The sequence below is a fragment of the Lactuca virosa genome, chromosome 4 (genome assembly GCF_052849685.1).
Source record: "Lactuca virosa cultivar CGN04683 chromosome 4, Lactuca_virosa_CGN04683_v6, whole genome shotgun sequence".
Classification (NCBI taxonomy): Eukaryota; Viridiplantae; Streptophyta; class Magnoliopsida; order Asterales; family Asteraceae; genus Lactuca; species Lactuca virosa.
The window spans coordinates 489,248,214-489,320,302 of NC_136429.1; the positions used below are offsets into that span (position 1 = coordinate 489,248,214).

Here is a 72,089-nt window from a genome sequence, read left to right on the forward strand (position 1 = left end):
CTATCGAAAATCGCAACGGGCCTCTCAATGTAGTTCAGGCTCTCGTCCACCTGAATGTCGTCCAGAGAAACGACCGTTGCCTCGTCCGTGACACACTTCCGAAGCTGTGACACATGGAAGGTGTTGTGAATCTGGCTAAGCTCATCCGGCAACTCCAAGCGATATGCCACCTTGCTCACCCGGGGCGTAATCCTGAAAGGGCCTATATATCGTGGCCCTAACTTTCCCCTCTTTCGAAACCTGATGACCCCCTTCCAGGGTAGCACTTTCAATATCACAAAATCCCCCACCTGGAACTCAAGATCCGATCGCCGCCGGTCGGCGTAACTTTTCAGACGGCTCTGCGCGACCCACAACCGGTCGCGCACCTGTTGAATCAGCCCTGTAGTCTTGAGCACCACCTCAGTGCTCCCCATGAATCGGTGTCTAACCTCATCCTAGCAAACCGGAGTCCTGCATCTCCTGCCATACAACATCTCAAATGGAGGTCGGTCGATACTGGCATGCTAACTGTTATTATATGAAAACTCTGCCAGTGGAAGGTACGTATCTCAACTCCCTCCAAAATCCAACACACATTCTCGCAGCATATCCTCCAGTGTCTGGATCATCCTCTCGCTCTGGCCATCTGTCTAAGGGTGGTACGTTGTACTCAAATGCAGCTGAGTTCCCAGTTCCTCGTGGAACTTCTTATAGAACCTAGATGTAAACCAAACATCCCTGTCAGAGACTACCGATACTGGCACCCCGTGTCTAGCCACCACCTCTCGCACATAAATATCCGCCAACTTCTCGGCGGATATACTCTCAGAGATCGGAATAAAGTGGGCACTCTTCGTCAGTCTGTTTACGATCACCCATATGGCGTCCAACCCCTTGCCGTCCTCGGTAACTTCATAATGAAGTCGATAGTGATCTCTTCCCACTTCCACATAGGAATGGGTAGCGGCTGAACCTTGTCATGAGGCCGTTGATGCTCGGCCTTGACCTTCCTGCAGGTCAAGCACCGCTCCACAAACCAGGCGATCTCCCGCTTCATGTAGGGCCACCAGTAACTCGGTCTCAAATATCTATACATTTTTGTATCCCCTAGATGTATAGAGAACTTGGACTTGTGCGCCTCCTCCAATATGTTCTGTCTCACTCCTCCAGTCACTGGTACCCATACCCGGCCACACTGTGTCAAAAGGCCACGACTATCCTTAACAAACAAAGGATACTGCCCCCAAATCCGCTCTATCTTCCAATTCTCCTTCTTCACCCCCTCGACCTGAGCCTCCTTGATCATATCCAACAATGGAGAGATCACGGTAATCCTCAAACAAACGTTCCCAATCGGGGAACCTTCCGCATTGCGACTCAAAGCATCGGCCACCACATTGGCCTTCCCAGGATGGTATAGGATCTCACAATCATAGTCCTTCAACACGTCCAACCACCTCCTCTGTCGCATGTTGAGGTTCTGTTGATCCATCAAATACTTCAAACTCTTGTGATCAGTATAGATGGTGCACCACGCTCCATCCAAGTAATGCCTCCAAATCTAGAGGGCAAACACCACTGCCCCCAATTCCAGGTCATGAGTGGGGTAATTCGCCTCAAATGGCTTCAACTGCCTCGAGGCGTAAGCTATCACATGCCCCATCTGCATCAGTACCATACCTAACCCTGAAATCGATGTGTCACAGTACACCACCAAATCATCTAACCCCTTAGGTAGTACTAGAATCGGAGCCTCGCATAACCTCCGTCTCAGGGTCTCAAAAGCCAACTTTTGATCCGTACCCCATCGAAATGTCACATTCTTCTTGGTCAAGCGGGTCAAGGGCACAATACTCTTGGATAAATCTTGGATGAATCTCCGATAATAGCCCGCTAGACCCAAGAAGCTACGGATCTTGGAAGCATTCTTTGGTACTTCTCACTGCATCACTGCCTCAACCTTAGCTGGATCAACCAAAATACCCTCCTGGTTGATGATGTGCCCCAAAAACTGTACCTCCCGCAACTAAAAATCACACTTAGAGAACTTGGCATACAGCCTCTCCACCCTCAAGGTCTCCAATACCTCCCTCAGATGTTGCTCGTGCTGCTCCTTGGTCTTAGAGTAGACCAGGATATCATCAATAAAAATGATCACCGACTGATCCAACATCGGTCTACACACCTTGTTCATGAGATCCATGAACTATGTTGGGGCATTGGTGAGCCCAAATGGCATCACCACAAAATCATAATGCCCATACCAAGTCCTAAAAGCTTTCATCGGTATGTCCTCATCTCGAATCCTCATCTGATGGTATCCCGACTGAAGATCAATCTTGGAAAACCAAGGCGCACGTTGCAACTGATCGAACAAATCATCGATCCTCGATAACGGATAACGTTTCTTCACCATTAGTTTGTTCATCTCTCGATAATCAATGCACGTCCTGTATGATCTATCCTTCTTTTTCACAAATAGGATTGGAGCTCCCCACGGGGAACTGCTCGAACGGATAAACCCTCGGTCTAGCAGCTCCTGAAGCTGCGTAGATAGCTCCTGCATCTCGAGCGGTGCTAGCAGGTATGGTGCCTTCGCTATCGGAGCAGTACCCGACACCAAATCAATACGAAACTCAACCTGACTCTCCGGAGGCACTCCTGGTAACTCTTCAGGAAAAACATCCTGAAATTCCTGTACAACCGGCACACTGCACACATTTGTCGTCGTCTCCACCCTCTTATCCGAGATGTAAGCCAGAAATCTCGTACATCCCTGCTGTAGAAATCTCCTTGCCCTCGCAGCCGAACAGAGGGTCGGCCCCTGCGAGGCCCTCTCACCATGTATAACCAGTTCTCCCCCACTTGGGGTTCGAACCCTCACAAACTGGCACTCGCAGTCGATCATGGCCCCATTGGCCCCCAACCAATCTATCCCTACAATCACCTTTAGCCCTCATAACGGTATCAGAACTAAGTCAACGCGAAACCTCTCTCCAAGCACATTCAGGACACAGTCCTGATACACCCTCGCAGCACTCACAGTGCGGTCGTCAGCAATCTCTACCTCAAGCGTGGAATCCAAAGTTCCCGGCGCATCCCGAAAACTTTTTGCTAAGCGCAAGAGACATGAATGATCGGGTAGCTCCCGAATCGAACAAAACATGATCCGACATACGATTGACCAAAAAGGTCCCTATACATAATCACAATGCACATATAAGGAATACAAATAAATAGAGAGCAGAGAAGAATAAACACGTACCAGCCACTACGTCTGGCGCTACCCGAGCCTCCTCGGTAGTCAGCTGAAATGCGCGGCTCTTCACTTCTGGAGCATCCGCCTTAGCACGGCAGCCATTCGTAATCCTCATCGTGGCTGGTGCAGGTGCAGCCACTGCTCCTCCCCCTCCCTGCAACCTCGGAAAATCGGCCTTTTTATGGCCAGTCTGGTTGCAGTGGAAACATATCAAGCCCTTCTTGGGGAAATCCCTGCTCAAGTGGCCCTGTTGGCCACATGCGTAACACCCTGAGCCTGTTGTACGACAAGCCCCACCGTGCGATTTACCGCACCTGGAACACCACCCCCAACCCTGCTGGCCCCTGTTGGAAGTGTCTGAGGTCTTAGGATTTTTAGCCTGACCCACCGCTGCTTGTGGCTGCTCTGGCTTCCGCTTGGTGCGGAAGTCCAACTCCATCTCCCTCTCACGTGCCTTCTCTACCATCCCATTCAGGGTTTTGCACCCTGTAAAGCTCACAAACTCTCGGATATCATCCCTCAACATGGAATGATACCTCGTCCTCCGTATGTCCTCATCGGTAGCATACTGTGGGATCAATAATGCTCGCTCCCGAAACTTGGTGGTGATCTCTGCCACAGTCTCGGTGGTCTGCTGGAGCTCCTGGGACTCCCTCACAATCTGTTTCACCTCAATAGTCGGTGCAAAATCCAAGTCAAATCGCCGAACAAACTTGGCCCATGTCATCTCAGCCACACCGGCTGCTCCCACCTGACTAGTCACCTCGCCCCACCAGTCTCGGGCTTTGTCTCTCAACATGCATGAAGCGAAACCCACCTTTTCCGCATCCGGGCAAGAACTCGTGCGTTGGGCGTTCTAGATATCCGTCACCCAGCGTCGACTCATAATGGGATACCTGATCCCGAAAAACTCCGGCGCTGCACACGCCTTGAACTCCCGAAACGAGGGAGTTCGGGCCCCGATCTGGCCCGCAGCAATCTCGGCTCTGATTGACCTGAGCCTCTCCTCCATAATCTCCATCATCCCCTCCTTTATTGTCCCAAAGATCACTGGGGTAGCGTCAAGGATGCCCTTCATCACCTCGGCTACAATGATCTCGCGTAGCCTCTCATCAATGAGCTCTGCACCGCTGCCCGATCCGAATCCAGATCCTGATCCCCTTGTCCCAAATCGTGTCACCACCATGCTGAACTGAAATGTCATAAACCATAATAATCAGGACATCTATATAGGGGATCTTCCCACACCGGTCCTCCTTACAGCTGTCAGATCTAACATTGGTTCGGGTACAGGTCCCACGCTTTCAGTAGTACGGGCCCAATACTACCTTTCACACCAACATGTACCTTCCCCAAAGCTCTACCTGATAACTCCAATTCATCCCAAAATAAATCATATCCCACAAACCACCGCATGACCCAAATCCCAGGTTGTCCTAAGATTTGCTCTACCCATATCAATCAGACCAATCATAAGAGGTTGCCTTTATGCATGCAAATTATACACAGAAAAGGATCAAATAGACTTTCGAATAAGAGATTCTACCCTAGGACCACAACCAAACGAGGAATAGGAAATAAGGCCAAATCACTCATTCTAAGGCTATAAGCTCTTAACCGTATACAATTTTAAAAGCATACACATAGCAAAATCCATACGATTATCAAAGCTCAAATATCAGTATAACATGGCTAACACATTGGGGAACTACTTACTTGGCTCGGCCGATCATGCGTGTTGCACTCTCCTCTTTTCTAGTATCAAAAGTTTTTAACTTTTATTTTTGAAAACAATTTTTACCATTTCTTTAGTTTGAGTCCTGACACACCCGAGAGTGTACCCGAATCCCTCAAACCAAGGCTCTGATACCAACTTGTAACGACCCAATTTTTCAAAATAAATTTTTCATTTTTAATTATCCAAAACACATTTCCATCATCCACAAAATCCAATTACAATTGTTTTCAAAACCCATATCAAATACAACTTTATTTCAAAATATCAGAGTGTCCATATGCTCGAGTGAGAGTGCACGCCGCGGCATCAAGCCTTGTCCTTGCCCTTGGGCACAAATGTACCTGAAACAAATCCACAAACTCTAATCTAATGCTTAGTGAGTCCCCCATAGCATACCCCACACAATCCACATATCACATATCATATTAGCTATAAAAGTTATACATATCACATAAGCCATGCATACAACATATAAGGATGTTGTGGGCTCCCCCAGGGTCTTATACCTTCATGTCATGGGCTCCCCCATGGTCTTTACCTAGGAATGCCATGAACTCCCCCACATGGTCTTATATCCAACTGCCACGGGCTCCCCCGGGGGTCTTCCATGCAAATCACATATATAATCAACTAGCATATCATATATCACAGAGGTATCTATCATACTAACTAACACATACATAAGTATGTAAGGATGTCGTGGGCTCCCCCCAGGGTCTTATACTAGCATGCCATGGGCTCCCCCACATGGTCTTTACCTAGGAATGCCACGGGCTCCCCCACATGGTCTTATATCCAACTGTCACGGGCTCGCCCGGGGTCTTCCATGCAATAACATACATAATCACTAGCATACCACTTAGCATAAAGCTAACTATCATACCACATATCTCTACTACAGCTAGTGTACCACATATCACAAAGCTAACTATCATACCACATATCTCTACTACAGCTAGTGTACCACATATCATAAAATGGTACGCGCAGCATACTGAGTCCCTGAGCCGTACGCGCTGCGTACGCTAAGTTACGCCCAGCGTACTAACAGAGTAAGCACTTTCTTCCATTAAGTGCTTAATACTAGATTTTCTAACGTCCAATAATCAGATCTGAGCTCATTAAGACGACCTAGGGCATAAAGTTGGCAACTTTATGCCTTTTCATGTCCCATATGTTCCCAACAACCCATTAAGACCTTTCCAAGGGTCTTAATCCATGCATGAGGTCAAAACACCCATCAAGACTTCATTTTTATACTATGAATGAACCAAAGGACTTCAGATCTAACCATTTCAGCCTCTGGAGTTACTCAACTCTCAAGAGGAGGTCCAAAACCAACTAAAGGGATAAAATAGAAAACCCTAGCTAGATCTAGTGAATAAGGTGGCAAGATCAAAGCTTTATACCTCCAGAAGATCTTCAATGTGAACTAGATGCAGATTCTTGAAGCCCAATATCACTCCAAGCTTGCTTAGCAACTCCTCCTTCTTGAATGGACACTAAAATGGCCACAAATGCACTCCTTAAGCTCAAAACACACTCTCTAATGATTCTAGGGTCTTTAGGGACGTTTGAAGGTGAAGGAGGTTGATTAGGGTGGAGCTCAAATGAGATAAGGATGCTTATATAGGCCTCAAGTCCGAAAATTAGTGTTTGGACATCCGTCACGAATGCCTCGCGTACTCTTGGTACATCCAGCGTACGTGTTGGCCCTCCGAGATCATCTATGCATGGTACGCCAAGCGTACTCATGAAGTACGCCCAGCGTACTTAAGGGACTTAATATGAAATAGTTAAAACTTCAAGGGTTACTATGGTAATACCTGAATTGGAGTGTTACACGCAACACATACACCCGTGTTTTACGCAATTCGTGATTTTGGGAATGAACTCTGATAATTGTTCTTTTTTGAAATACTTCTAAATGTTGAGTAAAGGCTAATGAATGTTCTGGTTATAATAAAAATGAAATTTGTACCTTATGATTTTCTATGAGTTTCGGGATGTTACATTATAAGACAAAAATATAAGAATTTTTGTTGGATCTATATATTCAATAATCATTTTAGAATGATATTACCAATAATATATGATCATATGGGGTCACATCAATAACATGTTGACATAAATATATTATTTATAAGAATTTGATTATTGATAAATAATTATAATTTTTTCAATTAATTGAAAATTATTTATTTTGAGGAAATAATATTATTCCAATTAAAGTATATGGTTTATATCATAAAGTATGATACATAAAAAGTCATGTATGTCCTTTTGGACTTAAAGACATTTTCTCTTTTAGCTAAGATGTCATGACTTTATAAAATATAAAAGTTGGAAGAATTTTATAAAAAAAAATATTTTTATTTCTTTTATATAAAATCCAAGAGAGGGGACAAGTAATGTGCTAGTTTGTTATTTTGATAAGAAAGTCATGCTTTAAAAGCATGGCTAGACATTATGATGAAAATATGGTCTTAAAGTGTTGGGATTCAAAGGGTAAATACTAGCTTGTAAAGTGCTTAAAGGTTTTCAACCTATTCTTCTTTCCCTTGGCCATATGAACGGAATTTTCATCCTCTTCCTTCATTATCTCTTAAAAGTGTTGAGAACTAGTTTGAAGAGTTAGATACTTTTGTTCTCTTTTAAGATAAAAGATTGACATTTTTTATTAAAGGCTTAAGAACTTATTTTTCAAGAAGATGGACTAGCATCTAAGTTAATTTGGTAATTGTTGGTGGATACTTCTAGATGAGCTATCTTTTGTACTCTTGTCATCACTTCATCAACTTCCAACCTCCTAAGAGAAATCAAAGTCTTCAAATGTTGTAATTTCTTAATCATCATATGTTGTATTCTACTCTTTCATGTTCATGTAAAATGATCATCGGTGGGAATACAATGGTTTTATGATTATTCAAAATTTTAAAGTTTCATTGCCGTTTTTAGTGTTTTTTTATGAACCGATTTTTGAATAAAACTCAACATTTTTTTGGAGATTTCCATTATTATTTATTTTCCTTATTATCATAACATTATATTTTAAAGTCTATTTTTTTTATTAGGATATTGTATTTTGAAAATTTTATCAATTATAGCAATAAGGTAACCAATTTAGAAAGATTAAATGTTACACATTGCTATTAATGATAAGCTTTTCAAATGTAACCAATAAGTTTTAATAAAAAAAAAACCCCAATATGCAATGTTGTAATAATTTTGTTGGAAAGTAAAGTGTTATTTCTCATATTTAGCTCATTTCTAATTAATAGTTACATTTTCTTTATTTAAAAGAAATTGTTGATACTTGAGTATTCCAATAATCAAGTATTTTGTGTTCAAACAATTGAAAAGGGTTTGAAAAGAGCCTATGGTGATGCTCTAGTATTTGGAGTTTGATATTGTACAATATTGCTCATATTTGTGGATGAAGAGTTCATCAAATATCGCAACACTTGCTACATTGGAGAGATAGCATGTTGACAATAGGAGACACATATTTACACATCTTATTCTGCTATGTACAAATACGATAGTGTCGGTTCAAATAATATAATACAACATTTTGATGCTTGGAAGAACAAAACACTCATTGGCGAGGTTAGGAGATTGAGCCTCATGAGTAACATCATTGTTGGACTCCGGGCAGAAGGATTATTGGATGTTTCCATCAAATTTGTTGGAGGGTTGTCTGCTCTTATTCTATTCAAAAATGAGCAAGCTGCTAAACACTTTTTGGATTTGGGGCAAGCTACATGGTTCTCCTCGCTTTCTGTATGGGACGGGATGAACTTCCCATATTCTAGGGTTTCTTGGCTAACAATTGATGGAGTACCTTTACATCTGTGGGATGGACCTTGCATGGAATAAATTGGAGGTTTATTTGGCAGGGTCATCTCATCCCCTGTTTCTTCACTCAAAATTACTGACCTGTCAGCTGGAAACGTGTGTATCTTGGTGAACTCGCCGATCCGCATTCACGAACCGTTAGTCATATTATGGAGGGATAGACAATACCAGATCTTTGTCTCTGAGGACTCTGGAGCCTGGGTGCCTAAATTTATGGATGAAAATGAAAATATTGATGTGGTGGATGAGAATGATAATGACATGGATCCTCCTATCCTTCAAGATGATTTCCTCGATGCAAACAATGAGGCTGAAGACGGTGAATTTCGACTGGACTAGGATGTTCCAGATGGAGAATTGCATGCCTCTTTCTGGGACTCCACGCCGCCTTAGCCACCTGTGAAGAAACGCTCCTCCGATCGTGGGGGTGCGGTATCCCAGGGGTCACGTCGCATTGGTCTCCGTGCGTTTGCCCGTCTTTCGAGGAGGATTTGGATGCTCTTTCATCTGTTGTCGCTGACTCAACTTTCGAGATCCATGTACCACTCGCAGAATATGATACTCACAATATTGGAGGCCCCGACCCGGCTCGTACTGATCTAGTTAGCCCATCCGGCTCTTTGGGCTCTTCTTGCATTCCCAATCCAACTCTCTTGGTTAACCCAACATCTCGTCCAATTCCAGACCTAAATTGCCCAATTTCCTCATCCCAAAATGGCTCGATTTCCGGGAACTCTCATTCCATGTCCAGGGGTAACTCTAAATCATCCCGTAAGCTTCCTTCTCACTCTCTCAAACTAAAAGATACCCTCTGGCTTCCACGCTCCTCTCAGATCTTGAACTCGAGATCACACTCTGGAGTCTCTCGAAATAACGGTGGGGGGTCAGGTTACGATCACTCTATTACCCTAGAAACCACCAACACATTGATTATTGGCGACCAATTGGGATTCAAATTAGATGGATTGAAGAGCATATCAGGGATATGGTTAAGGATGATAGGGTTAGTCATGTTTCCTAATGAACTTCATATCTCTAAATATAAGGGGGCGGGCAGTTCCTGTAAAATGGAATGGTTCCAAAGGCTGAAGAGAGAAAACAAAATACAATTCTTCGCTTTTCAAGAAACTCAATTCATCGACTCCTCTAAAATTGCTTTCAATAATTATTGGGATAAATCGGCTTTTGCCTATGATCACGATGACGCTAATGGTCGCTCTGGTGGTTTGTTTTGTATTTGGAATCTTTCTTTATTCAAAACAAAACAGGCGGTGAAAAATCAACATTTCTTGATTTTTGTGGGCACACTACAAGGAGTTGAGGATGATCTCATTATCGCCAATATCTATGCCCCACAATTTCAATCCCTTAAAAAATCAGTTGTGGAGTAATTTACTATCATTAATTAACACGCTGGAAGGAATATGGATTTTATTGGACGATTTCAATGATGTTCGAGTTCCGGAAGATAGGCTAAACTCTACATTCTGTGAACTAGGTGCTAGAAAATTCAACGAGTTTATTTTTCAGGCAGGTCTCAGCGGATACCCCATGGGCGGTAGGCTATTCACCTATATGAAGGATGGTGGTGAAAAGCTAAGCAAAATTGACAGAGTTCTTGTCAATGACAAATTCCTTCTTTTGTGGCCAAACGCCTCACTCGCTGCACTACCACGGGAATTTTCTGATCATTGTCCGCTCCTGTTAAGCACTACGGTGGTGGATTTCGGTCCATCTCCTTTTAGATTTTTCAACAGGTGGCTTAATAATACTAGTTTGGTGGAGGTTGTTAACACCGTGAATGAATCTTTTCTTTTCACGGGTCCTCCCGACAAACTCCTATCTTGTAAGCTTAGGCGGATCAAGAATATGATCAAGGATTGGAATGCCAAAAAGAGAGAAATAGAATTAGGTGAGTTGATTAAACTTAGACAATGGATCGATGCCCTTGATCTTATTGTGGAATCCAGGGGCCTTTCTAGTGTGGAACTTGAGAATCGGCTGGAATGGAAAAATAAATTAATAGAGCTTGAGCAAAACAGGTGCCTTGATCTCAAACAAAAAGCTAGGATCAAGTGGGCATTGGATGGCGAGGAAAACTCCTAATTTTTTCATGGGATTATCAATTCCAATCTATCAAATAACCGTATTCATTACCTTTCCATTAATGGGATCTAGACAACTGATCTTGCTGCTATAAAAAATGAGGTGTTTTCTTTTTTTTTTTAATGATAAGTTCTCCGAATCCCTCATATCTAGACCAAAGCTCTCCTGTAATTTTTCTCGCACTCTCTCGGATTCTGATGCAGCTCATCTAACAGCCCTTTTCCTATCCTCTGAAATAAAAGCAGTTGTTTGGGCTTGTGGTAATGAGCGAGCCCCCCGGGCCTGATGGCTTCTCTTTCAAGTTCATTAAATTCTTTTGGGGCTCTCTTGAAGCTGACTTCGTGAATATCTTTAACCAGTTTCACACAGGTGGTACTCTCAACGTGGGGTGCAACTCCTCGTTTATTTCCCTAGTTCCAAAGACTAAGGATCCGATTTCTCTGTCGGATTATCGCCCAATTAACCTAATTGGATGCATTTATAAGGTGATTGCAAAAGTCATCGCCAATCGTCTCAGGACTGTTATTGGCTCAGTTGTGGGAGAGGTTCAGTCTGCATTCATTGCGGGACGTAACATTTTAGACGAGCCTCTTATGACCAATGAGGTCATCTCTTGGTTGAAAAGATCTAAAAGACAGGCACTTCATTTTAAGGTGGACTTTAATAAGGCTTTCGACTCCTTGATTTGGTCTTTCCTGGAGTCGATTATAGAACAATTGGGTTTTCCTCAGCTTTGGCGCACATGGATCATGGGTTGCCTCTCTTCATCTCGCTCCCCGGTTCTGGTAAACGGTTCCCCAACTTTTGAATTTTCAGTCTCCAAGGGCGTTAGGCAAGGGGACCTCCTGGCCCTGTTTCTCTTCATCATTGCAATGGAGGCTCTGAACGCAGTTATGAAAAAAGCATGTGATCTAAGTGTTTTTTCAGGGATTAACCTCCCTCATGATGGCTCGCATCTCTCGCATCTCTTCTATGCTGACGACGCTCTTTTCGTCAGAGAATGGTCACAAGCTAATCTCCTTAATCTTGCGAGAATTATAAGGTGCTTCAACTTAGCCTCTGGTCTTAAGGTAAAATTTTCAAAAAGTCGGGTCTTTGGTATTGGTGTTAACTCAAGCACTGTGGATCTTTTCGCTCACTTCCTTCACTACCAGCCGTCTGTTCTTCCATTCACTTACTTAGGTTTACCGGTTGGGTCCAATATGTCATTGGTTCGGAACTGGCAGCCCGTCGTCGACAAATTATGTGACAAGTTGTCAAATTGGAAAGCGAAAACACTTTCTTTTGGCGGACGAATTACTCTACTTAATTCAGTCTTAGGGAGTCTCCCGCTTTTTTACTTCTCGCTCTTTAAAGCTCCTTTGAAGATTATAGATGACCTCGATAGAATCCGTAGAAAATTTCTTTGGGGTGGGTGTGACTCTAGAAACAAAATATGTTGGGTTAGTTGGGATAAAATTCTAACGCCTAAAAGATTTGGTGGCTTGGGTGTGATAAATTTGAGAGCCTCAAACTTGGCTCTATTGGCCAAATGGCTTTAGAGGCTTAAAGTGGAACTGTATGCCCTATGGTCTAATCTGATCAGGTCCCTGCACTGCCTACATAGATCTTGGAAAATGTTCCCTGTTCGGCTAGGTGCTTCTGGGGTTTGGAAAAATATTGTTGGCACTATTTCTGATTTCAGTTCTCAAAATATTGCGCTTCAAGACATGTTCAAAAGAGTAATAGGGATTGGGAACTCTTTTTCCTTCTGCTTCGACAATTGGGCTGAGAATTTTGATCTTAGATCTAAATACCCTTCTATTTTTGCTCTTGAATCCTTTAAAATTTGTTCCATTGCAGATAGATGTCAGAAAGTGCACGGTTCGTTGGTTGTCTCATGGAATTGGCGGAGTCCTCCTAGCTCTAGCACAGAACTGTTGGAACTTGATAGTTGTTTGAATGACCTCTCCTTGGTTTCTCTCGGTACCTCAGATGATAAATGGAGTTGGCTTGGTTGCAGTTCTGGGGTTTTCTCTGTGAGCTCTTTACGTGGAGCTTGGGAGTCAAAAGTCTATCCCCTACTTGAGTATAAACACTTTTGGAATAATCTGGTACCTATTAAAATCAACTTTTTTTCCTGGCGAGCTGTACTGAATAGGTTACCTGTGAAAACTGAGCTCATAAAAAGAGGGGTTGTTTTGAACTCTGGTACATGCGATCTATGTGGTGCAGGTGATGAATCTGTTATACATCTTCTCTGAGAATGTTGTTGGGTTCGAGATGTATGGAGTATGTTTCAAGACTGGTGCGAGCTTGATCTCTCTGATATTAATTATGTTGAACATCTCCTCTCAGTCTCCCACTCCTTTGCCAAATCGCCTTCTCAAATAAAGATGACTCACATGATCATTCTTTCTGCTCTTTGGTCTTTGTGGAAAGTCAGAAACGACTGCTCCTTTAACAATATTGCTCCATCTCAGACCCGTATTTTTGAAGATATTAAGGCGAACTCTTTCATGTGGATAAAAAATAGGAGAGGGGGTACCTCCTTAAATTGGTCTTCTTGGTGCATTTTCCCTTTGATGTAGTTCTTGTACTTTTGTTTTTTCTACTGTTCTACTTTGCCCCTAGCTGCTTGCTAGTGGTTTAATAAAAATTTCGGCGTTCAAAAATAAAAGATAATTGAGGTTCTCATCCGGACCCTTACTATCATTTTATCCATCAATTTTTTTGTATTTATTTTGTGAGTTTTCATAACTAATACCAAGAAGTATTATGTACTAAACATGTTTAAGTTTAAAACTCGAGGACCAAATATGCATACCAAGAAGTATTTTAGTGAGCGTTTTGCAATTTACCATTACTGTCATCTCTATTATCTTATGTCGCCACCACCACCACCGATCGGTATCCGTTTATCCTCTCACTCCGCCGTCATCCTCACCGCCGAGACCACACAGTCAAACACAGACATGAGCGCCTGTAAATTCCTTCTCCGGTATTCTCTCTCTTGCTTAGACTTCAGCACAACACGCATCGCAACGTGTACTCCGTCTTTGCATTTCCCCCGCCACCGTCTTCTCTCTCAAAGTCCAGGTGAACCTCAATGTTTTCTCAATTGTTATACTTCATGTGAAAATTATCCTCTTATGTGCCTATGCAAACACTTCAATTCGAAGGTTTAGGGTTTAAGCTTAAAACATACCGGCATTCCTCAAGATTATATGGATCCATTCAAGCTTCCGTTTCGATTGAATCGACCGAAGATAGCTGTACATGTGTCGAGGAGGAGGAAGAAGAAGAAAGAAGAAAGTAAACGAATTTCAGTTAGAGATCTGTTACGGAGAAACACAAACGACGACGTCGCCAGCTTCATGAAGATGGAACGGAGGACTGAACCACAATCAAACCGCTGGTTTCCTTACCTGGACAAATTCAAATCTGGAAACACGTATTTGAGTAGCGGAGAGGTGTTGGATGCAGTTGATCCTTCTTTAATGGAGCTCAGAAAGGAGAGGTTCATGAACGTCGTGAATAATCGGACCTACTCTGTGTGTATGGTGGTGGAGGGTTTATCAGATCCCGGGAATGTCTCTGCAGTGTTCCGGTCAGCAGATGCTTTAGGGTTTCAGTCCGTTCATGTGGTGTCTCTTGACAGCCGGAAAAGGTGTTAACCCAATCTGAGGTGACTTATGCATTATGCACTCACCAATTGATGACATCTTTACAAAAAGTCTTTGAATTTGTTGTGTTGTTGGAATCCATTATCCATTCCTCTCATCTTCAACATGTAGGTATAGAGAGCATCGCCATATTAGTATGGGAGCTGAGAAATGGTTAGATATCGAGCTCTGGGATTCTGCTGAAGAATGCTTTCAAGTTTTGAGGTCACGTGGCTATCGCATTGCTACAACACACGTGGGAATTGAAGCTGTAAGTATGGATTTTATACATTTAGCTAAAGGTTTCATTCACATTTATGAGACAAATAATTTTTTTTTTTTTTAAAATACAGGTTTCTATCTATGATATGGATTGGTCATGTCCCACTGCAATAGTTGTTGGAAATGAGGGCAGGTAGTAATTAACCAATTACTAAGGGTGTGTTTGATATGCCTCTTACCGGATCTGGTAAAAGACTGGATCTGACTCGGTCCGATGACAATTGAGTCAGATCTGATTGAGTTAAGGCCTGATTAGGCCTTAACTCAATCAACAATTATCAAACAACCTTTAAGTATATGTTATTTTTTTTGATAAAAAGAAAATAAGATGTTATAACTATAATAAGCAAGGTAATGAAAGTAGGTTGCTATTTGTTGATATAACAGGGGGATTAGTGAAGAAGCTTTGAAAATGTCAGATATGCATTGTAGTATTCCAATGAAAGGAATGGTGGATTCATTTAATGTGTCAGTTGCTTCGGGAATCCTCATGCATCATGCTGTATGTGATAGAACTTCACGTTTGGTAAGAATCTTTTTAACCAATTTCTATTTTAGGACACCTACTTTCAAAATCAACGTTTAAGGTCCTTTGACTTTAATTATTATAGACGGAAAGTGTGTTAATTTTGTTTTTTAACATGTAAAGGGTGGTCATGGTGATTTAACATCAGAAGAAAAACAAATATTGCTTGCGGAATTTTCTTTAAGACATAGTAGGAGTTCAATGAGCATTGCACATGAGTATGCAAAGCTTAAGGTCAAAAGTGTATGAAACTTTGATAAATGAACACATGGTTCATATTAAGGCATTGTACTTTAAAGAATTGTTTAGTTATAGCATTTGTACTTTTGGGATTTTTTTTTTTTTTTTGGTTATGACAATAATGGATCGGGATTTGGAATGGAATTGAAATTATTCTTTTGTATATCTTTTACAAGAGTTAGAATGTATGCATGTTATATGACAAATTTGCCGTTTTTTTAATTTTTTTTTTTGTTGTATATATAATTTATATAAAATAGGTTATAAATAATTATAGAAACAAAGAAGTTACCTTTTTGTTAATTATTTGTTTGTGTGATGTAATTAGAAAAATCTTGCACAACAAATTGTGGAAATAGTGATATATCTTGCACCATAACATTATTTTTTACATCAAAAAAATATATTTGAAGTATATTCTCTTTGCCTAATTTATTTAGATTTTCAACAACATACATTTGATTTATTAGTTTTTTTTTTTTACAAATTTGTCTTATATCTATTTTCACAATTACTTTAGAAATTATATTATTAAACAAACATAAATAAACAAATCTGTATATAATTTGAATTAGTTGTTATGTATTAATTTTACTAGTTGTGAAACCCATGTATTACATGGGTTAATTTAAAATAAAAAAATTAAATATAAATGTCAAAATATTTGAAAACTTTAAATTTATAGGAAAATAAGAAAAATAATGAATTATTATAATAAATATGTTTTTTATCTTTTAAATTTGAACAAATAATTTAAATAAATAAAAGAAACTAAAAAGCTTTATTTTTTTAGAATTTTGAAATTAAAAGATAAGTTCATTAATGAAATTGATATCAATTTATTACTATATTTATTGCAGTTATTATATTAAAATATTATAGAGAATTTAATAAAATAGAAAAACTCATAAAATGACATGTGGAAAAAAAATTAATTCAAAATAACCACAAAATGACATTTAGCAAATTGAATGAGAGTGTGACAAGTGGCAAAAAAACATTTATTTATTAAAGAGGATTAGATAAAGAAAGTGGCATTTATAATACAATTAATCGTCTATGAAACGATTATTACCTTTATTAAAATGTAACGATACAATTTGATCGGTTTGAAATTGATAAACTCAAACTTTAAACAACTAAAATAAACTAAATATGTATAAACTCAAACTAAAAAGACCACAAATTACATTAAATCTTAACGCCAAATTTGATGTAGATTTATAAAAGTTGAAAGAACTATGATTGTTGAAAACTTTTGACATTGTACTTCTGGGATGAAGTTAACACAAGTTGCTACACGCAAAATAGATCCATTAGTGTGAAGAGACATTCTATGATATCTTAAGAAGTCCCTAAAGGAAGAAAACTAGACATATCATACTTTCATGTGTTTGGCTAGCCATGCTATGCTACATCTTGAATCAAAAGGATCCATTGTCTAAGTTTGAGGTCAAAGCTGATGGATGAATGAATCTTCAATTTCCAAAGCTTTGTGTGTCTATAAGAAAAAGAGAGATTATTGAAGAATTTATTCATGTGAAGTTTGATTACCATTCAACCTGCTCACAATCTAAAAAAACTTATTCATCCATATTCAATAGAAATTCACCAAGATTTCTCTCAACATTGAATCCCATCAAGCTCTCAACATTAAAAGATCATCCATCAAGTCAGATTATTGGTAATGCAATACAGACAAGGAATCAAGGTTCTATTCCTTGTTTGGATCAAGTATCCATTTGGTGTCATGGTTGCACCAAATTTGGTATTGTATTACTCATCTACTTTAGCATTAAATCTTTATGCAAAGAACATTTCAATCAGAAAATGGAAAGAAAGATATCAGAATGCAACCGAAACTCGGCTAATTTTAAATAATCGGTTTTTGCGCCTATTTTGATCTTTAATAATGGAGCAATGATTATGAGCACACATAACACACAAGGATACCAAAATGTAAATGCAACTAGTTTAGTTCTCAACATCAAACGTAATGATAATTTCTATGATATGATATGATTAAAAATTTTACAAGTTGTTTTAAGAAAAAAAAAAAAACCTGTTTTGAGTAATACCAAACAACCAACCAACGAGATGCTAATAATAGATACAAGAAATTACAAACTCTAAAACTAGAGTCTAATCAATCAATTAAAGGCCTTGTACTTGTAGCATCTGGTGATTGAATAGAAGATTTGGAGCTGCTTTGCATGCTCAGATCTTCTTGCTTCCTTTGTTGTGACCTCACAAATTCTTCTATTTTTTGTTTCAACTCTGTGTCTGGAATCAACATGTCCGGTGTAAGATGTGATCGATTGAACGGATCCGTCTGCCAAAAAAAAATTAATACAAAATCCTTTTACTGTGTTTGACATTTTTTTTGTCCCGCCCAAAAAATGGGACAGGGACTTGCTTTTTATTTCCCATTTGTGCAAAAGACATAAATACCCTCCTGGTCTGTGCAAAAGACGTAAATGCCCTTGATACTGTGTTTTCGCATGTATTGGACTGAGACTAATAGTCTGAAAATGACACTAAAACTTTTTGTCCCACTCAAGAAAAGACAAATCTCTCATATGTGCAAAAGACGTAAATGCCCTTGATCCTCGTCGTCATAAAAAATAGCACTGGAATGGGACCGAAAGTCCGAAACCGATATCAATGGGACAAAAATTGCAATTTTTGAAGCTCTCGTTTGTGAAAATGACATAAATGCCCCCCCCCCCCCCCCCCCACACACACACATAGATAAAAAATTTACAGGATCACTGAGAAGATGCCTCTGAATCACGGGTCTGTCTACTATGATTCTTGAAGATGGTAAAATGACTGGATCTTTCATCAGAGTGTACTGCAGATTCCAACATTTATATTTGTGTCAGTAAAACGTATTTTCTTGTTTTATAAATAGAAAAATATGTAAAAAGACAATATTAACCTGGATTGGATCAAGAAATTCATCTGGAATATCTCCCAAAATAGCTTCAGCATCCATGGCTTCCGATGCTGCAGATCTAGCTTTTTTACCTAAATCATCAAACGCCTGTATCATTCTTGGATCTTCACCGATTCTTCTAAGAACATTTGCAGCTTCCGTAAATAACTGCACACACATTTATAATTTATAAATAAATAATTTTTATAAAATCTTGTAAAAAAAACAAATTTTAAAAAAGAAAATACCTGGTCGTTGTAGGAACGTCCATCTTTTGTAATGGCAGATGGGAAAATATTCTCGTGATCGCCCCTTGCCAGATGGACATATATGTTGACAATCTTCAAGATATAAAAAAAGAATAATTAGATATTTATTACATTCCAAATATATCATTTAATAAAAGAAAAGAAAAACCTGTTTAAGCAATTGCTTTGGGCGAAACTCGTATTTTTCAGGATCTTTTAGGCTCAATGATTTTCTTTGAGGGCCCACAAGCTGTAACAGGAAATAATTCAACATACTGCCAACTCTTTCAACCTGAAATATAAGGAAATGATTATTAAAAGTTTATATTTTATAAAGTGGAAATGAGATTTATGTTGGGAAAGTAGGTTACCATTTCGGGTAAGAGGAAAGGGGCTGTGATTTGCTCAGTGGTGAAAGCAAGCATGCTCACGTCTTCCATGGCTAACTTCATGTCAATCTTAATAATCTATATATATACCAATCACCCATATAACTTCATTTTTAATACAAATTCATAATACAAATATTTGGGAAATTTGCAAAAAAGGACTTGTACTTTCATCATTTTCTGTAATGATTAGACCATAACATTTTTTCAAAATGGAAATGTACAAAAGGGCACAACATACTTTCTGCAAATTTGGTCCTGAAAAGTTTTTTATTGCAATTTCGATCCTTATTTGGTGTTTTTGTAACATTTTGGTTCTTGTTCCAAGTAATATGACTATTTTTGGGATCAAAATTGCAAGAATCAGCTATACTAAGGGACCAAAATAATAATTTCACTAGGAACATGGACCAAACACGTTACAAAAACCTCAAATAAGGACCAAAAATGAAAGAGAATACTTATTGGGATCAAAATCGCAAAAATCAACTATATTCAGGGACAAAACATTAAAAAATAATAAGTCAATGGCTAAATTGACAAGATAATGAATCTACATTGCGTTTTTTGGTATTTTGTGGTGCTTTTAGATGGTCAAAAAAGTATTAATGGGTAAATCGAGATAATGACAAAAATACCCCTGTACATATTTTGAAGGATAGAAGGGAGAAAAGACAAAATAATGGTTGTACATTGCGTTTTTTTTTTTTTCAAAACCTATCCAGGAAAAAAAATGGTGTTTTTAGATGGTCAAAAAAGTATTAAATTGAGAAAATGACGAAAATACCCCTATAAATATATTTGAAAGGATAGACAGAGAGAGAGAGAGGGAGAAAAGACAGACATTTTCTTGAGAGTGGAAAAGTCTAGTTCTCTCCTGTCTTTCTTGTGCTGATCTTTGTTCCCATTCAGTTGTGTTAGCCATTTCAGCTTCAAGCTCTTTAAGCTCAAGAATCTTGTTCAGACTTTCATCAAGAAGAAAGATGCTATCGTTGATTAAAAAGTTCAAAAAGTTCAAGTAAACACCCTTTTCCTCTTCTTTCGCAATCTGTAATTTTTTCAATAACAGTAAATTGTTAAATAACGAGTTGATTAAAAATTATAATAATAATAATAATAATAATAATAATTCACCTGTTTCCAAGCATTTTGGTGGACAGGGACTTGCCAAAGGTATTCTAGAAGTTCAGCAATGTTATGGCGGATGTTAAACTTGTCATAAAACTGCATAACATTGAAGAAATATCGTAAGAAATAGCAATCTACTTTTACTCAATTCTTTATTATAGAATCCAAATTTCATTTCTTCTCATTACTTCTTTAACTACTAAGACATTCTATTTTGAATATCTATGTGATTATACTTTTAATTTCTTTTCTTATTAAATACATGATATTTTGAATTTTTTTTTAAAAAAAATTGTAACAGTGAAAGTTGCTTTGTATTTGGATGACATTGCTAAAATTACTATTCTTTTGCTTCTTCTAATTGCATCATTGTACTTTTAACTTTTTTATTAGTATGGCTTTGTACTTTGGAATATCTAAACAGCTATATATAACATTGTTGTACTTTCAACTTTCTCTTATAAAAACATGATGTTTTGAAAAAACTAGAGAATTTATAACAGTAGAAACTGTTTTTGTACTTTGATGACATTGCTATTTCTTAAAATATTTGAAACAATCACTCACCTGAGTGTGGGATCCTGTGAACTCAATATCAACATAGAGTTTCAAAAGATTCTTCACAAGATACTGAACAGAGAGTTGGTGCCCCTCAAAAAGTGTACTGGTAGCAGAAGATGAGCCACTGCACACACAAACACACACACAACACATAAAAAGACATAAATACCCTTTGTAAGAAAATAACATAAGACGATAGAATCAATCAAAATAAATAAATACCTCCTACGAGGCATCCAACAATTCAAGACTTCAACCATTTTGGCTCTTAGATAAGGGTTCCTAATGTACTCTGGACTTGCCATAAACATGATAATAAAGTTCATAAAATCATCCTGCCAAACAAAAAAAACGCAAAAGTGAGAGACTAGAGAAGATAATTAATAAAAAGTTTAAAAAAAAAAAAAAAAAAAAAGAATCTGTTTTTAGTACCAATTTGACACCATCTAAAGCACGTGGGATTCTAGAAGCAAAAATAAGCAATTCCATAACATCTTCCACAAAGTGTTCAGGCATACATGCGAATTCCATGGGGCAAGATTGAGGTAAAGGCATTTTGAAACCACCAATTCGACTCACTAACCAAACCACCATTAACTGATAGAAAGATAATGCCTGTTGAAGTAGTCCTCCATCCTAACAATAACATACAAAAAAAGGATTTGAAAAAACCGAAACTCGAATATTGAAAAAAAGGAAAAAGACTAATTTACCCTCAGTATCTGAGCTTCATAACATAATTTCTCCTGTGTTAACGTTTCAATTTCCTTCTCAAGTCGAGCAATTTCCTGAGCCACTCGAGGGGAAGGTGTTTGCTCTTGCATGGTTTTCAAGGTTGCTAAATTATCTTCACATCTTTGAATATCCTGCAACCAAATAAAGCATTGTATTTTTTTTTTTTTACTTTTTTATTTTTCTTATTGTACTTTGAATCATGGGATTAAAGAAATGAATACCTGGACAAGATGCTTGAAGTCTGAAAAAGCTTTCAGAAGACCCAAATTTAGAACCCGAGCAGTCATAAAGAAACATTCACAAATAAATGAATAGTTTTGACTTGGTTGACCAGAACTTGTTGTTTCTTGAGACTGAAGCAACCTGTTTTCTTCATTATTTGGCTTGTTTTTGTTTAACCATTCAGTAACTTCTTCCGAAGATGCATGAAGAGCAGTTAGTTCTCTGTATTCAGTTGAGAATCATATGATCAAATTCATATTAAGGGATTGTAGTTTCAATCTTTTCTTATTTAGAAAAGATACATCTACAGTAGATAAAGAGTATCTTACTTGAAATCCAAACGAGAACCATAAAAGACATATTTAGGGTCAATTTTGTCTTTCTTTGTTGAATTTGCATCCAAGAAAGGTTCACACAATCGAAGCATAACAGCACTAAGGTTCACAAACATGCCTGAACTTGCAGAAGACATAGGATCAACCTATCACCAATCACAAATTATCCAATATTAATAAAACTTTCACCTGGATAGATAAATTATGTCTTTATGGTCAAAAAAGTTTTTTTTTTACCTGGATATGAGCCCTTGATGCATTTTTGTTGATCACTTCTGCAATATATTGGAGCACATTCTCTCGTGTGTTTGTGTTCTTTAAAAGAGACCTAAGAATTTCTGCCAATCCATCGTATAAATTGTTCATGACAGATTTGATAGTTGCAAATGAAGATAAAAGGTCAGCAGGGCGTCTTGTTGATGAGTCCATAAAACACTGCTCGCTGCATATTCCATGGATATGAAAGTTAAACAAAAATGATCTAACAGAGAAGATATAACTTGAAAAGGTAAGTCATATAATAGCCATGGAAATAGAAAATCAAGATCAAACTCACCCAACATCAGGCTGACTCTTGTAAAAACTTTGATCGGGAAGAGCACTGATATGAAAAAAAGGACCCAAGATGCTTGTCATCTCAATAGCACGGCCATTTATGAAAAAACCTTTGGGAATCCACCATTGATGATTCACCAAAGCTTTAGCACCAACTGGAAAACTTATCAAGTACATCAAAGCCCTCAATGGCTGCTGAAAGTTTCCAAGAGCAGAACACTTGAGTACAGTTCCTCTCAAATCCTCATACAACTGCTTCAAGATCGTTTCCATGGAATCGTAATCTGAATCCCTAAACAACTCATCCAAAAAACCAGGAGGAGAAGAGGCACCACCACTACTACCACCACCAAAAGTATCAATGGAACTAGAAACTTCAGAGAAAATCAAAGGCAACAATGGAGAAACATTCGATTTATCTCTTTGGGAATCGGCGAACATATCGGGGTTACCTAAGTGAATTCTACAATAGGACACTGCTAATTTCTTCGCTTGATTTACAACTAACTCCATCTGAGCCCTAACTGTTTTATCTTTCATATTAGCGATTTTCTTCCCTTCTTCATATGCGCGACGATAAATCCCAACTAGGTACTGGAAAGGGGTTTCCGCAGAAGTGAAATTACCTGATAGACGATCAACAAGAACTCGTTCCATCACATCCCTAGAAAGTCTCAGTTCACCGCCTTCGCTTAAAATCTCAGCTGCCGTCATCTCCAAGTAAACAACTCGTGTATCGTTCCCCATTGAATCTATTAGGGTTACAAGGAAGATTTTGCGTAGGATTATGTCCTCGATTTCCTCAGGCGATCGCTGCGGTTTTGCGGTGGTCGTCGCCATAGTCTCGGAATTGATTGATTTGATTAAAGACGGTGAAAATGGGCAGGTTTGATTATTTTGAATGGGTAAAGAAGAAGGATCAACAAAAAGTTTCTAAGAATTTTGTTTCTCCATTGTCAACAAGCCAATGGATACATATACGTATACATAAATAACATAATAGATAGTAATAGTTTACATACATAAAATTATGTATGTACATACAAAAATCACAAAAAAATTATTTGGTATCATTTCTCTCACAAAATACATGTCTTCAAAATTTTCAATTGAGTATTTTATTTTTGTTTATACCCCTTGGTTCATGGCGGTTAAGCAATGGTAAATCTTAATACATTATGATTTTTGTTCAAAACTATAATGTAGAATTTCCGGATATAATTTATTCTGATTTATGAAATTTGGTCAAACTTACGACATGCTTAGAAGGCGTACCTAATATCAATATGTTTTCCCAACATCCCACATTGAAATATGTTACAGAGATAGTCGGTGAGAGTGACATGAAACATTTGAAAAAAATTATTCATAAAGTCCCAACTGGTAGACATATGTATATGGTAGAGAGTGCTCTAGTGGAAGATGCTCTAATTGTCCAATGCAATGAAGTGGAATAATCAACTGTTGGTATGAATCAATCTATCGAAAAGGCTCCGATGAGAAATGAGCTAATGGAAGAGGAAATAGTTCAGGTGAGAATAGATATAGCGAAAGAGGTGGCAACAATCACATATGTATTTTTATCTCTCAAAGTGTTCATCAATATCCTCATGGACATGATGTATGTGAAACACCTTAACAACCACCTTTTCATTATGTCGATGTGGTATAACCACAAAATCCTGGATATGTTGTATATGAAACACTAGAAGTATGTTGGTGATGATAATGTTGTTATATGTAACAATGTTGTTCCCACACATAACAATGATGTTGGTAAATATGATGATGCATATGTCACTAAAGATGATGATACAAATGTTGGTATAGGTGATGATAAAGATTACAAAAAAAATACTTCTATTGGTGGATGATATCAATCTACTTCCTTATGCCGTTAGGTTTTTATATAGACCTACCTTTTGACCTTGAAAAAAGATGATACTAAAATTGAATGATCGGATGATGATACATATACATAATAACATTATTCTATGGTATACATGTTATACTACGATATCTAGATTCGATATATCATACTACACATAGGCAAAACTCGTCAGAAAGGATCGAAAACCTACAAACATTCAAAGACAAATAAGTTTTCCAACTAGCACTAGGATTGCAAAGTGTTCATAATGGATTTCAGTACAAAACTAATAGATCTTTAAAAATAAGGTTTCAAGCATCATGTTAACAAGATAAATTTAATTGGAGTATTTTGATTGTGCGACTGGAGACTAGTGGCATGTTCTTGGTCTGAAAACTTGCAGAAGAACACACGCTTAAAACCAAACCATCGTCAAGCAAACAAAAAAGTTTTGGGTCGTTTGATTTTCGAGGTCTTAAATAGTAATTATAGCAGCGTCTTACTTGGAACCGACATCCAACAAGATTTCAATTGTAAATACAAAATAAATATTTTCACAGATGATATATGTAGAAATGTTATTTCTCAATAAGTTTTTTTTTCTTTGAAATTAATACTTCACTACTCACTACTTGTATCTTACTAAACATTCAGAAAATCAACAATAACATGTATACTTAATATATTTTTAAAATCTACAAAAAAGCAATAACCTTCAAATAAACTTCCAACATCTTAAAATGTGATCTTTAAAGCGAGATCGATGTATAAGAGTAACATTGAGAGCAATGTGTTTGAGAGTGTTTTTTAGAGAATTATAAGTTTATATTTTTTATAAAACGATGGAAAAAATGAAAATTAACGTTTTTATACATATAATATGTAGGACCACTATTTTGCATGATGCGTCTACGAAATGAGTATCATCGAAACAGCGTCGCTTGGATGATTGTGTAGTTAGTACGCCCATTTAACATATGCTATAATGATGACTATTTTGGTGATTATCAACTTTCGACAACTTTTTAAAAAGTAGTGAATGAGATTACAATTTTTTTTCTCTTAAGCTTATTGGAATTCTTCTACAAAAAAGTGTATTATATTTTGTTTTAATTCTTTAATTGATCAATTGATGTGTTATATCATTGTAACTATATTTTATATTTTTAATTAATTTGTATTATTAATACTCCGTATAATCTAATTGGGTACATCCTTTGATTGCTAACACCTTTCGTATATATCAATTTGAAATTGAAATAATATGAAAACATCTTTAACTTGGAGCAAAAGTCTCAATTCATCAAAACGGATTAAATTGTTCAAAAATATAACAATGAATAATCCATACAGATACATACATATACCCCGTTCCTGAATTCAACTTAATGAGAGAAAAAAAATGAAATGAGTGGAAATGAAAAGAAAATAAAAGAAATTGGTGTTCCCGAGTTTCATTAAAGGAAGGAAGTGGAAGGAAGCGGATGGAAATGAAAAGATCACAATCCCTCCTAAGTTTCCTTCCGATTTGGGAGGATTTGGAAAGAAAGAACAAAATGATTAGGGTGCGTTTGGTTGTGGAAAATTTTCTAGTATTCTAGGAAAATTTTCCAAGAAAAAATTGAAATTTTGAAAACGCGTTTGGTTCGTTCAGTTTTCCAAAATTTTCCAAGAAAATGAAAATTTCCAGTTTTTCAAATTGTATGTAAGTTAAAAAAGTGATTTTTACAGTTTTCCAAATTTCTAAGATGGAAAATGAAAACTCTCCCGCTTTCAACCAAACGCGTTTTCTAGATTTTTCATTGAAAATTGAAAATGAAACTCAATTCCATTTTCTGAAAACATTTTCTTAGAAAATGAAAACAATTTTCCACAACCAAACGCACCCTTAATTTTCCATCCACTTCTCTCCAACTCGGAAACATAAAAGAAAATTTTGTTTTACTTTCCTTTCTCTTCTTTTCTCTCCTGACTTTCTTTTCTCTTCTTTTCTTTTCTTTTGTTAAACTCGGGAACTAGGCGTAAAGGAAGAAAATGGAAGGAAGTAGAGGGAAATGGAATGATCACTTTCTCTCCTAACTTTCCTTCCGATTTGGAAGGATTTGGAAAGAAATAATAAAATGATTAATTTTCCTTCCACTTCTCTCCAACTTGGGAACCCAAAAGAATTTTTTTTTCCTTTCCTTTCTCTTCTTTTCTCTCCCTACTTTCTTTTCTCTTATTTTCTTTTCTTTGTTTAAACTCGGGAACTAGGAAAGGAAGGAACAGAAAAAAAAAAGTAAATGATGTTCCTTTCCTTTCTCTCTAATTTCTTCCATTTTAAGAGGATAGTTTCTAAGAAAGATTAGTATAAATTTTTATTTCCTTTCTCTTCTCTTCTTTCCAATAAATAAACTCGGTAGCAATGACCTTTTCTCAATCCTCCGACTTTCTTTTTTTCTCTCCTTGAATGAACTCTGGAGCAATGTGTAAAATCATTAAATATGTGTTCATGTGACTTTTTCTTCTCGATGCATATTATGGTATAATATGGTATTTGTTTCTCACATGAGCTCATGTAAAATAATGTGTTAGACTCGTGTAACTTAATATATCAATGACATTAAATTTATGAACTTTAAAGATAACATCTTTTCATCCGAAAACATAACAAAGACATCTTTTATCTTTAAAAATCTTTGAGGATTGTATATAAAATCATACATCATTATATCAAACATAGTAAATGCTAAACAATTTATATAATGATGCAACTCATGATATGAACTCACATATCCAAACTCCAAGTCATCTCGTATCATTTCAATATCCTCAACATCTAAAGAGTGTTACATTTTTACTCCTGGCAGATGGTTAGATACAGCATGTTAAACAAGTTAACACAAAGCATACTTAATAAATAAAAGCTCAAACAATATTGTAAAGCTAGGCAACACCTAACCATCATATATGCACCACATGTTATAAGAAAAAAAAAACAGATAAATTCTCAATTTTACATCTTTAGCCCATTTTTTGTTTTAAAATGGTGTTACCAACTTGTTTTTTTTTTTTTTTTTTTTAACTTGTTGTCAAATCTTTTTATAATCTTTTTCATAACCCTTTTACACTTTCATACAACTTTTTTTCACTACGATTTTTCCGTTTTACATTTATTTTACAATTCTACTTGCTTTTATTTTTTAAAATTAAAGACCACAAGAGGCTGTTTGTCATCAATTTTGGATAAGAAAAAAAAATGATTTACCAAATCTGGAAATAATTTTTTAAAATATAAGCATTAACATGATAACATATTTATTTTGTTTTATAAGTTAACACTGTCTTTGGGTTTTAACATTTTCTTAAACAGTGTTAACCAGTTTGTACAACAAATTTCATATGTTAAGACTTATCTTTTTAAAAATTTATAGTTACTATTTGCAAAGTTTGTAAACCATTATTTCTTTTCCAAATTTGAGGACAAACATATTTTACGTGTGATGTTCAAATTTTAAAAAAATAATAATAATAATAAAACGCAAGTAGAAATGTAAACAAAAGTAGGGTAAATTACATCATTCGTCCCTTGTGCACATGCCAGAAAGCGTGTTTAGTCCCTATTTTCAAAAATTAACTCGGACCGTCCCTCGTTCGTATAAAACTTGCATGTTTAGTCCCTTTGGGCATAAAAAGACCATTTTGCCCTTATTTATTTCTTTTTTAATTTTCTTTTTATTTGTTTATTATATTTAGATTAAAAAAAAAATAATAATAATAAATGTACATACATGAACCCACCCCTCCCCGCTTCCCCCTCCTACGTATTCCTCTACCTTTGTCCCCCCATTCTCAGCCACTCCCGACGTCGGCAAAGCCCCATCACCCCCACCTTCACCTTCACCCCAAGCGATAAACCAAAATCGGACCAATCGATCTTCATCCTCCTCCAATCGCCTCTATCAAACCTTAGAACTCAAGAAGGAACTATACATGGAATCATCAACAGCACCACCATCTCCGGTGGAATCATCAACAACACCACAATCACCACCACCATCTCATATCTCCACTCAACCATAAGTCGCCTCTCGTTTTTACTGTTCTCGATTTGCAACAAATCAGAAGATCGAAAAGAGAGAAGTAATCTGCGATTTATCCTTTCCCCAATTTCCTTTCTTCTTCTTCTTTGAATTCAATCGGTCATCTCTCTCACTCTGTCTCACAGGCCGCCAGCACCTCCTGCAATCACCACCAATCATTATTCAAACCTCAAAAAATGAACCCTAAACCTACAAATGAAACCAAACTAAACCCTAAACTTATAAATCAAAGATGATGGAGATTCAGATCAGAGAAGCGGGTTCAGATCGAACCCAAATCTTCTCTATCGACAACGGAGACGGAAAGGTGATCACATTCCGGGCGGTGTTTAAGATGGTTTTCAGGGCCGATTCGATTGCTGTTCTAGGCGGTTTTGGTAAAATAAAGTTTAGAAACTGGGGGGATAGAGATGGTTGGCTTCGAGGATGGTATAATGCAGGTGGTAGTTGTTGTTTGGAGGCAATGAAATGATGATGTTCGAATGGTGCAGGTTGTATGAAGGTGCTTCCGACTGAGGTGGGTTTTCCGATTTGAAGGTAAGGTTTCAAGTGGGTGTTGGTTGCGGTTTGTGACGATGAACAAGGGTGCAACAAGGGTGTTCCGATGGTGGTGTAACCCGTCAAAGGAGGAGGTAGGAAGCTGCTGGTGGGTTTTAAGGTGGTATAAGGTATATGATTGAGGAAGAAGGGTGGAATTGGGAAGGTAGCGATGTAAGTATGGTGTTTGAGAGATGCAGGTGGTGTTTATCTGATGATCTGTTGGGGTAGGGGTATGAAGTGGGGCCATATTGTTTTTTCTTTTATTTTTAAATTAAAAATAATAGTTATAACATTAAATTAAATGGAAAAGAAATATAAAATGGCATAATAGTCATTTTAGGTTTCGCAAGGGATGAAACTCGCAAATATCAACCAAACGAGGGATGAAGCGTGCAACTATTAACCAAACAAGGGACGGTCCGAGTTAATTTTTGAAAATATGGACTAAACACGTTTTCCGGCATGTATACGAGGGACGAATGGTGTAATTTACCCACAAAAGTATTTCTACAGTACCTAAATAAATATGTTAAAAAAAACATTAGACAATTAGACAATTGTAAAAAGAAGTTATAAAATAAAGTTGTATGTAAATTTCAAAAATGTTAAAAGATGTAAAAAAAATATATAAAAAAAAATTAAAGATCATACTGAAACATTGCTATACTAAATCACACAAGTCCAAATAAACTTTAAACAAAAATTATATAAAAAAACATACATATAATAAAAATATAAAATAAAACAATCAAACAAAATAACTAAATAAACAATCTACATTAAACATTCATCAAAGGATTCTTGAGGCAACATAACTCGAAATACAGCATAATGATGATTTAAGCTTTTCTCTCCTTGTAACCTATGAACACTTCCAAGCGCACCATCACTCTTATTTGGGAACGCGAAGAATATACACTTCACTCTTTGATGTACAAGCGCCATCGCACACCTGCTCAAAACAACATACTGATACTGATACTTGATACTGATACAGACACTGATAAATAAGATAACACAAAGTTGTAATTAAAGAACTTACATTGCGCACGGTTCCCAAACAAGATAAATGTCATAACCCGTACATAGATACGGTCTGCCATTTGACTGAGAGTTGACCACCTCCTCTTCGTTCTTTACCTAAAAATAGAAGAAAATAGCAACCTACTTTAATTTTTTCACCAATATAAGGTAATATAAATATACTTTATCTTTTACCCATAATAGCAATGTACTTACATTTTTTTTTCTATGGATAATAGCAATTTGTAACCCATAATAGCAACATAATTACAGATTTTGACCAATAATAGCAATATGTAACAAATAAAGTAGATTTGCCCATATTGGTAGCAAAATAGGGCTTTTGACATGAAAGTCCTTAAGTTGTCAAATTTTGTCGGTTTTTGTCCCTGTGACGATTTTTTGTTCATTAATGTCCAAATTTTGACAAACTTAAGGATTTCCATGTCAATTTTTGAAAACATACTTAGGGTAAAACCGTAAAAACATAAAAGATTTGTAAACTTAAGGACTTTTATGTCAAAAGCCCTAGCAAAATATAACTACATTGCTATTATTATGGGTGTAACAAAATAAATAAATAAATGAGCTTACATGGATAGATTTGATCTTTTGTTTCTTTAACAAAGGATTTGTTTCATCAAGATTATCTGCAACATGTTCATTGTCATGAAAAAGAAGTTTATCTCTAACTGAAGAATTTTCAATGGCTACAATGGCAGCATGTCTTAAAGGATGCCATGCACATGACTTCTGATTGGACCATTTCCATGGATTTAAACAAGAAACACCATTGCCATAATTTAACAATTTGGGTTTTGTAGCTGAAGAATTTAAAAGCAATTTGTCATGATTTTGAGAAGTTGCTTCATGATTTATGGAACAACAGCTGCAAGAGTTGACCTGATCACGTGCTTCAGCAATCACCTCATTGGTTGAAGGATCAATGATAATAGCAGCATTCATCATCTGCACATAATGAAATTGCTTTTATTTTTCTTTTATATAAAGTTTTAAGGATAATTTTACATTTTTCTTTATTGAAATTTCACCTGGCATTCACATTTTGCCAAATCAAGTGCTTGTTTCATGAAGGTGCAAACAGAGTTAGATTCCTCTTTTGAAAACCCCGTAATGCCCCTTATATTGCTACAGTTTAAACCACACATTCAAATAGAAGTCAACAAAGTCAAACCATGGAAAATACTTGATTATGAAATGAAATTTAAGATGAATTACTAGGTTGGTGGATGATAAGATGTTGGCCATATTTTGCATTGTTCTATCCATTCTTCTTTTGATAATGGAGCATATTTGCATACCTAACATTAACATTAACATGAATTTTTTTATTTTTTTTAAATGATCATCTTACAATAACAAAATACATCTCTAAATCACCAAATATAGAAACAGCATACTTTTGTAATGAAAGTTTCCAACTTATAGGAATTTATAAACTCCACCACCTCTTGAGGTATATTGTCCAATTGGCTTTCACTTTCACCAGCTAAACATAAGATCACTGATAAATGTATGCATCCTGATGAAAGCAACAAAAGTCAACTATGTATAATGTATAAAATATCATATAAAGTATTGCCAAGTTTTATGTTATTTTTATCAGAGAAAAAGATAAAACCTTCATTAGGTCTTGTTTTCGAACTCGTTTGACATGATGAAGGTTTCTAATGGTAGAATCTTATTTAATTTCCTGAAAAGCAAACAGTTTTAATTAGCAATGAATGATGAAATTCAAGAAAAGGTGAAGTTATTAAAGAGGGTGTGCATACCTTACAAGAGTGTTGGCATGTTTAGGATCTATTACAGCAGCATATACTTTAACTGCAGAATATAATCAAATTCAGTAAAAAGAAAATGACAGATGATAAAGAACAGAGGTTGAAGAAGCTACCAGTGGGTTGTTGGTGGAGAGGGAAAGGTGGTTTATCTGGGATGTGAATAATTTCCCAGCTTTTATTCTCTTCACACTTGTTCATATTTCCTAACTACAAATTTTGAGTTAGAAATCATGCATAACTGAATAAATAGACTTGATGTAAGAGTCTTACAACTGTAGAAAGATGATTCATCATATGCATATATGTGTAAAATGGCCAAAAGGACCTCCTTTTACATTTTGACTTATTTGTCTAATTAACAATTTTTTTAACTAATAATTATTGTTTTTAACTAACAGAAAACATGGATCTATTGTTCATTCCAAAGTTGCCAACATCAAAATGCATAAGTTAAAAGTTAAAACATGTAATTGATCAGTGAAAACATGCATATAAAGAAAGTAACCCCTCTCATGCATTTGATCAAACAGCTTGTGTGCAATCTGATTTCTAATCTTGTGTTAATTCTAAGCAATCTGATTTCAAACATTTCTATTAAATTTTAGCGGTTTTTTCATCATCTAAACTTTGATTCCTCAGAAATCCAACCCATAAGATTAAACAAATCAAGACACTTCATAATCAGCAAAGCTAGATGAATATGGTTATTAACATCAACCGATGAACCCAAACACCAGACAATTATAAACATGAACAAGAAACACAACAACCAAAATAAGCAAAAGGCATCAGCACTAACAACATTGGTAACCTTGAAATCAATATTTTCGATTTCAACAGAAAGCAGTAAAAAAAAAGGAGGGGGGAACGAAAGCAGGAAAAAAGAAAGAAGAACTAAAGCAGGAAAAAATGAAGAAAAATGGAACCTGTAGCTGTGGGGTGCGAAGGTCTCTGGCCGTTGGCTTCACAGGGGAGGCGATGGCATACGGGGGCGAGCAGGGGAGGAATCGCTTGAGGAGCTGACAATGTGAGAAGCGAAGGAGCCGTATAGAGCTGAGTTTGAATAAGGTTTTGAACAAGTTACTTAAATGGTACTTGTGGTTTTCAAATATTTCATTTTTGGTCCCTAACTATTTTGTTGTATTCGGACCGCCTACCATATCATTTTGTTATGTTTTTAGTCCCAGTAGAGATAAAAAAAACTATATTGCCCTTTGTATTTTCTTTTTCATATTTCTTTTATTGTTTATTAATATTACAAAATAAAATAAATAATTAATAGACATATAAGTCTCACTCCCAACCCTACCACACCATCCCAACCATCTCACTCTCTCATCTCTCCCCTTAACCCATACTATCTCATATCATCAGATGAAAGAAATATAACCTACACCCCTGGAACTCAGCTACCCACCACCGAAGCCACCAAATTGCGACTACCGAAGCCACCAAATCGCGACTACCGAAATCACCAGATCGCGACTATTGAAATCACCAGATCGCGGTCGTGAACCACTGGATCGCGTGGAAGCACCAGAAAACGCTATCACTGCCATATACTATGTATTTTTAGATTTTTCTTCACACCCCTTATTTTGACTTTGCTCTCTCGCCGGAAACCGCTGCCGCCACCATCATCAGAAACTTCTATTTACTCCGCTCTCTCGCCAGAAGCCGACATCGATTTCTCCCTACTCAAAGTCGCGAACCGCGCCACATGTGCGGTTTGAGATTTTCATAAACCGCAACTGCACCGCGAAGGTTCTAAATCGTGTTATGCGGTGTAGTCAGGTGCAACGGTTTTAGTGTGGTTTGCGGTTTTAGAATATACGTTTGAGAATATATACAAAAATATATTTTTATTTTTGTTTAGATTTTTTGTGCTTCCATGCTGCTTGCGATCCAAAAACATAAATAAGCAACTCATTTTTAGTCCCTCTTATGCTTCATCGAGAATCAAATAAACAACTTTATAAGCAAAAAAAAAAAACGATCACAATCTTATTAGTATCTATTTAAAGAAAGATCTATAGTGAGATTTTAGGATTCCTGATTAGAATCTTAAGATCGTAACACGGTCTGATCAACCACTTTAGTTTTATCATATAGTCGAGCCTCAAAAATCCATCTATTCAACTTGAAATCAATTATCGCAAGTTGCAAGAAGTCTCATAAAACATTATCACTTCATCAATTCATCTCGAATTAGACAGGTCACATTCATGATATCCCCTTTGTGATCTTAATCATTTAGTTGTACGTGATCTTGTTATTTCTTATTTTTTTTATTTTTTATTTTTATTTTTCTTAATCAAGATGTTTTCTTCCTAATATTTATGGTTTGCAATAACAAAAGTTATGGTTCATACTAAAAAGTTAAAGTTGATTCCATATCAACATCAAGTTATGATGTATAATGCACACCCAAGATCTTACAGGCAAATTTGAATATGAGTTCATTATAATAGGATTTCAATCCCGATCCGATTACGATCATGATCTTGTAATACATAGAATGATCTTGGATAAGATCACAATCTTGACAACCATTATAATCTCAAACATATTATTAATCGATATCAAATCAATAAATATGATATGATATATACAAAAATTGATATGATTTTTAAAATAATTTGAACAAAGAGAACAACTTTTAATGTTGTATGATCGCTTTAAAAAAAATGCAAAAGTAATCGATGACATTTCACAAATGATTAATGTCGTATGTAAAAAACTATTTGTTTTTTCACAAAATATCTTTAATCTAAAAAAATTCATATCAAAAGGTTAACAATGAAATTAATGAATCTTGTACCTCTATTCAAATAGTCCCTCCGTCCTAATATTATTGTCCACAGACAAAAAACACACATATTAAGAAAAACATTAATTACGACTAACTTTATTTAATAAAATGATAATTTTGTCCTTACTTTGCATTTAATGTTCCATTAAATGTTTAGTTGGTTAAGTAATAATGAGGGGGTATTTTGGTAAAAATATTATTTATTTTTAGAAGTGGACTATTATTTTGGGACAAACCAAAAAGGAAAGATGGACTATAATTTTGGGACGGAGGGAGTGGTATTTTATGAACAAAAACAATTTGTTATTCATTTATAACCCTTTTTACAATAATGGTTTCTCATATATAAAAAAATAAATAGTTTGTTATCTGTTTATGACATTAAACATTTCACATAGTAATTTTCTGTTTATCATGCAATGCGAAGAAAACTTATATCCATACAAATTTCTTTATTCAAACATCTTTTTCGAAAGGCCAATAAAGATGACCTACCCCAAAAGGTCAAACTTATGTGAGTTATGTCTAACCTTTTGGACGGGCCTATTTTATATGTTATAAACCACTCTCATCCGGTAGAGTCCAATAAAGCTAAAAATGTTTGGCCAAGTTATAGAAGTCATGACCCCTGTCAAAAATGTTCTATATAGAGTCAAATGTCAAAACCAATTCATCTATTCTGCTAACCCAAACTTAAAAACAAAACCAAATTATTTGGGCAAAACACAAAACCATGATTAGGACCGTTTGATCAAAAAGTCTATAATAACTAAACGTCTACAAGCAAAATTATAAAAGTCATGACCCCTACCAATTACAACAGTCAAATTGAATTTAATGAACAACCTAAATTGAGTTCGGTGGTTTGGTCTAAGGTTGTCAAGATCAGTGGTTTGGTCCAAGGCTCTTAAGATCAGGGTCCTACATATGATCGTTTTCAAGTTTTCAAGTTAGGATTAGGATCCCACAAAAATGACATAAAAAGGTAATTGATTGTACACGATTTTTTTTTCGTATTCATGGTTAAATAGCTCACCATGTAGTAGTTATTAACAATCCAAAGTTAAATCTCAAACTTTTACATTGATGAAGGTAAAACGTAAAAGGAGAAAAGGAATTCTATGATTGTTGGTCGGTTCACAAAACAGTATAAAAATGGGGCTATTTTCAATTAACCTTTGGGTAGGCAAACCGGGTCAACCAACAGTAAAAGAGCATAAATAACAAAAACCCGAATTAAATTTTGGCAAATTTCATGAATTTGTATGATCGGATCCTGATCCTATTTGCAATCTTACATACAAAACGATCATATTGCAATTTGGCAAGATTTTCATAGGTAGGATCATAGGATCTTACGATCCTACGATCAAAATCTCGATCTTGACAACCTTGGTTTGGTCAACATATAATTTGGTTTCTGTTTTAAATCCACCCCTAACAAAATATATGTTAAATCCATCTGCATTTTGCTTCCAAATACACATAAAAAACACCGCATGTACATAACGACATCCAACATCTTTTTGAATCCATCTACCATCAATACAATAGTTCAAGAAACAGTATGCGTCTAATAAAAATATATCACAATAAAAGATTGCAGCTTGGACCGAAAACAACAAGTCAAAAAGGCAGCCAATTTGTGCATTTCCAACCAATCTCCCCCATCTTACACTCGTAAACCTGCCCATGAAAGTCAAAAACAAAAATTAAGTCATATCCCTGTGAAATTAAATCCTATTTAAGTCAAAAAGAAACAACACCTTAATCCTGTAAGCTATATATATGTTTGTGTTCTTTTTGACTTAATGCACAAATAACAACTTGATAGAAAAAAGTCATGGAAATGAGACTTTCTTTCTTTCCCCCCATTAAGTACTAACTTTTTACAAATTTACCATATGAAGAAACAATACATAAGTTATGATTTTGGTGTTTCTATATATAATCCTACCATGACTTTCACTCAAACAATTAAACAAATAAATCTAAATTTGGCAAAACCCAATTAGAGTCAAAATAATCAAATTTGGAGAGATAATAAGTAAATATTAAACTACTTAACTAATTACCTTATTCTGATTCTTGAAGTCTTCAATAATCACTTTGAAAACTTCAAAACGCACATCCAAATTCCAAACACCCCTTAAATCATTTTTAAAGTAAAAAAACAAGATACTATAAGATTAACTAATGCTTATACTAAACTTTCAAAACAACAAATTTTATAGTGACAATTTACCTGGTAACAGGACGATTCTGCCCTTCTCCATCAATCCAATTCCGACACCTCTTCAGAATCCGACAAGGGCAAAAGCGTACAAACACCAAGAACATGTCCATTCAAACACACAAAATACTCAATACAATCTTCATACGCCCCCAATCTACAACTTGCACTTTGAGGAATCATTTTAACTTGCAACATACTCCACAATTTCGCTTTACAATAAGGGCAAAATTCACTCTCATGAAACTTCGCCCCTCTTCTAATTAGCATCTTCCTTACTTTCGAAGTGGCAAATGACTTAAATACCCCTCGGAAAAACCCCACATCCCCTTCTTCTCCTTGATCCAAATGCTCACATGGGTCGGAAACATACAAAACATCCGTCCTACAATTTGGCAACAAAAAACTCTTTCCGGAAGTTCTTGAAAACCTAGTACGATGTGCAAAATGTCCTGGGATTTGGATTTTGTTGAATAAGCCGTCTTTTTTGCATCCAGAACAATAGATTAGAAGCTTCCCGAGTGCACTCCAATTGCCATCTACACTGTGGGACCCACTTGATTGAAGATCATGCATCATTGTAGGGGCCCGCGTTCTGCAAAATTCTTTCCAGAGTACTCTTTTCACAAGATCGTCAAACCATTTGCATACGCATGAGAGAGTGGCGATTATTTTAGGGTTCCAATTTAGATGTTGGAGAAGTAGGAAGATTACGTCTTCACTTAAATGGCCTTTTGTGCATATACAGCTTGCAGAGTGTATGCATCGGTATTGTTTTGTTATGATCATTGTCTGCACATTGTGACAATAAAGAGTTAAATTCAAAAAATAGCAACGTAATTGGGTGGATTTTTCTAAGTACAAGATTGAGAGTACAATGTTGCAATAGTTTATGAGACACAAATAAATGGTTAAAGGTTGATTTATCACAATTTGCGGAATCACAGTAGGAGCATCTTTAATTCTTTATTGATTAATATCCCCGAAATTGATAAAACTAAGTAGCCAAAGATCGAAACAGTTTAGAAATTTGTATCTAATCGGTAATCATTATTCGCCTTAAGCATAAATGCAATAAAGAAAACAGATAGAATTATCTTTCTATCATATAAAAAACTAAATTAAACCATGACAACAACTAACCACAAAGAGCGATGATTCCCAACTAAAATAAACTTGAAATTACAAAGAAACTGCGCAAAGATCAGAGTTAGATACTTGCCATGTTCCTCACCTCAGCTCATATGCAACACCCTTTGCAAAACAAACCACCTGCGAAGAAGAAATCAAAGGGAAAAAAGAGAACACATAAAGTTAGGGTTTCTTGAAGAACAAACATTGACAAATTACTGAAGAAATCAAAGAACCCGACTGAGGGATGTTTGGGATAGCTTTTCAGACCAAAAATCCTTCTTAGAAAAAGAACTTTTTTGATTCATATCTTTTTATAAAAGATATATTTATTTAAACTTTTTAATGGGAAAGAGAAAAAAAAGACAAAAGTTGCCAAAAGTCGACTTTTTAAAAGCCTCGTTTTTCTTCTTCTCAAAAAAGCTAATGTTTTCTAATTACCAAATAACTTTTTAAACTTTTGACTTTTTTAAAAAGTCAAAAGTCCCAAAAAAAGCCAAACACCCTCTGAATCTAGACATTCAAAACATGCATAGACTGAATCTTTACAAAACCCAGATGAAAAAAACTTGCCTTTTTTAAGGGTTTGTTGGCGTGAAGAAAATAAAAAAGGAAAATCAAGAAAGGGAGTGAAGAATGGGGAAATGCCTCTTTGGAGTAGTTGCATATCTGATTGGATGGAAAAGAAAATAAATTGAGTCGACTCGAGGAGGGTATTATTAAAGATTAAAGAAAGTGATAAAATGACATGCAGGTTATTTTAATGTGAGATAGATGACATAATGTATCGGTGATGTGGGCCCCTGTTATACGTGGATATGATTGTGATTGGGTTGTGGGGATGTATGGAAACCCATCCAAGTGACCAGGTAAGCCTTGAGATTTATCGGATGGATGCAATTGGCACGCCAACAGTTGGCATTTTCTTCAATTTGATGGGGCGTTTGGTAAATAGCCGCTTTCCTGGTTTTTTCTTTTCTTTTTAATTTAATTTATTTTCTTTTTAATTACATTTCACATTCGTGTTTGGTTTGATGTAAAAACAAACAATTACAAAATGTCATTTGGGGTAAAAAGTTATCTAACACCTTACACGTCACCTTGATTCTAATGACTTATACCATGTATTATATACTAGTTGTGAGACTCGTATACTATACGGGTTGATTAAATAAAATTTTAAATACGAATGTATTATATACTAGTTGTGAGACCCGTATACCATGTATTATATACTAGTTGTGAGACTCGTATACTATACGGGTTGATTAAAATAAAATTTTAAATACGAATTATTAAACAGAAACTTTATTTGAATTTGAAATTTGAAATAAGTAAAAATTATGAAAAATACATGTAAAAAATTAAATTAAAATTATGTGTTTAGTTGTTAGACTCGTGTATTAAACGTGTTAATTATAACAAAATGTTAAATACGAAGGTTTAAACTGTAAATTTATTTAAAATTGAAATTGAAAATTGAAATTAATATAATCATTATGATATTGTTAATTATGGAAACTAAATTAATGATATATTGAAAAATGTAAAATGAAGTAAATGACAAATGAAAAATAAATATCTAAAAATTATAACAAAATGACATGTAACATAATCCATAAGAGAATGACATGTGACAAAATTATTTTCATTTATTAGGGAGGATTATCAATTTTTATTATTGGTTTAGATGATTCATAAAATATATTATCTTCGGAATAATATATTATCTTCGGAATAAGTATAAAAACGATATCATTAGTCTTTTTGGTTTTATTTAATTGCAACTTTTTAGTTACTTAACATTATTAAGGTGTTGTTTGTTTTTTCGAAACAAAAATTCATAAAATTTGTGGACCACCTCTGCAATCCTCTGCAGTAGAAGAGGTAGATCAAACGTCTGTAGTCTGTAATAAGAAGCATATTTGTTTTTTTAACATCTACAGACTGTTGCGGTAAACTGAAATTTAAATAAATTTGTAGCACCCGGGTCGCCAGGTATGAAGTTTCTAACTTAGTCTATTTTTCAATTCAAGTTAAGGTGGTGGAAGGATGGTGAGTACGTTGGGCGTACATTATGTACGCATGGCGTAATCGCTGCATGCGCGCCATCGGGGATCCTCAACGTACGCTGGGAATACCCATGCGTACGCTGAGCGTAACCAAGCCAGGGGCAAACCCTAATTTTTACGGTTTGCACCCTATTTAAGGACCTTAAGTCCCCCAAGTCCCTTACCTTTTCAACCTCCATTGCCTTGTAGTGTAAATCTCGAACCATAAGCCACCTTGAGTGCATTTGTGAGCTTTCTTGAGTGATTGTGGTGTTATTTGGTGACTTTGAAGGAGAAAGAAGCTTGGGAAGAAGAAAGGACGTGGGAAGAGCTTGTAGATCCAGAAGATTGGCACCATTCCTGACCCATTGAAGGTATAAAGTTTAAACCTTGATCAATACAAGCTTAGATCTAGGTTTAGGATAGAAATGGTATCTTTTGGTCCCATAGTTTGGATTCTTGGAGTATGAGCAGTTTCAGACCATATGAGCTGTCCTTATGGACTCCTGGAGGTGTTTTGAGTTATAAAATCAGATCTTTATGGTTAAGCCACAACCGTGCAAGTGTTAGGGACCATCCAAGTTGTTAGAAATTTGGGGTAATAATGACACTTGGAAATCTGAGAATCGTGATTATCACTTTCAAATTAAAGTATTTGGGTGGTACTCCCTAATATTTGATTGGATAAGACTCGGAGAGACAAGAATAGAGAGTATTTGATGATAATTTCGTATGTACCAGAAAATGTGACCAAAACCAACATTTAGATCTCTTTCTGAAATATGTAATATGACGGTTTCAAACTGTCATGAAACCATAAAAACTGACATAAAAACGTATATTTGGATAAGGGTCAAACTAATGGCTAATTCTCTGAAAAACCACTTTTCTGATGGATTTTTAATATAGTAACATACCATATATAAAAAATTTCCACGCTGAGATCGACCCCAGCCAGGTCTTGGACCCCGTCAGGGGCTGTCACCCCTTGGACCCCGCTCCCAAGGGCGCTGCCCCTGGACCCCCGTTCGTTCAGGGGCTTCGTCCCTAAATGACAGTGTACTTTGAAACTTGATCAAACTTAAACAAGCGTGTACTCCACACCTTCCTTACTTGTTTAATATTTATCAAAATCACTTTTGGTCAACAAAGCAATCCCATTACACTTAAAATAACATTGATGATAACAAATCACCAACAAACCTCCCCCATTTAAGTGTAATCTTGATTAACTGAAATGAAACATAACACCAACAAACTGATGCATAAATGAAATGTCGTGACGACTGAATTTCACATTTGTATATTATACAATCCAAATATTCGAATATCAGGGTGTCACTAAGGATTGAACCCTTTCTATCCATAGTGAATACATGAAGATAATACACACAACAGTTTACATTCTTATAAGTTCTAACTTGACACTATATTTTACTAGCTTGTGTCCCATCCTTCAATAAGCATATCAAAGCCAAGTCCTAACTTCTTGAAGCAGCTAAACTTCATGCTTATATAGGTACTCCTTTTATTCTTGCACATGAAAATGCAATTTTTCAAAAGAACTATTAAGAATATAAATTCAACCTCCTTTACTTGCAGTACTGAACACATACCTTGGGATGATGATAATAATGTGTTCCAATATTCAAATATCAAGCTTTCCACATTGAATTCAACATCTAATATTACATTAGATGGGAATTTGGTATCTCAATATAAAAGATTTTAAGTGGACTTTAAACCCATCCCTACAGCCCCCTTGCGCACAAGATCTCTTGCTAACCCTTTGGATAGATGATCGACTAAATTCAACTAAGTTCTTACAAAATCCACAGATATCACACCAGTCATGATGAGCTCACGAATCATGCTATGTCTAACACCTAAATGTTTAGACTTTCCATTGTACACTTGACTATAAGCCTTAGCCAAGGTTGCATCACTATCACATCCGATAGAAATGGTAGATATTGGTTTGGGCCATAATGGAATTTCATAAATCAAATTCCTTAGCCACTCAGCTTCTTTACCAGCAGCAGACAATGCAACAAACTCAGACTCCATGGTTGAGTTTGATGGGTTTTAGTATACTACAACATCATATGGTGCACATACAACCCTAAATGTTTTGGATCTATGTTTTCTCTAATTATACATGCAATATTGTTTCCAAAGCATTAAGCCTACAACTAGCATACAATTGACATAAACATCATAGAAATGAGTTATAGAATTACCTCTTTGTTGTAGCTTGTAGTTTTGGCCTTTAAGAACTTAGTGCCCCAAGTGTGACACCTCAAATGGTTCACAACACACCTTGGACAAAGGATGGCTTTAGAGAGAATATTCTTACACTCAAAATCGGCTCATGGACTCTTAGAACCTCTAGTGCCCGATTTTGGATGCTAAGGGGCTTCTTATATAGTGTGGCAAGATTAGGGTTACATCCATGCAAACCCTAATGCCCATGACCTTTCATATTACTTAGGATCCATGGGTTAAACCTCCATGGACTATCCATGGACTACCATATTGGTTTAGCCCATCTTAAATAACAATTAGCCCACACTATAAGAATCATTGATTTACCAAATCAATCCCCATATATTTAATTAGTCTCTTTTGATCACAAAATTAATTATTGATCAATACCAATTAAATCACATGATTTCATATTAATATATTAGAACTTATAATATATTAACAAATCATAAAAAACCTCTTCTCAAAAGTCCATCCTATCAAATTGTCGAGGTGATATGCAACCCAAATGGACCATGCTACTCTCGGGTCAAGTACATACTGTCACACCCCCAAACCAAGGATGGCAGAAACGTCCGGGGGTGGAGGACTTCATGTAAAGTATCACAACAACGAGTATAATAGTGCTCAAAGTAAATACAACCATCATAAATATAATTGAAAAAGTTACATCATAGTATGTGATTACATGTTTCAAATCAATTACACTATGATGACAAAATGAAATGTTTGACGATTTAACGTCCCATCCTCAAAAGCTGTTGATTTCCTGTTTCACTAGTTTCCTGAGAATACAAGTAGTTTTGAAAAAGTGTCAACAATTAAGTTGGTGAGTTCATAAGAGTTTTATTTGAGAAAGAAGTCGTTTTCCTTGTAAAAGTGATAGAGTATGATTCCAGAAAATTCAATATTTTCTTTATTAAGTGTGAAATGAACGCTACTATGTTATGCAATAATGTACCCTAGAAAGATCCGTAGATTCCTTCTATAATCACCCAGTGTATATAAGTTATATAAAATTTAAGTTAAATAAACCGTCGAATATAATGGGTCTGCCCTAGGTCCACAACCAAACAAGGAACGGAAAGTAAGGCGGGCCCACCAATTCTAAGTCGATTGCGACTAAATTCATATATAACTCTAACATGTACACTTAGCAATTATAGCCGAAGTCTAACAATTCTAGATGAAACGTAGTTTTAATATCATGAAAGCCATTTTGTGTAAACCTGGTACTTTATAATGTATATTTCAAGAAAAATCCCTTATTTTCCTTATAAAAAGTTATGTAGCCTTAAATCCCAAGACCGAGAATATGTGTGTGTTTTGTACTTATAATGTTTATAATAGTAATGTGTTTCCAAAGAAAATCCAATATTTTCCTTATAAAAGTCATGTAGTCCTAAATCCCAAGACCGAGAATATGTGTGTGTTTTGTAGTTTTAAATAGATAAAACCCCTTTTTAAAGTAGAATTTTCCCCGTAAACTTGAAAGATTGTTAACTCCCTATGTGAGTCGTTATAACCATACTATAACGAGAAATAACCTGCAACAACGTTTTTTAGACGTCAAGATCCTATGACTCTTGTCACCCGTAGACCTGCAGGTCCTGCTGTAGCTAGCAGCGAGGTGTGGGGGTGTCAATCCCAATATAGATCTATACACAATTATCACGCTCTCCGTACAAGAGACTCTGGTTATAACTTACAGGAATTTGAACCCGTACTCTAAGAGTACGATGGAAGAATTGTCTCACAACTTATGTTAACTAGTTTACATATAGTTTGAGTATAAAACCTCTTCCGTGGTGGAAGTGAAATCACCCTTTATGAAATAAATTAGTGATATGAAATCCATAAACTATTACTATTATAGTTTATCATGTAGTATATGAAAAACCCATTTGTTTTTAGAGTAAAACTTTTTTCATGTAGTATGCTTTTATCGTAAAATCCACAAACTATACTTATTGTAGTTTATTATATGTGTTCGAAATGAATGGAAAACCTTATCATGAATGACTAAATTCTGTTTATGATGATAAACTAACAAGAAATACATTCAACATTTAGAAACTTATTGTTATGCACTTTGCTCAACATACTACAAAGTGTTGTTAATATCGTAAGCTATGTAACTAGTTTTTAACCTTTCTGCACTGATTTAAAAACATCATAGAAAAATCATACGAAGTCAAAAACTGAATCCGTAAACTCTGAGAGTTTAGAAAATGTGTCTAGTTTATTCATACTTTTTATTATGATTTTTAGAAGTCCCTAACTTGTGTGAAAATGTTCATATTCACAGACTGGTCCGAATTCGTTTCTGAAATGATAGGCAGTTTTGTAAAAATCACCATAAATTGTAGAAAAATCGTATGGAGATGTGCAAGTAGTCATTTTAAAGGTATGAACTTGAACTATTTTCATATTAAACAGTTTTGAAAGATATTAAGTTTAAGATGGTCAAAGCAGTCTGTGAATAAGACTCAACTTTTCTGATGAAAGCTGTTGTTTGAGTTTAGTTAAGTTTTTGGTGTTTTAACTTGTATTCCCCCCCCCCCCTAAAACTTGAAGAAAACATGAAAATGTGGGGGTATGAACTCACCTTGAGTGATCTCTTAGAATGGATGATGAATAGAAGAAGTTTCCAAGTCAAGAACACTTGGGAGATACTTGAAGATTTGAAGATCTAGCAACAAATATGACGATATTTGTGTGAGAAATCCATGAATTGAGTGATGAAGTATGGGATAATAGGGTGAAGGATGAAGTTTACTTACAAAAAGAGGGTGAAAGGCTCAAAACTCCTGGAGAATCTCGAAATCTTGGAGAGAAAATGAGAGAGAAGAGTGTATTTGCCTTTGGTGAAGTGTTTGTGATCTAGGGAGAATCAGTAGTAAAGTTTCTTTGTGTGTATGGGTTTAAGGAAACTTGTGGGGGAAGGGTGAGAGTACAATGATTGGATAAGGCTGATGTGAATAGTGACTGAGGGTGGCCATAAAGTGGGTATGGGAGGTTGCTTGTGTCATAGCTTTATGACAAAGTCAACACTCCACCTCAAAATCTAACCCACTAGATATTATTCTTAGACAAAAATTTTCTTTAATATGTGTTTAAATTATGAATATATATGGTCTCTTATGTCAAAATACGAGTTTGGGTGAAAATCCCGCGTTAAAATCACGAAAAACGAGCTTAAAACGAAGTCGGGGTCGAAAACCGGGAAATAGGGGCGAAGCTGCGAAAATCCGAGTTCAGGGCCGAAGGTTCGGTCCTTGGGTGCTTAGAACCGAGAGGAGGGTTCGGTTGATGGATGAAAACCGAGAGGAGGGTTTGGTCGAAGTCTCGCAGGCGAAGCCGTCAGAGGGAACCAAAAGCGAAAGCAGGCGAGAAGCGAAGGGTAGTTCGGTCCGAAGGGACTTTCGGTTGTACAGGTTTCGGCCCGAACTGGACCTTCGGGTTCGGTTCTTGTAGAAGGTTCGGTTCTAAGCTAGTCTCGGTCCCTAAGGAGTAGTCTCGGTCCTAAAGAGAGGCTTCGGTCCAGGAGGCTTCTTAGGGTTTTGCTTCTTAGGGTTTCGCCTCTAAGAGGGTTTCGCTTTTATAGAGCTGTTTTTCGCATAAACTTCCCGTTTCGAGCGGTTTTTGGCTCCGTTAAGGGTCGGGATGCCCCAAATGATTATAAAAGTTTTGAGAGAGATTTGGGAGAGATTTGAGAGAGATTTTGTTTGTGACTTATGCGATTGTTTAACTTCGAAATGCAAGGTTTGTAAACCCCGTTTTGCCTTGCTATGAGCGTTATACACCCCGAAGGGTATGTATTAATGTTTTATTGAGTTGTTCCATCAGTTACTCTGATTAGGGTTTAGATTTTTCTGAACACAGGAAGACTTAAATTGATACTTGCATTACGATGGTGTGTTGTATAATAGTAAACACGATGTAAACCCTAATATACAAGGGTTAATTGAGTTGACCGGTTTGACTTGTTGACTTTATTTGACTTTGACTTGACCGGAAATTGACGGTTGTCACACATACAATTATAGTTATGGGCTTAGACACCTAATCCAACAGTCTCCCACTTGGATAAGTCTAATAACTATTATTGCAAGTACGACTCCAAAATCCCGACTAGCAATCGTAGCTCTTAAAAAGCCGTTGTCGAACTTTGACCTAGTCAATGACGCGTCCATTAGATAAGGGATCATATATTCCTCCATTCTAGATATCATATGGACATGAGACAAGTATTATAATCATTCTCTCTGTCCATCTGTTGTTTCCCGATTTTCGATTTACGACGACCGACTAATTGAACAAATCAAATTAGTCCCGGCTTGGCCAAGCACTTTGGTTTGTCATCACTAAATCATCGAGGGGCGCACATATATCGCTTTTATCCCTCTAAGGGTAAAAGGAATGGATAAAATTCGACTCAAATGCTTGCTTGCATTTACTTATCAAATCACACACAACGATATGTTTTATAACACCAAGTTACTGGTGTGTTTACATAAGTCAATGTACAACCGACTTGTAAATTACAACTCACATGTATTGGTTTCAAGAATATAAGATATTATCGTCTCATGATCCCTCGTGATAAAATCCATGAAGTGATACAAATGAGAGTGGGTTGAATCCAATACTCAAATCTTATTACATGAGTACTCATGAATACTGCAGCAAACTTGTGCTATGTCTAACACCTTAGACAATCCTACAGACCCATTCATGACAGTCTTGCCTCAATACCTACTTCCAAAGTATGATCGACTGTGGATGATTTTGAATAACCTAGTTATTCGGGAAGTCAAAACATGCAAAGCGAAAACACAAGAATAATACTAATCCTATATGGCCCCAAAACTTTTGAGTGTAAACAAAACACCTTTTATTTAATCGCCATATTGATTACTCATCATTCATTGTATAATGTTTCGAATAATCAACTTAATACTTGAATTAAAACAATAGTTATCCCATGCTCCAAGCATGCACACTATGTTTGCCTATGGTCCTTTCTTTGTGAAATATATCAATTGACAACATTTCAATGATGCTCATTTCACAATTCCAAATCCTTATGATAAATTTAAGAATACCAAATTCTTGCCATTTACTGAAATTTGTTAGATTCTAAACTTATATGCAATGATCCTCTTGTAATGACTATGCACAAAAGTCACAGAGACTTGGCAACAAACATTACAAAGTATTCCAATGGAGATCAATTGCATGGAAACGAAGTCTCACATTCAAAGTACATTCCTTTGAACATCCTTCTTGCATTAATTTTTCTAATCTTACAAAGATTTAAAGAATAACTTCCACTTATGGAAACATTTCCATATTCCCATTTTGACTATCACTCTTGAACAAGAGTTACCTCTTCTCAAAGTATGTCAATATGGTCCTTTCCAAAATTCAGAATATACTTCCAACTGTCCATAAGCAACCAATCTTTGGTAAACCTCAGATTGTCCTCGACAATTGCTTAATCATTTTAGTCATATACAGTTCTGGTCCTTTTTCCCTCTTAATGTCCTAGGCATTTGGAAAATTCAGACCACATAAATATTATAGCATATGTAATCGATCCTATACCCGAAGCATATGGTATATGATTCATAATGTCTCACATAAAGACATGATACTTGATCAATCTTTTGCTACAATATTTCTATTTGCCATGTTCTCACAAATCGAACTTATGAAGAGGGATGCCGTAATCATAATCGATTTTGAGAACGCAATTAACATTTCTATATATATATATATATATATATATATATATATATATATATATATATATATATATATAGAGAGAGAGAGAGAGAGAATTTCCTTATGTTGAACCATTCCAACATAGTATTCATATATATTCTTGACTAAATTTGATTAAAAATCTCAATCTAAGCTTTTAGATTTGAAATGAAGTATAAATTCCTCTCCCTTAATTATAGCGAAACAACTTTTCAAACCCTGCTACTTTGCGAATTGAAAATTTTGTTTTCTATAATTAACATTGCTAACTTGCAACACTTACCATAATAATTATGCTCCCACTAGCATAATAATTACATTCTTATTAGCATAACACTTATGCTCCCACTAGCTTTGACACGTACTCAGAAATCAATTGGACTTATAGAAATCAATACTTATTGACTTTCTTACCAAAGTTCAGATTTCTGATACGATATGCTTCGATAAGACTTTATCTAGGCTTCTCAAACTCATACACCTTTCCTTAGATAGCTCACATGTGTGTCTAAACAATTTTAGAACTTACATCAATAAGTCTCAAATGTTTAAACCTTTGCCATTTCTCACAATTCAGACTATGAAGAGGAATGTCGTAATCATAATCGAATTTGAGAATGCAAATAACACAATTGCTATCTCCTTAAAATCTACTTAGTGAAAGCGTTTCCTCGCAATCATTTTCATGAATTTGAGAGAAACCTTATGACACTTAGATTTTGTGGTGTATGTGTTCCTATCCATGTGAATTTGTCATAACCATAATCACAAGACAAGGCTAGTGACAAATCTAAACTCATATGGACTGAACTTGTTCAAACTTAATTTATTGCCACCTGGCAGCACAAGGGCCTACCATTTCTTCCAAGTTGTTATGAAAACAATTGAGAACTCATAGAACTCACATGCATAGTCAACTTTAACTGTAGTGGGCACATAAACAAGAATATGTCAACACGATAGGTTACAAACCTCAAGTCGTGTGCTAGTGATTAAACAATAGTTTTTATTCTTGATTAGTCCTTGAAACTTGTCAAGATCCTTAAGACTCCCACTGTCCTCTCGACATATAAGATTCACTTTGTCAAGGAACATTACTTGACAAACAAATATTCAAGAGTTAGTGCGGTTTCTTATCAAGACAAACACTTCACACAATTGGTCTTAGTTGGTCTGTGTTTTATCCAAAACATCACAACTATCCAATTTTAAATGTACAAGAGTAGAAAACATTTTACTCTACATTTGATAAGTGTTATAAACCTTCCTTAAGACCATGTCACTCAAGCTACAATCTTGGAGTATGACTCTAAGACTTGTTTTAAGAACGAAGTATGAATCATCTTCTTGACTTAACCATTGCAACAATTCACGATTCCTCTTCTTATCCATACAAATGCACTAAGATATCCTTAGAGGATCAATTGTGATATGGTTTTCCATAATAATTAAGATGATCATAAAACACGATGCTAAATCACTCTCCCATCTTTTCAGATTGGAGAAACTTTTATCTTTCTGCCTAATTTGATTCTTCTCATTCGTTCTTCCAAACATTGAAACTATTCCAATGTTTCAGAATTACACTTAAACATGTAAGCATAACCACATTTACTAAACTTTAGTAAATCATGACGAATAGTCTTATCGTTCTTTATGGTGGACCTAACCAGCGCACAACCAAGTGTACCTAATCCCCAAGTCCTTCACTTGACTCACATATACATGTGAACAAGGAATTAGTCTCAATTTCCCAAAGATGAAGGTTCTCATTCATCACACAATGCAACTTGCATGATTCCAAGTTTCTATCCAACTGAAACTTGGGCGATGAGAATCTTTCCTTATTTAGTAAATTTTGACTATACCACAAACGAAAGAATCAAATCCATTATCCAATATTGCTATCAATGGAAACATATTAACAATAATTTTCACAAATGCCATTGTAAGGAGACTTAAAATAAGATAAAAATCAAAAAAATTTCTTAATTTATAAAAATGCGGAAAACTTGTCCTTATAATGCAAATACAAATGAAAACTATGTTGTTATCTATTCCTAAGCAATCTATCATAACTCTTAAGCAACATCTCAAAATTCTGATCATCGAGCCATGCAATCGAAATCTATCTCTTCGCGATCAGAATCAACTTACTCTTCCTTTAAGCTTCCTTTCTTTTCTTCGATTCTACAAAACATCAAAATGTAATTACATTACATCATGTATTAAGAATCTCCAAATAGGAACTTAATAGAGTTAGATATTGGACTTACCTGAAGTAGAGTCAAACTTTTTGACTTTACCATCCTTGCAATCTTTCAGGTAAAAATGGCAGCTTCGCAACCAATGCCCCTTCTTTTGGAAACAAAACATATGGACTCTTTGGGAATGGTACATAGGACTATCTCAGATTTAGCCCTTCTCTTTACCATTTGGTCATCCGGGTTGACTATGGCCGATCTCTTTCCATTGGGAAGAGAAAGATTTTCTGGACTTCCAATGTTTCCATTGTCAATGTTCATGGAAGTTTGGGAAATGGATCTTCCAACCAAATTTGCATTACCGGTGAGCTAAATCATTCCTGATTCAGCAACAACAAGCAAATATGTTAGATCAATAAGGGCCATGTCGTGATCTACCATATAGTAGTCCTTAAAGTACCCACTATATGACTTAGGAAGTGATTGAAGAACCAAATCAACAACCAACTTCATTGAGACTTCGACACCCAACTCTCCCAGCCTGTCAATATGTAACTTCATCTCCAAGATGTTGGCACACACAAACTTCCATCTTTGTATTTGCTTGCCAATAGGGCTTGAGTGACCTTAAACTTTTCAAGTCTTTGAACTTGTGGGTTAGGGAGAATAATTGGAGGAGGTGGAGGAAATGAAGCATGATTTACAGTCCCATTAATGCACAAAAAAGGGATTAATCTTTCACCTAGATCGCCATGTTGGATATCATCTTCATTAGGAAAGCTTGTTCCAAAAGATTTGGGAAGACCATAGTTGTCTGAACTAGACATCTACAAGGGATAAATTTAAGTTAGTTGATTTAAGTCCTTAATATAACACCCAAAATGAAATATTAAGGCTAGGACACAACACAATATTTTACAATTCGGAAGAGGGATGCCGTAATCCAATTGCAAAATATTTGAAGGTAGGTAAATGACGATTTACCAATTTCCACCTTGAAAAACGAAATTGAATATTAAGTTTTAAATGAATTGAAATTCCTAAATTCTTTTTGAGATTCACTAAACTTTTCAATAGCATGTTTAAATCTCGATTGTGCCCTTCAAGTTTGTGACTGGGATACCGAGGATCACAAACAAGGTGTGAATAGCCATGCAAATTAGCTTGGTACTCTCGATGTCACAAACCACCTAATCAATATGCTGGTTAACCACACACACTCCATTGATCTATGATTAACATCAAGCTACCCTTTGCCACACACTGTCAGTCCCAGTTTAGTGTGTCGGTTAACCACACACGCTCCAATAACGACTTAACAAGGTGCAAAGTGCAATTTCATGGGTTAGCACCAAAATTCACATTTTTCCTAAAGTATCTAAGATTGGAAATTTAATAAAAGTTTAGTTACTTTATAATTATCATTATACTTTTAATGAAAATTAATGTCCCGTCAAACCCGTTCGGCTAACGACCATCCACCAGTCAAGGAAGCGGTGGGTGAGAGTGGACACCTATTAAACTGTCATTTTATAGGCAGTAACCTTATACCCCCCTTATAGACCGACTTCGTGAATGAGGCCTAGTAACGGAAAGACTGACTAGTCTTATACATATATATATATATATATATATATATATATATATATATATATATTAACCTATAATATTATAATAGTATAAAGGTTGAATTTTAACTTTTAAAACTCTAGGGTTTGGAACTAAAGTATTCAAAAGTGAAACTTTACTAATACCAAAACTTGACGGAAAGTTTTGAAACTTGTCAAAACTTTTGGTTTCCATAACTTATGAGTTTAATATGGTTTTTATGAAAAACTTTTCAAGTTCCATAACTTGAGGACAAGTTATGGAAGACTTTAAAAAACATTTATGAAAAACTCTTCATTTTCCATAACTTGAGGACAAGTTATGGAATTCATAAATGACATTTAGATCAAATATTTCAATTAACACAAACTATCAAATAATTTTTCCATGATCTAGATTAAACTCATAAGTCAAGATAATTCACATCAACTATTTACAAGAAATTGGTCTATCATATAAACTAATAAAAATTTTGAAACTATGACAATTATCTATTAATTAGACAAGCATGATCATTACCATATGAAAAAACACATTTCATGGTTCAAAAAACAGTTTGGGGTAATGATCCTAATCCAATTTCTAGGCAAATGTCAAAAATCTGCCCACTGGAGCACCAACTCGGCGAGTACATGAACTGGACGCGTCGAGTTGCCCATTTTATGAGGGGACTCGGTTAGTCACCCAATGGACTCGGCGAGTTCACTGGGCAGAAGGCAGAAAATTCGATTGTTTCACTTTGAAAACCAATAAAACATCAAGTATAATAGAAAACAACCCTAGGCTCTGATACCACTGATGGGTTTTAGTATACTACAACATCCTATGGTTCACATTCAACCTTAAATCCTTTGGATCTATGTTTTCTCTAATTATACATGCAATATTGTTTCCAAAGCATTAAGCCTACAACTAGCATACAATTGACATAAACATCATAGAAATGAGTTATAGAATTACCTCTTTGTTGTAGCTTGTAGTTTTGGCCTTTAAGAACTTAGTGCCCCAAGTGTGACACCTCAAATGGTTCACAACACACCTTGGACAAAGGATGGATTTTGAGAGAATATTCTTACACTCAAAATGGGCTCATGAACTCTTAGAACCTCTAGTGCCCGATTTTGGATGCTAATGGGCTTCTTATATAGTGTGGCAAGATTAGGATTACATCCATGCAAACCCTAATGTCCATGACCTTTCATATTACTTAGGATCCATGGGTTAAACCTCCATGGACTATCCATGGACTACCATAGTGGTTTAGCCCATCCTAAATAACAATTGGCCCACACTATAAGAATCATTGATTTACCAAATCAATCCCCATATATTTAATTAGTCTCTTTTGATCACAAAATTAATTCAAATTCAATTCTTGATCAATACTAATTAAATCATATGATTTCATATTAATATATTAGAACTTATAATATATTAACAAATCATAAATAACCTCTTCTCAAAAGTCCATCCTATCAAATTGTCGTGGTGATATGCAACCCAAATGGACCATGCTACTCTCGGGTCAAGTACATACCAATTATAGTTATGAGCTTAGACACCTAATCCAACAGAGTTAGTAATACAAGTATGTTTTTTAACGTCTGGTTCCTGGTAGGTACTTCAAATAAGAATTCTCATTTTTATAAAGGGACTCGATGAGTTGGAGGCCCCAAACTCGTCGAGTAGAAATGGGAATGAGTTTGGATGCATGATGAGAAACCTACTCGACGAGTTGGGGAGGACCAACTCGACGAGTTGGAACTGGTAAATGAAACCCTAATTTCGGGGTTTTGCACCCTATTTAAGCATCCTATTCTCCACTTGTTGGCCTCATTTGCTGCCTCCATTGTCATAAACCCTAGCTACAAAACCCTAATCCACCCTTGAGTGTTTTGGAGCCATTTTTGTGTGTTCTTGGTGATTTTGAAGATTAAGAAGGAAGGAGAAGCTTGAGGATTCAAGAGGAAGTCAGTAGATCCAGAGTTCAAGCCATATTTTAGACTCATTTGAGGTATAAATCTTATACCTTGGCTTTCTATCACTTAGATCCTCATTTAGGATAGTATGTTGTCACTTTTGGGCCATTTTGATGTCATTGTCGGGATTTGAGTGTATTATGGAGTTGTGACTTCAGATCTAGGCACATATGAGCTCATGAAGCTCAAAGTTGCCAACTTTATTAGATCATGGCCTTTCTCCATGCCCTTGATCTCCTCTATAGCTTGGTTTTTGGTGTTTCTAGCTCATAACACCATGAATGGGCGTAAAGTTAGCAACTTTACGTGTTATGCTAGCCCTAGGGAACCAGATCTATGATTTAGAAGCATTGGACTCAATTGGAATCGACTGAATGAGTGAGGGCTAAGAGGAACTCGACGAGATGCTCATGCAACTCGGCGAGTTGGATCGTGATACCCTGCTTTTCTGAATCCGAAGCAAACCCAGTGAGTCTAGGAGATGACTCAGTGAGTGTATAAGGTTCTCCGAGTTTTGAAGACTAAGGAACTCGTCGAGTGCAAGGAAGAACTCGACGAGTTGTTCCGGTTTGTCCCGACTCTGTTTGAAGGTAAACTCGATGAGTCTAAGGAGGAACTCGACGAGTTGTGAGTAAAATGTCTCAAATCTGTTTGAAGGGGAACTCGACGAGTATGATCGAAATTTCTAGAGTTTCATGGATCAGGAACTCGACAAGTTGATGGACCAACTCGGCGAGTTGAGTCAATCAGGATGTTGACTTTGACCAGAATGTTGACTTTGACTTTGACCAAGGTTGGCCCTTAGAGGTGTAATGACCCAAAAATCAAGGGTAAAAATTTCATTTTTAATATAGCTAATACATTGATACCATTTATTTCAAACATTTCAAATCATCATTAAGTAAAACATTTATCAAAGTTCATCTCAAAATCATTCATTGCGGAAATCATAGATGTGTGCGCTGCGATCAATCCAAGCCTTTCTTTTCCAAATCGATGATACCTAAAACCAAAACTGTAAACCGTAAGCACAAAGCTTGGTGAGTTCACGAGAGCATACCCCACACAATCCACATAACCACATAATCCATATCAGCTATAACAGCTACATAAACCATATCAATTACATAAACTGTATCAATCTCATAGCCATGCATATAAACATATACGGATGTCGTGGGCTCCCCCCAGGGTCTTACTCCAGGATGTCATGGGCTCCCCACATGGTCTTACACCTAGGTGTCATGGGCTCCCGTATGGTCTTTAATAAGAAAGCCATGGGCTCTCCACATGGTCTTACATCCAAGTGTCATGGGCTCCCCCAGGTCTTTAATAGGAAAGCCATGGGCTCTCCACATGGTCTTACATCCGGGTGCCATGGGCTCCCCCATGGTCTTCCATGCAAGTAGCATAAAGACAACTAGCATACCACATACCACATAGTCAATAGTATAACACTTAATCACTAGCATACCACATATACATGCATACCAGATATATCAGTAGTGAATCTACAATAAACACTACGACTAACTGAATGGGCCGGCCTTGGTGTTGGATAAGGTGTCTAAGTCCATAACTTATTTGGTATATACTTGACCCGACCCGGCATGGTCCATTTGGGTTGCACTTCACCCGAACTAGTTATGGATAATTTTATGAGAGTTGTATACTTACGATTTATTAATATATTATAAGTTATAATATATTAATATAAAGTCATGTTACTTAATTAGTTTTAATCTTGAATTAATTATGAATTAATTTAGTGATTAAAAGGAAGACTAATTAAATCATGGGCTATTATATTTATATGGTGTGGGCTAACACTCATTTGGAATGGGCTAAGCTTATATGGAAGTCCATGGATGATCCATGGAGCTTTTACCCATGGATCCTTGGAAGAGGAAAAGACATGGGTTATTAGGGTTTCACCCTAACCATGTACACTATATAAACAAGCTTATGTTGCATGAAAAAGACACTAATGTGTGTGTAAGTGTGGTGGCCAAAATCAAGAGTTAGTATACTCTCTCATACATTTTCCAAGTTTGTGGTGATTTGTGATTTCCATTTGAGGCATTCACATTATTGGTGCTTGGCTCTCAAACTCCAAGGAATCAACAATCAACAAAAGGTATGTAATTCATCTAGTTCTTTTATGGTTAAAAGTACCCCATGCCATGCTAGATAGGTTATAAACCTTGGAAAATAATATTTTGCATGTATCTTAGACAAACATAGATCCAAGGTTTAATAGGGTTGCATGTACACTTAGGAAGTGTTAGAATGCTCAAAACCCTACAGTGGTATCAGAGCCTAGGCTTGTTTGTTTGATACTTGATGCAAAATAGTGATAAAAAGTCGATTTTTTGCTGTCTGACTGATGAACTCGCCGAGTCCATGGGGGGACTCGCCGAGTTCATGTGTAAACTCATCCTACTCGGCGAGTAGGTTCGTGCACTCGGCGAGTAGGAGCCTCAGAATGCAGATTTTCGACTTTTGCTGCTGGAAATGGACTAGAAACATTACCCTAAACTGTTTTGGTGTTTTAAAACTTGTTTTAGTTGGTGTAATGGTTGTTCTAATCCATTTACAATAGCTTATATCAAAATTTCATACTTTGTATGTGTTCATATAATTCTTGAAACTTTGATGATCATGTTCATGTTCTTATGAATTTAGAAGATGATAGGAATTATTTGCTGAATTGTTTAGGATTAATTCTTGATCATTTATGTGTTTTAATGGAGTCCATAATTTGTCCTCAAGTTATGGATATCCAAAGGTCACTTCTTTTAAACACACACTTAAAACACATAAGTTACATGGAAATGAAGAGTCTTCATTTTTATGAACCTTTAATTCATAAGTTATGAAATGAAAAGTTTTGAATAGTTTCAAAACTTGTCCTCAAGTTTTGGAATTTGTAAAGTTACACACACTTTAATATACTTTAATTCCAAACCCTTAGAGTTTTAAAAGTTAAAATTCAACCCTTATACTATTTATAACATTAAAGGTTAATTATTATATATATGTATAAGATTAAAGTCGTCTTACCGCTAGTACGCCTCATTCACGAAGCCAGTCTATAAGGTGGGTATAAGGTTGTTGCCTATAAAATGGCAACTTAATGGGTGTCCACTCTCACCCACCGCTTGCTTGACTGGTGGAGGGTCGTTAGCCGAACGGGTAAGACAAGGACTTATAAATTCTCATTAAAAGTATGATGAATATTATAAAGTAACTAAACCTTTTATAAATTCCCAATCTTAGTTACTTTAGGAAAATGTGAATATGGTGCTAACCCATGAAATTCACACTTTGTACCTTACCAAGTCGTTGGTGGAGCGTGTGTGGTTAACCGGCACACTAACTTGGACTAGTAAGGATCACGAAGGGTGACTTAATGTTTATCATAGATCGGTGGAGCGTGTGTGGTTAACCGACACATTGATTAGGTGATAATATTAAGGGTACCAAGTGAATTTGCATGGTTATTCACACCTTGTTTTGTGATCCTCGGCATCCCAGTCACAAAACTTGAAGGGCACAATCGAGATTGAAACATGCCATTGAAAAGTTCAATGAATCTCAAAGGAATCTAGGAATTTCAAAACCAATTAAACCTAATAATTCATTTCGTTTTCATGGTGGAAATTGGTGAATCGTCATTCACCTACCTTCAAATATATTATAGCTTAGATTACGGCATCCCTCTTCTAAGTTATAATATATTGTGTTGGATCCTAGCCTTAATATTACATTTGGGTGTATTATTAAGGATTCGATATATCTAATCTAAACTTGTTTTCTTCTTTTCAGATGTCTTCCAACAACAAAGCTTCGGGCTCTAACCCTACGGGCTCCTTTTCCCTCATGAACCTTTGTGGGAGGGTCATCTTTGATGGTTCCAACTTCATGGATTGGATCCGGAACATCAGGATGGTTACTCGTTACGAGGACAAGGAATATGTCCTCGATAAGGAGCTAAAGGAGCTTGATGAGTCCACTGCTACTCCTGAGGAGGTCGCTGAGTATCAGGCACATGAAAGAGATGCCACCAAGGTGGCATGCATCATGATGGCCACCATGACAGCTGAACTCCAAAAGTCCTATGAGGACTATTACCCTTTTGAGATGCATCAGGATCTGATGGAAAGGTACCATCAGAGTGCTCGTCAAGAGCGGTATGAAATAATCTCCTCCATGATCACTACCCGTATGAAGGATAGCGAACCAATCACGAGCCACATGCAGAAAATGCAAAGGTATGTGGACCGTCTAATGAAACTGAATGTGAACTTCCCTGAGGAGTTGGCAATTGATATCATTTTGCACTCCTTGCCCTCGTGTTATGATCAATTTCGTATGACATACCACATGAACAAGGAGGAAGTCACACTCAGTAAGCTTCAAGGACTTCTGAAGACTGCCGAAAGTGGTCTTAAGAGTAAGTCGGTTGCTACTCCTACTCCTACTACTACCCCTGTTTTGGCTATCGGGCAAGGCAAAGGGAAGAAGAGGAAGCACCCTTCGAAGGGTACCAAGGGAAAGTCCCTTGAAGGCTCCTCATCTGGAACCAAAAGTGGTTCTATCACTCCTTCTGCCATCCCTAAGGATGCTGAATGCTTCTACTGTCAAAATAAGGGGCACTGGAAGCGAAACTGCCCAAAGTACTTGCAGGATGTCAAGGATGGGAAAGTGAAACCATCCCATGCAGGTATTTACACTATATTGTCTAATAACTCACCATATTCTAATTCTTGGGTTCTTGATACAGGTTGTGGTATTCACATCTGTTGTGACTTGCAGGGCCTAAGAAGAAGTGAGGATGTGGAGCACGGAAAGATAAACTTAATCATGGGGAACAAGAAGGTTGCACCTGTTACCAAGATTGGAGTTTATACTTTGTTGCTAGATAGTGGGTTAAAGTTAGATTTGAATAAATGTGTGTACTCGTCTGAAATGGCGAGGAATATTATTTCCTTTCATGCTTTGTACAAACAAGGTTGTACCTTTTCTTTTGATAATGAAGTTGGTAGTATTAATGCTTTCTTTAATAATATTCTTTATTTTAAAGCATTACCTTGTGATGGTGTGTATGAAGCTGTATCGGTTGTAGATAATTTAGGAAATAATGTATTATGTATTGATTCTTCTACTAGCTTGGATAAAGCATCTTTGTGGCATTGTCGTCTTGGACATGTAAGCAAGAAACGCATAGGCCAGCTCCAAAAGGATGGAGTCTTGGAGTCGTTCGACCTCAAGTCGGATGATAGTTGTGAGTCTTGTCTACTTGGAAAAATGACAAAATCACCCTTCACTGGTACTTGTGCAAGGGGTGAGGGTTTGTTGGACCTTATACATACTGATGTGTGTGGACCATTCAAAACCGCCACAAGGGATGCTAATCGCTATTATGTGACTTTTATTGATGATTTTAGTAGATATGGTTATGTCTACTTAATCAAACATAAGTCAGAAACTTTTGAAAGGTTTAAAGAGTTTAAACAGGAAGTAGAAAATCAATTGGGCAGGAACATTAAGATGCTTCGATCCGATCGAGGTGGTGAGTATCTTAGTACTGAGTTCCTCGACTATCTTAAGGAGTGCGGGATTGTCTCACAATTGACACCTCCCAGGACACCACAGCTGAATGGTGTAGCTGAGAGGCGCAATCGAACTTTGTTGGACATGGTTCGCTCTATGATGAGTCGAGCTTCGCTACCAATCTCTTTTTGGGGGTATGCCTTAGAGACTGCCGCCCACATCCTTAATCTAGTCCCTACAAAGAAGGTTGCCAAAACACCTCATGAAATGTGGACTGGGAAGGTTCCCAATCTAGACCATATCAAGATTTGGGGTTGCGAGGCTTTCGTGAGGCGCGAAACTCATGACAAACTCGAACCTCGAAGTGAAAGGTGTATTTTCATCGGCTATCCACAAAAATCTTTTGGTTACCTCTTCTACAGACCTAACGAGAATGTGGTCTTTGTGGCTAGGAGAGGAGTCTTTCGAGAGAGAGAATTTATAAGCCAAGGAGACAGTGGGAGACAAATTGACCTTGAAGAAATTCAAGACTCAATTGGTGAAGGAACCTCAAACACTAGCAATCAACTTGAGGAGGAAATTCCTGTTGATCCAGCTGACGAGTCTGTACTTCCGAGGCGTTCCACAAGGGTTAGGAACACACCTGAGTTTTATTATGGATTTCATATTACTACGGAAGGTGATACATTTATCAGTGACAGTACACTGGTAAATCTGGATGAACCTAACAGTGTCAAGGAAGCCATGGCAGGCCCAAAGTCTGCTAAATGGAAGGAGGCTATGGACAGCGAGATACAGTCCATGTATGACAATCAAGTTTGGAACTTGGTTGACAATGTACTAGGCCGTAAGACAGTCGGGTGCAAATGGATCTTCAAGAAGAAGACCGACATGGATGGGAAGGTGCACACTTATAAGGCTCGACTGGTTGCGAAGGGGTTTACTCAGACTCAGGGTATTGATTATGATGAAACCTTTTCATCAGTAGCAAAGATTAAGTCTATTAGGGTTATGCTAGCCATTGCTGCATTTCATGATTATGAAATATGGCAAATGGATGTCAAAACCGCTTTCCTTAACGGAAAGTTGGCTGAGGATGTTTACATGAATCAGCCAGAAGGTTTTGTCAGTGCAGAGTACCCCAATAGAGTGTGCAAGCTTGAGAAATCCATTTATGGATTGAAACAAGCATCTCGAAGTTGGAATCTTTGTTTCGATGAGAAGGTCAAAGAGTTTGGTTTCTCAAGAAGTGAAGATGAGTCCTGCGTGTATGTCAGAGCTAGTGGGAGTATAGTTAGTTTTTTGGTACTGTATGTGGATGACATACTACTCATTGGAAATGACATCCCAACCTTGCAGGAGGTTAAGTCCTGGCTTGGGAAGTGCTTTGCTATGAAGGACCTTGGAGAAGCTACCTATATCCTAGGGATAAGGATATTAAGAGAAAGGAGTAAAAGACTAATTGGACTTAGTCAGAGTATCTACTTGGATAAGGTGTTGAAAAGGTTCAACATGCAAAATTCCAAGAAAGGAGAATTACCAATCCAAAGCAATGCCAAACTGAGCAAGGATCAGAGCCCGATTACAGAAGGTGAGATAGCTGAGATGAGTCGATTACCTTATGCTTCCGCTGTTGGTTCGATCATGTATGCTATGACTTGTACCCGTCCTGATGTGGCCTTCGCTTTGAGCATGGTCAGCAGATATCAGGGGAACCATGGCAAGGCTCATTGGACTGCGGTAAAGAATATTCTCAAGTACCTGCGGAGGACTAAGGATTGGATCCTTACCCTTGGTGGGAGTGATGACTTGAGAGTAGTAGGGTATAGTGATGCAAGCTTTCAGACTGATAGGGATAACTTCCGCTCTCAGTCGGGCTGGGTCTTTACCTTAAATGGAGGGGCAATCACTTGGAAGAGTTCCAAACAGGAGACTGTAGCTGATTCGACTTGTGAATCAGAGTACATAGCAGCGAGTGAAGCGGCAAAGGAGGCGATATGGCTGAGGAACTTCATCGGAGACCTTAGAGTTGTACCAGCTATTAAGGAGCCTATGGAGATTTTCTGTGACAGCAATAGTGCGGTTGTCTTAGCCAAGGAACCAAGAGATCATGGCAGATCCCGACACATTGACAGAAAATATCACTTCATAAGACACAAGATAGAAGAGGGACTCCTCGTGGCAAAGAGGGTATCGTCAGATGAGAACCTTGCGGATCCCCTTACGAAGGGACTGACGAGGGTTAAGCATTTGCAGCATGCGAGGCGCATCGGGCTGAGGGACGATATTAGTTTTACAGATTAGATAATTTTTCTGAAACTTGTAAAATGTAATCGACGTTTGATGATGAATAAAATGTGTGATTTATTTATGAGTAAAGTGTTACTATCATTGTCAATTATTTACTATTGTTTCAGTTTTGCATGTTTTGACTTCCAGAATAATTAATTTATTCAAACTTCCACAATCAGTCATACGTCGGAAGTAGGTATGAATCAAGATTGTCATGAATTGGGTTTGTAGATGGCTAAAGGTGTTTAGACATAGCAATGGTTGCTACAACGTTCATGAGTGCTCATAAGTTATGAGTATTGGAATAAACCCACGCTCACTTGTATCACTTCATGGAATTTATCTCGAGTGATCGTGAGATGGTAATATCATATAAGTCTTCAAACCTAGAGATATGAGTTGTTACCTATGAGTTGGTTGTGCATTGATTGCACGTAAACGCATCAGTAACTTGATGTTATAAAACGTGCCTTTGTGTGCAATTCAATAAGTAGTAGAACAAGCATATGAGTCGAAGTTTATCTGTTCCTTCTAGAAATAGAAGCGATATCTGGGCCCCTCGATGATTTTGTGTTGACCCATGTACCGGGCCCGGTCAGAACTAAATTGATGTGTTCAGTTAAGTTCTTTGTCAAACAAATCGGAAATCGAGAAACAACTGCTAGACAATAAGTAAGACATTGTTCCATGTATTTGTCCGGCTGATATCATGAGAGCAGAGGATTATATGATCACTTATCTAAAATGGCGCTTCATAGTTCACAAGAGTTTTCGAGAGCTACGATTGCCGGTTGGTTCCTGAAGTAATATAGGCAAATACAGTTATTAGACTTATCCAAGTGGGAGTCTGTTGGATAAGGTGTCTAAGTCCATAACTTATTTGGTATATACTTGACCCGACCCGGCATGGTCCATTTGGGTTGCACTTCACCCGAACTAGTTATGGATAATTTTATGAGAGTTGTATACTTACGATTTATTAATATATTATAAGTTATAATATATTAATATAAAGTCATGTTACTTAATTAGTTTTAATCTTGAATTAATTATGAATTAATTTAGTGATTAAAAGGAAGACTAATTAAATCATGGGCTATTATATTTATATGGTGTGGGCTAACACTCATTTGGAATGGGCTAAGCTTATATGGAAGTCCATGGATGATCCATGGAGCTTTTACCCATGGATCCTTGGAAGAGGAAAAGACATGGGTTATTAGGGTTTCACCCTAACCATGTACACTATATAAACAAGCTTATGTTGCATGAAAAAGACACTAATGTGTGTGTAAGTGTGGTGGTCAAAATCAAGAGTTAATATACTCTCTCATACATTTTCCAAGTTTGTGGTGATTTGTGATTTCCATTTGAGGCATTCACATTATTGGTGCTTGGCTCTCAAACTCCAAGGAATCAACAATCAACAAAAGGTATGTAATTCATCTAGTTCTTTTATGGTTAAAAGTACCCCATGCCATGCTAGATAGGTTATAAACCTTGGAAAATAATATTTTGCATGTATCTTAGACAAACATAGATCCAAGGTTTAATAGGGTTGCATGTACACTTAGGAAGTGTTAGAATGCTCAAAACCCTACACTTGGTGCCTTAGACCCATTGGTATGGTGAGGAGATTCACCTCCGGATAAAACTCTAGTTGCTGGTTGACAGATTCTCGAAGTGTCAATCATCAAAACAACACCCACTTGGGGTAAATGGACCATTTTACCCTTAACCTAGCTTGGTTCAAAACCAAGGCCCAAACTCACACTTTGAAGGCCCAAAAGCCCAATAATCAACCAAGGCCCAACATATGGCCCAATTTTCCAAATTGGGCCCAAACCTCTACATGGGCTTATCTTAAGGCCCAACCATTTATTCTAGTCCAAAAACTTGGCATTCTGATGGCCCAATAGCTAAAAATCCTCAAGGCCCAATTATGGCCCACTTATGGCCCAATTTTCTAAATTGGGCCCAAGCCTCTCTAATGGTTCTTATCCTAAAGCCCAATAATGTCCGTAGTCCATAAATATGCTCCCGATTGGCCCACAAAGGCCCACAGCAGCTTAGTCCAATAAGTGACCCATTAAGGACCCAAACCCAATTAGGGTTTTTCACATAAAATGACGATTAGGGTTAAGTGTTTCTTACATAACCCATTAAGGACTTAATCCATTAAGTCCATAAATCTATTGGGTCAATCATATAATGTGGCCGGGCTTAATACATAATTCCAATCCAGTCATCTAAAAATGCGGGTCCTGACAGTCCAAAGCCCATATATCTAAAATTAGGGTTTTCTAAACCCTAATTAGGGTTTCCAACCCATCACAATCCAATTAGGCCCAAAAGCTAAGTCCGTATGCCCATTAGGGTTTCATTAGGTCAATTAGGGTTTTCCTAAGTCGGGCACCACCCACTACCACCTTGGGTAGTGGTGGTCAACGGCGGCTCACCTCGGATAGTAGTGGTCAACGGCGGCCACCACCTCACGGTGGTGGTTATGGTTCTAGTCCATTTTTGTCCAAGCATCTCAAACAAAATCTAAACACAACCAAAGCATACCGCCACCCAACACGGCGGCTGGTGGTGGTTATGCGTTTTCCTTTCATTATTTCATCATCGATTACAATATACAAAACCAAATACCAAAATAAACACACACAAATAGATAAACACACACAGTCATCCTTGTGGTGGCCGACGATGGTAAATGGTGGCAGCCACCAACTCACGGTAGTGGTGGTGGCCTTTATTGGTTTTCCAATCAAACAGAACACACACACACACACACACTCGTTTTGGGCTTGTGAAGTGGACCCAGCCACCCACCTGGTGGCACAGTGAACGGCAACAACATCAACCTTGATAGCCGGCGGCGGATGATGCAACAGTGGAAGAAGGTGGCAATCGAATGGAAAGGCGGCGGCTGGAGTAGTCGTCGAAACCGCAGCAGCGAAGCACCGAAATAGAATAGTCATCGCTCACCGTCGTCGGCAATGGAACAGCAGCAGCAGTGGCGCCATCGGCCAGAGATAGCGGCAGTAGGCGCTATTGACTTGTTTCTCTTCATCTCCGTCTGAACGACGTCCTCCCACGCCGGTCTTTGATGTTGCCGGTGAAGAGGGCTACCCGATGGTGCTAGGTAGTCGGAGAACGAACGAGGTGGATGGTGGCGGCGGCGGCGGAGACGAAGCGGGCATAAGGAGGGTGCCGGCTGGAGATGGCTTGGTTAGGGTTAGGGTTACGGAGGGTTGAGGGTTATATACCCCGCCCTATAAGTCTTTTTCCCATAATGACGCCTTTAGTCCCTCATTCTCCTTTTCTTTCAATTTAAATCCTTAATTTACCATTTAAACCCCTCCTTCTGAAAACCCTTACAAATTAAGTCTGAAATTTTACCAAGCAGCCCCTCCTTGACAAATTCTTTTCAACTTAGGTACATAATTTACCCGTTTAGCCCCATCCATCCAAAATCCTTTAATATTAACTCCCAATGATAGCAAACACCCCCTGAATACTCAAAATATTTACAAAATAAGTCCCGAAATTACACTTTAACCCCCGAAACTTTAAATCATGTCATATGACTCCCCGAAACCAACACAACGATAAATATTATGGATTTTAGGGATACTATTCATCCATTATTTTATTTATTTATTTATTTATTTATTTAATAAACGGGGTGTTAAAACTCTCCCCTACTTAAATTAGATTTCGTCCTCGAAATCATTCCTTACCATTCCTTACATGCCAAACCACTCAAGTAACATGGCCACAATCCTGGGTACATCCTAGCCTTTCCAAGGCAATCCAAATCATCCCTCCCAGGGTTCTAAAACCCGAAAATAAACGAACCCCTAGCAACAATCACATTTACTCAATCTGAAATCCGCAGTCTCAAGATGGTCTGACTCCCTAACAAACCGATCATATTGAATTATTGTTGTTGAATCAATTGCACTTATTCTTGACAGAAGGCTCAAATAATCCTTTGAGTAGAAGATCCATCCCTGCTACGGTTAGACTGAGACGAGAGCTGCGCAACAGGATCAAATCGACCACTCTGAGATTATTTAATCCCACTGTGAGTGACTTGTCACTTCCCAATCAATCAGTTATTCTGTCCGTACTTGCAACCTAAAGCACAAATACTAATACTACCAAAACACTGAAACTGCCCAAAGCACTGAACTGCCTGAAATAGCATGCTGCCCCATGGCTGCTTTCCAAAATATACCGCGACCTCCCTTGTAACATCCCAAAAATCATGACCGATTTTTTTTAATGAAGTAATTTATAAAACCATTTACTGAAAAACATCATCGATATCATATCAAACTCATAAACCCATAAGTCAAATGTCATAAAAACATGTCATGGAATAATAATAATGTCAGAGTACAATCCCAAGACCATCATAGTGCGGAAATCATGTGTGTGTGCGATGAGCTGCTACCGTGCCGGCTCCTTCCCCTTCGATGAAGAGGTACCTAAAAACAAAACTGTAAACCGTAAGCACGAAGCTTAGTGAGTTCCCCCATCATACCACATACCATACATAACACATGCAATCTAACATATCTGGGTACTACCCCTTCGGTCTCCTTCGACCGGTAACTTGCCTAGCATATTAGGGTGCTGGCCTACCCCTTCGGTCCTGTCGACCGGTACCTAGTCTAGCATATCAAGGTGCTGGCCTACCCCTTCGGTCCTGTCGACTAGTACCTAGCCTAGCATATCAGGGTGCTGGCCTACCCCTTCATTCCTGTCGACCGGTACCTAGGACTATTTCACCCCTACTTCTACCACATAGCATCCTAGTGCATAACATATAAATCATGTACAGCCTAGCTTGTTCGGGTGCTGGCATACCCCTTCGGCCCTATTGACCGGTACCATGGTCTATCCTACCCTTCCTATCATTATCACATATCATCATAACATACCAATACATAAACATAACATACCAAATAATGATCACAAAGACAATCATCTAACAAAAAATTCCTACTAATGGGTCGACATTGTGGCCGTAGACCCACTTCTACTGGAAGGTAACTCACCTCAATGTTGTGCAGTGTCTGAACTGTCCTCGATGTTGGGGTCAACTCCTTTCAACTCCTCAACTCCTACACATAACAATCTTCCTTAATCACCATTACATACTCCTAACCCTAATCAAGGGTCAACTCAGGTCAATGGTCAAGGTCAACATCATGGTCAAAGTTAACTTCTGGTTGAATCAACTCACCGAGTTGGTCCACCAACTCGTCGAGTTCCATAACTCAGAGAATCTCGAATTCCCGATCTAACTCGTCGAGCTGCCCTCCAACTCGTCGAGTTTCTCCTTATGACAGAATCGAGACTTTCCATTTGAACTCATCGAGTCCTTCCTTGGACTCGTCGAGTTAAAATTCATATCAATCGAGACATTGTCGTGAACTCGCCGAGTTCCACGATCTTCAAGTCCAGAAACGAGCCCAACTTGCAGAGTTGTCTTCAAAAATCAACAGGTTGCTCAATATCAAAAAAGATTGGGGAAACTGCGACCCAACTTGTCGAGTGTCCCTCAATGTCCAAATCCATACAGCCACTTTCAGTCGGGCTTAACACATCTAAAACATAGATATGACCTCCTAGGGTCCATATTACATGTAAAGTTACAAACTTTACATGCATGCAAGGTATCATGAGCCAAAAACACTATTTCCTAGTCTAAAATGAAGTCTAGGACAAAGGGAAAGGTTAAAGCATAATAAATTCGTGAACTTTATGGCTAAAGGGGCTGAAAGGGATCTGGATCTGAAGTTACAACTTCAGATCACCATCCATACTAAAAAAGGTTCACAAAATTGATAAGAGATAGCCTTAAACTCAAACATGGATAGATCTAGCAATAGGAAAGTCAAGGAAGCAACTTTATACCATTAATGGGCTGGAAATGTAGCTTGAACCTTGGATCTACTGCTTCCTTGAACCTTCTAGCTCCTTCTTCTTCTTCCTCTAACTTTGAAATCCCACAAACACTCTCACAAAAGGCTCACACACTCAACAAAGCTCAAGGGACACAAGTTAGGGCGTTCTGGACTAAGGGAGAGGATGGAGGCTACATGGGAGGCAAGTTAGTACGTTTAAATAGGGTGCAAACCCTAAAATTTAGGGTTTTCACCCAGACAGGTCAACTCGTCGAGTTGGGGCTTCCGACTCGGCGAGTATGCTCTTCCATCCGCATCCAAAATCCGTTCCTACTCGACGAGTTGAGCCTCCAACTCGTCGAGTCCCAATATAAAATGCAAATGTTCTTTATTTAAGATACATAACAGGAACTGGACGTTATTAATCTCCCCCACTTATTTTAGACTTCGTCCTTGAAGTCTACTGCTGCATCTCGAAAAAGATCGGGGTAATGCTCCCTCATCTCGTCCTCCGGCTCCCAAGTCCATTCTGAGACCTTGCGGTGCTGCCATTGCACCTTCACCAGCTCGACCCTCTTGTTCCTTAGATCCTTCGACTTCCTGTCGAAGATAACTATTGGTTGCTCAATGTAGTTCAGGCTGTCATCCACCTGAATATCCTCCAGAGGCACCACTGTGGAGTCGTCTACCAGGCACTTCCGCAGCTGGGAGACGTGAAAGGTACTGTGAATCTGGCTAAGTTCGGCTGGTAGATCCAGCCTATACGCCACCTTGCCCACCCGGGCTGCAACCCTAAAAGCTCCATTGTACCTGGGGCCCAACTTGCCCCGCTTCCTGAACTGGATGACACCTTTCCAAGGTGACACTTTCAGGAGAACCATATCCCCAACCTGGAATTCTAGGTCCGAACGACGCTTGTCGGCATAACTTTTCTGCTGAATCTGAGCAGTCTGAAGCCTGCTCCGGACCTGCTGGATCCTCTCCGTCGTCTTGAGTACCACTTTGGTACTCCCCATGACTCTCTTCCCAACCTCACCCCAGCAAATCGGGGTCCTACACTTCATCTCGTAGAACATCTCGAAGGGAGGACGGTCGATGCTCGCGTGGTAGCTATTATTGTAGTAAAACTATGCCAAGGGAAGGTAGGTATCCCAGCTACCACCAAAGTCTAAAACACATGCCCGCAACATATCCTCCAAGGTATGGATGGTCCGCTCGCTCTGACCATCCGTTTGCGGGTGAAAAGCGGTGCTAAAGTGCAGACGAGTACCCAACTCGTCGTGAAACTTCTTCCAGAATCTGGAAGTGAACCGCATGTATCGATCAGAAATCACGGAAATTGGCACTCCTTGTCGAGCTACTACCTCTCAGATGTAGATATCGGCCATCTTCTTGGCCGAGACACTCTCCTGTATCGGTATGAAATGAGCACCTTGGTCAAACGATCCACGATCACCCAAATCGAATCCACCCCTCGTGCGGTCCTGGGAAGCTTTGTGATGGAATCCATAGTAATATCTTACTATTTCCACATAGGGATATCCAATGGTTGTGTCTTTCCGTGAGGCCTCTGCTGCTCTGCCTTGACCTTCCTGCAGGTTAGGCATCTCTCAACGTACCAGGCTACATCCCGCTTCCTGCAGGGCCACCAGTAATCAGGACGAAGATCTCGGTACATCTTCGTCGCCCTGGGATGAATAGAGAATATGGACTTGTGCGCCTCCTCCATCAAGACCTGGCGCACACCTCCATGATATGGAACCCACTCTCTGCAGTGTAGTGTCAACAACCCACGACTATCATAATCGAAGGAGGAAACCTGACCCACAATACGCTCGCTCTTCCGATGTTCCTCCTTCATAGCCTCCTGCTGGGCCTCTCGGATCTGCTCTAGCAGTAGAGTCACTACTGTCATCCACAAGCAAATGTCTCTGATCGGGGATGCCTTGCGGCTAAGAGCATCAGCCACAACATTGGCCTTCCCCGGGTGGTAGAGGATCTCACAGTCGTAATCATTCACGACATCTAGCCACCGACGCTGTTTCATGTTCAGATTCGGATGATCCATGAGGTACCTCAGAGTCTTGTGATCCGTGTATATGGTACAACGGACCCCATAAAGGTAACGTCGCCAAATCTTGAGGTCGAAGACAACCGCCCCAACTCCAGATCATGTGTCGGGTAGTTCGCCTCGTGAGGCTTCAGTTGGATCAACACCACGCCCAGACCTGAAATAGATGCATCGCAGTATACTAAAAAATCCTCCACGCCCTCTGGCAGGGCTAGGATCGGCGCCTCACATAACCTCTGCCTCAGTGTCTCAAATGTTGTCTGCTGTTCAGGCCCCCAACGAAATACAACGACTTTCTTCGTCAGCCGGGTCAAAGGTACCGCTATCTTGGAGAAGTCCTGAATGAATCTCCAGTAATAGCCTTCCAATCCATGGAAACTCTGAATCTCAGATGGAGACCTTGGAACCTCCCATCTCATCACGGCCTCCACCTTGGCTGGGTCAACCAAAATACCGTTCTGGTTGACCAGGTGCCCCAAAAACTGCACCTCACGCAACCAGAACTCACACTTGGAGAACTTGGCGTACAAGCTCTCCCTCGTCAAGGTATCTAGCACATCTTGCAAGTGCTCCTCGTGCAACTCCTATGTCTTGGAATAAACCAAGATGTCAGCAATGAAAACTATCATGAGATCCATAAACGCGACAGGAGCATTGGTGAGCCCGAAGGGCATCACCACGAACTCATAGTGGCCATAGCGAGTCTGGAACGCAGTCTTCTGCACATCCTCGTCTCTAACCCTCATCTGATGGTAGCCTGAACGTAAATCTATCTTGAAAAACCAAGATGCCCCCTATAGCTGGTCGAAGAGGTCATCAATCCTCGGGAGTGGGTAACGGTTCTTCACCGTTACCTTGTTCAGCTCCCGATAATCTATACACATCTGATGCGACCCGTCCTTATTCTTCACAAATAGGATCGGGGATCCCCAGGGTGAACTGCTAGGTCTAATGAATCCCTTGTTTAATAGCTCGTGCAGCTGTGTAGACAGTTCATTCATCTCAGGAGGAGCCAACCGATATGGTGCCTTAGCTATCAGAGCCGCACCAGGGACTAGGTCGATCCGAAACTCCACCTGCCTCTCCGAAGGTATCCAAGAAAGCTCCTCTAGAAATACGTCTGGGTACTCTCGCACTACTGGCACATCACTCACAGTCGCCTTACTCGCTTCCCGGGTATCCATAACATACGTGACGTACCCTGCGTAACCTCGCTGAAGGTAGCGCCTAGCCCTTGCTGCTGAGCACAAAGCTGGTCCTCGCTGTCGCCTCTGGCCCTGAATCACCAGCTCTCCCCCACTTGGGGTCTTGATGTTGGGTTTTGCATACTACAACATCCTATGATGCACATACAACCCTAAATACCTTGGATCTATGTTTTCACTAATTATACATGCAATGATGTTTCCAAGGTATTAAGCCTATAACTAGCATGCAATTGTCATATACCATACAAGATACTAGTTACTAGCTGGCTCGACACCTGATCCTAAACCTGATCTTGAACCTAATCCTGACCCCGAACCTCCTCCTCCGTGTCGCGTAATCATCACCATTCTGAAACAAAACACATAACCATCAGGGTCATACGTAACCTCGAAAGGTCTCACATACTACAAGTTCCCTGGTTCTATCTCATCCCTTCCTGACTCGAGTATGGATCCTATGCTTTCAGTAGTACAAGCCCATACTACCTTCCATATCTATCTGTACTTTCCTCAAGGATTGCCTTGACTTCACCAAGTCCCTTCTACTACTACAGCTCTCTGTACTAATCTCATCCTAGGCTTACCCTAGGGTAACTCTCCGACCTACTCACCGCCATCAGCTGCATAAGGAGTCCCTGCTACCTTTACCTAACTAGCTTGCGAATACCATTACATAACACTAAGACCAGATAATTCTTCGAATGAGAGGTCCTACCCTACAACGGTTGGACTCAAACAAGAGCTGCGCAATAGGGCTAGACCTAACCTTCTGAAATTATTTAGTCCTCGCAATATGTAACTTATCATATTCGTTTACTGGCTAGTCAAAGATAACTAGAACTCCCAAAAGCATGAAGCAAGCAGCATTTGGGCATTGAGTAACCATACCAAGCATATCTTATTCAGGCCATCATATTACAGAC

At 37.7% G+C, this 72,089-nt stretch overlaps 5 protein-coding genes across 13 annotated transcripts; 2 read left to right on the forward strand and 3 right to left on the reverse strand.

Moving 5' to 3' along the window:
• Positions 1 to 10,412: 10,412 nt before the first annotated feature.
• LOC145106928 (uncharacterized) lies at positions 10,413 to 10,943 on the forward strand. Its single transcript, XM_079043841.1, has one exon. The coding sequence runs from the start codon at positions 10,413 to 10,415 to the stop codon at positions 10,941 to 10,943; it is 531 nt and encodes a 176-aa protein (XP_078899967.1).
• Positions 10,944 to 13,788: 2,845 nt separating this feature from the next.
• On the forward strand, positions 13,789 to 15,800 carry LOC145109276 (uncharacterized). 2 transcript variants are annotated; one of them, XM_079046426.1, is made up of 6 exons: positions 13,789 to 14,021; positions 14,105 to 14,592; positions 14,720 to 14,858; positions 14,941 to 15,002; positions 15,257 to 15,395; positions 15,519 to 15,800. In XM_079046426.1, exons 2-6 carry the CDS (start codon positions 14,150 to 14,152, stop codon positions 15,642 to 15,644), a joined length of 909 nt encoding a protein of 302 aa, XP_078902552.1. In that variant the 5' UTR covers positions 13,789 to 14,021; positions 14,105 to 14,149; the 3' UTR covers positions 15,645 to 15,800. The 2 variants fall into 2 exon arrangements, with proteins under 2 accessions (XP_078902552.1, XP_078902553.1); XM_079046427.1 differs by having other exon boundaries at positions 14,111 to 14,592.
• A 1,808-nt stretch (positions 15,801 to 17,608) lies between these two features.
• On the reverse strand, positions 17,609 to 23,700 carry LOC145109277 (putative ubiquitin conjugation factor E4). Its single transcript, XM_079046428.1, has 16 exons — positions 22,748 to 23,700; positions 22,429 to 22,633; positions 22,186 to 22,337; positions 21,856 to 22,078; positions 21,613 to 21,765; positions 21,332 to 21,535; positions 21,122 to 21,234; positions 20,906 to 21,023; positions 20,345 to 20,434; positions 20,055 to 20,258; positions 19,193 to 19,288; positions 18,991 to 19,113; positions 18,822 to 18,914; positions 18,577 to 18,741; positions 18,400 to 18,489; positions 17,609 to 17,967 (listed from the first exon to the last, which is right to left on the reverse strand). The coding sequence occupies exons 1-16, from the start codon at positions 23,584 to 23,586 to the stop codon at positions 17,782 to 17,784; spliced, it is 3,054 nt and encodes a 1,017-aa protein (XP_078902554.1). The 5' UTR covers positions 23,587 to 23,700; the 3' UTR covers positions 17,609 to 17,781.
• A 6,270-nt stretch (positions 23,701 to 29,970) lies between these two features.
• LOC145106929 (tRNA-specific adenosine deaminase TAD3-like) lies at positions 29,971 to 32,261 on the reverse strand. The gene is made up of 9 exons (XM_079043843.1): positions 32,177 to 32,261; positions 32,060 to 32,106; positions 31,904 to 31,949; positions 31,683 to 31,804; positions 31,501 to 31,583; positions 31,314 to 31,410; positions 30,856 to 31,230; positions 30,281 to 30,378; positions 29,971 to 30,190 (listed from the first exon to the last, which is right to left on the reverse strand). The coding sequence occupies exons 1-9, from the start codon at positions 32,259 to 32,261 to the stop codon at positions 30,013 to 30,015; spliced, it is 1,131 nt and encodes a 376-aa protein (XP_078899969.1). The 3' UTR covers positions 29,971 to 30,012.
• A 4,062-nt stretch (positions 32,262 to 36,323) lies between these two features.
• On the reverse strand, positions 36,324 to 38,929 carry LOC145109279 (EID1-like F-box protein 2). Of its 8 annotated transcripts, none has more exons than XR_013708860.1 (5): positions 38,813 to 38,929; positions 38,331 to 38,380; positions 37,121 to 37,900; positions 36,951 to 37,023; positions 36,324 to 36,561 (listed from the first exon to the last, which is right to left on the reverse strand). XR_013708860.1 is itself a non-coding variant. In XM_079046429.1 (3 exons), exons 1-2 carry the CDS (start codon positions 38,331 to 38,333, stop codon positions 37,151 to 37,153), a joined length of 753 nt encoding a protein of 250 aa, XP_078902555.1. In that variant the 5' UTR covers positions 38,334 to 38,539; the 3' UTR covers positions 36,324 to 36,561; positions 37,121 to 37,150. The 8 variants fall into 8 exon arrangements, 1 of the variants encoding a protein (XP_078902555.1); XR_013708865.1 differs by having other exon boundaries at positions 38,343 to 38,380; positions 38,813 to 38,928; XR_013708861.1 differs by lacking the exon at positions 38,813 to 38,929 and adding an exon at positions 38,481 to 38,498.
• Positions 38,930 to 72,089: the final 33,160 nt, after the last annotated feature.

Excerpts from the sequence above, each read along its gene's own strand:
- LOC145109276 (XM_079046426.1), top strand. The coding sequence starts at position 14,150 with ATGGATCCATTCAAGCTTCCGTTTCGATTGAATCGACCGAAGATAGCT. Across the intron at positions 14,859-14,940 it reads CACACGTGGGAATTGAAGCT|GTTTCTATCTATGATATGGA; the intron begins GTAAGTATGGAT and ends TTTAAAATACAG. Across the intron at positions 15,396-15,518 it reads GTGATAGAACTTCACGTTTG|GGTGGTCATGGTGATTTAAC; the intron begins GTAAGAATCTTT and ends TAACATGTAAAG.
- LOC145106928 (XM_079043841.1), top strand. The coding sequence starts at position 10,413 with ATGAAGGATGGTGGTGAAAAGCTAAGCAAAATTGACAGAGTTCTTGTC.
- LOC145106929 (XM_079043843.1), bottom strand. The coding sequence starts at position 32,261 with ATGAACAAGTGTGAAGAGAATAAAAGCTGGGAAATTATTCACATCCCA. Across the intron at positions 31,805-31,903 it reads GAAAACAAGACCTAATGAAG|GATGCATACATTTATCAGTG; the intron begins GTTTTATCTTTT and ends TGCTTTCATCAG. Across the intron at positions 30,191-30,280 it reads GTTTGGGAACCGTGCGCAAT|GTGTGCGATGGCGCTTGTAC; the intron begins GTAAGTTCTTTA and ends TGTTTTGAGCAG.
- LOC145109277 (XM_079046428.1), bottom strand. The coding sequence starts at position 23,586 with ATGGCGACGACCACCGCAAAACCGCAGCGATCGCCTGAGGAAATCGAG. Across the intron at positions 21,766-21,855 it reads ACTTCAAGCATCTTGTCCAG|GATATTCAAAGATGTGAAGA; the intron begins GTATTCATTTCT and ends ATTTGGTTGCAG. Across the intron at positions 21,024-21,121 it reads TGTTGGATGCCTCGTAGGAG|TGGCTCATCTTCTGCTACCA; the intron begins GTATTTATTTAT and ends TTGTGTGTGCAG.